Source organism: Patella vulgata, chromosome 1 (genome assembly GCF_932274485.2).
Source record: "Patella vulgata chromosome 1, xgPatVulg1.2, whole genome shotgun sequence".
NCBI lineage: Eukaryota > Metazoa > Mollusca > Gastropoda > Patellidae > Patella > Patella vulgata.
Window position 1 is genome coordinate 69,518,645 of NC_065879.2, and position 57,633 is coordinate 69,576,277.

General features: G+C 35.8%; 2 protein-coding genes and 1 long non-coding RNA gene across 4 annotated transcripts in view; 2 read left to right on the top strand and 1 right to left on the bottom strand.

The window, feature by feature from the left end:
• Positions 1-467: 467 nt before the first annotated feature.
• Positions 468-30,918, bottom strand: LOC126816012 (glutamate--cysteine ligase catalytic subunit). 2 transcript variants are annotated; one of them, XM_050542151.2, is made up of 17 exons: positions 30,801-30,918; positions 25,904-26,092; positions 24,868-24,977; positions 24,090-24,209; positions 22,894-22,959; positions 21,062-21,175; positions 20,452-20,510; positions 19,916-20,133; positions 12,850-12,966; positions 11,804-11,942; positions 11,310-11,422; positions 10,018-10,110; positions 9,006-9,110; positions 8,426-8,507; positions 7,691-7,812; positions 7,451-7,568; positions 468-6,260 (listed from the first exon to the last, which is right to left on the bottom strand). In XM_050542151.2, the coding sequence occupies exons 2-17, from the start codon at positions 26,051-26,053 to the stop codon at positions 6,004-6,006; spliced, it is 1,983 nt and encodes a 660-aa protein (XP_050398108.1). In that variant the 5' UTR covers positions 26,054-26,092; positions 30,801-30,918; the 3' UTR covers positions 468-6,003. The 2 variants fall into 2 exon arrangements, with proteins under 2 accessions (XP_050398108.1, XP_055957931.1); XM_056101956.1 differs by lacking the exon at positions 30,801-30,918 and adding an exon at positions 30,363-30,509.
• LOC126816025 (uncharacterized) lies at positions 16,476-18,892 on the top strand. The gene is made up of 3 exons (XR_007678182.2): positions 16,476-16,583; positions 17,954-18,278; positions 18,668-18,892. It is a non-coding gene; the product is annotated as an uncharacterized LOC126816025 (long non-coding RNA).
• An 18,542-nt stretch (positions 30,919-49,460) lies between the features above and the next one.
• Positions 49,461-57,633, top strand: part of LOC126821916 (uncharacterized) — a 25,998-nt gene continuing 17,825 nt past the window's right edge. Inside the window, exon 1 of the mRNA XM_050550539.2 lies at positions 49,461-49,580. The gene's annotated coding sequence lies outside the window, so the exon portion shown is untranslated. The remainder of the gene's footprint in view (positions 49,581-57,633) is intronic.

Here is a 57,633-nt window from a genome sequence, read left to right on the forward strand (position 1 = left end):
CCCTAAAGCTCATCTCGAGCGCTATGGTGTCAAAGACCGTGCAGGCCTAAATACTTCCCTCATATTGAACGGCCGACACAACCGTGTGAGGTTCGTGGGAAGCGTAGTCCAGTGAATTAAATAATTTAAAACATCAAATTTAAAAAGGTCGTCAAAGATTTTATGGGCCCTGGGCAGCTGCCTACACTACCTATGGGTTAAACCGCCGCTGAATATCAGTGGGTGTTTGGAAGTGAAATTATTATACATGTATACAAGAACTTTTTTTGCTTTACCCTTTTTTTTATTGCTATTTCATATTTAAATAATCTTATTTAAATCAACCAGTCCATAATATTTATAATGTATTCGATGTTAAATTGTAATAAACAACAACTACATATCCTACTGCAAAGTCTAAACAAGGAGTCTTGTAATGCACCAAAAGTGAAACTTGTATAGCAGAAGAAAAGCAACAAAATATAATCTTAAGATGAATCTGGAATATATTTATTTTTTTAAAAAAAACAATAGAATATATTATGATTGATTGTATAAATCTCTACAATAACATAGTATACAACATTAATTGCCAGTATATATAATTACTAATGAATATAAGTTAATAAGGGGTGCAATTTACTTCCCTATGTAATTACTAATTTTAAGTAACTACTAATTAATATGGATGTTATTCCTGATTAATATTAAAGTCGTTACTAATCAATAGTGAGTCATTTATACTGATTAATATTAAGAAACTACTAATTGAAATTGAGTAATTACTAACTAATATTATTATATATTGTAATTTTCCAGATACATTGTAATTATTCAGATACATGTACAGTAATTTTCCTGATGCTTGATACAGTTTTCAGTACTTTAGTTCATAAGTCAGTCTACAAACAGATAAATTTCCTCATTCTTTATTAAACAACAGATATGCTCCTATTTCTTAAACATACATTAATTAACCTATCCAGACCATAATTAACTCTAGATGGCATTGCTAGCCTGCGATCTTTAGTGGATTATGAGCCGATTTACTGCATAACTTTCCTTCACGATTTAACAATTAAATGGATAATCGAGACTATACTGTTTATCTACTGACTTTAACTAATGATCCAGGCTAGGCGGAAATTTCAACCACTTAGTTCTCGGTTCATAGTGGATCAATTTGAATGAAATTTTCAGCAAATTGCCTTTAAATTATCTAGTTTTCAACTATTATAGTGAGAACTGTCAACTTGTTATCAAATCTCCCTTAATGTATCTTTAATTTGATAAATGTACAGATATTTTCCATATTCTTAATTTTAAATATAACCAGTAAATAAAAACATTGACACCACTTTTCGTTATTAAGCAGTAATTATAGAAAAAACATGGATTGGACACACTTATGGAGGTGTAACAGTTGATGTGCATAAACTGAATAAGAAAATTCTATTCCAATTCTATTGTACAAATGTATACACAATTCTATGGAGTACAATTACTGTTTATTACTGAGCAAGTAGATGAAAAATCAAACGGTAAATAAACAGTAATTGTACTGTGTATTTCCAGTTATTACCTCATGCCATTGATGCAATTTAGCACCCACTCTAAGTGTCCGACATATTTGCTTTAATTGTACATAGACTTAACTCTGATTCTAGCACTATTAGAATAATTTTGTTTTTTTATTGTTTTATCTATGATATATGTATACATAAAGTGTGGTTATAGTGAAAGTGTGACTTTACAGTTACAGTGAATAGAGTAAATAGAAGAGTATATGTGACTCACCCTGGCTGAATGAGACATGATCCAACATTCAAAACACAACTATGTATCAATGGATACATATTATCATATGTATACATAAAGTGTGGTTATAGTGAAAGTGTGACTCTACAGCTATAGTGAATAGAGCAAATAGAAGAGTATATGTGACTGGCCCTGGGTGAATGAGACATGATCCAACATTCAAAACACAACTATGTATCAATGGAAATTTTGTATTCAAAAACCTTTAAACTGAAATGTGACTCATGCATTTATCTTAGAAAAATAGCCAACATATTTAGCGAGAAGCTGGTACACATATTAAAGTAGCTAAGTCTCTAACTCAATATCATCCAAAGTCTTTGACATTGAAAACACAAATTATTTGTCAATTTAAATCAACATTGATGTTATGATCTTACCGAGAAAAGATGGGCTTCTGATATCCAATATTTCAGACAAAATAAACATTTTACCATTGGTGTTTTAGCACCATTTGTAACAGGAGACTCGAAGAACAAGGCTAGAGATGTTCCACAAGTCATGTCAAACCGTGACGCCATATTCATGAATGTAAATCAGTTTATACACATTTATATTACATTATTATATGGATTGCGACCCATTTGTGTCAATTTCTAGGTCCCAAATATTAGCGATTTAGTTCCTTTAACACCAATTTTAAGGGGGGGGGGGGGGGGAAGGCCATTGAAAATAAATTACTAAAATAAAATCTGACTCCATAGCAACTAAAACCAACAAATTTCATGCATACCTGTTCAATTTGGACCTTTGAGCTTGCAAAAATTAAAAATAAGGTCATTTATTTGAAGACAAACTAAGAATATATGATGGAAGTTCTAAATTGTTAAAATCAAATTTATTCCATTTTTCTTGCTGTATCTCAAACATGGGGCCAGAGCTGGTCATATTTCATATTTTTAAGATAGATTGCCAGGCAACGAAAACATACACTAACAGCAGCTAAATCGTCTGAGAAACAAGGGTTATAGGTAATGGGAGTGAATTTGTAAGACAATTTCATACAGATCAGTTTATAGTTTTCATCCTTTGAAGGTTCAAAAAGTGCTACAAACTGAAACAACTCTGGAATTTAACAGCCTTTTTTGTTTCACTAATTTAAATAATGCATATAAATTTCATACAGATCAGATGATTACTTTTGTCGTTTGGGCGTTCACAATGTCACAATGTTCAACAAAGTAAAACAAGGGCCATAACTTTAGAAACAACTGACTGAAATTGCTGAAATTCAATAGACCCTACATTTCACTAACTCAAATGATGCATATAAATTTTATACAGATTGGATGATAACTTATTGTCATTGGAGTATTCACATGGTTCAACACAAAGTGAAAAACGGACCATACCTCTAAAAGCAATTGACAGATTCAATAGACTTTTTAGTGTCACTAATTCAAATAAAGCATATAAATTTCATAATGATCCAATGATAACTTTTGTCATTAGAGCATTCACAATGTTTAACAAAGCGAAATAAGGGCCATAACTCAAGACGTAATTAATGGAAATTGTTGAAATTCAATTAGGCTTCTTTCTTTCACTAATTTGAATAATGCATGTAAATTTCAAAGTTATCGGATGATAACTTTTGTCGTTAGACAAGTGAAACAAGGGCCATAACGCTAGATGTAATAAATGGAAATTGCTGAAGTTCAATAGGATTCTTCATTTCACTAATTCAAAGGATGTATATAAATGCATTACAGTGTTCATAATGTGCAATAACCAGGGCCATAACTCCAGAAGAAATTAAAGGAAATTATTAAAACTGAATAGGCTACATCTCAGTAATGTAAACAACATAATATATCAATTTCAAAACAATCAGATGATAAATATAGTCTGTAAAGTGTTCACAAGAAAGTGCGGACGACAGACAGGGGCGACAGCAATATACAACCACATTTCTATGTGGGCATATACAAATGTAAGCTAACGATAAAAAAAAAAGATCATAATGTTCTTTAGTTTCTCTCCTTTGACAGAACTTGACATTATTGACACAGGTCTATTTTCTGTAACACCGGTACTTAGGCTACAGATCTTTTTTGTTACATTAATTTTACCCTGCACTAAATGTACTGGTACATGTAATACAAATTGACCACAGTTTGGTGGTATATTCAAGTAATCAATGATTAAATGACCAGTCTAAAACTCAATGAAAATGTAACTGTGTAGTTAAAGCATATGATAACAAATATATATATTTTCAGAATTTTGGTAATTTGTGTAGTTAATGAAATCTATAAAAATCTATAAATAATGTTAAACTAATACTATTCCAAAATTAGCACTTTTCAAAAAAAGATCATCTCAAGTATCTATTTAAAAATATACTCTTCATTCTACCTTGCTGAATTTTTTAAAATAAAATCTAACTAAAATAATTAGGTTTTTTTTTTACTTTTAGTAATATTTTAAAGATGCATTATGTATGATTTAGGAAAACGAGCTGGCTGTTCTTGATAGATCAAAAATCGATAATGAAAAATTAATATATTGAACATTTTGGGCTTGGTAATGTGAATAAATGCCTAATTAATAATTTATTTAACATTTGACGCCAAAATAAAAGACCGACAATAGGCAGATTTACAAAATGCATCTTTAAGCTTGTATCCTTACTTCAATATGTGCATATGAACTATTTTTACTATACTTAACCAAGGCAACATCATAAAACAAGCTTTCAAAATTTAGATAATTTTAATCCTCGTGACTTGGGGGTTTCTCATTTGAGGGATGTGGGATAATCATTTATTAATGAAATTTATCATGCAATAATATGTTTAGACACTTTATAATCTTACGAGAGGTAGATCTAACTAATACTGTAAAACAAGAAATATAACAACAAGCCGTGACTTTTGTCAAGGTACAGATTATCATGTGCCAAACTTTCTTTTGACCAGATGGAATTTCTTTCTTATTCTATGTATTGTATTTACCAATGACATTCAGTCATATAAATTTAATATTTTCAAATTAAATTAGGTTGTACTCGACAACCTAATTAATCTCCAGGTAAATATCTTTCAAATGATAGTCCATGGTATTTCTTGAAATTCAAAGGCAAAGTGAACTGGGCTAATGATGGGCAATTGTGCCCGGAGGACGACGCTATGACCTACTCTTATATCAAATTCCAACTGTCAAGGGTTATGTGCGCCCGAATGTATACATGGGACCTCAGTTTTTTGTCTCATTCGTGCCACTAGACACCGTCTTGGCAGGCTTGACAAGGGGAAACCTTTCCGGAAATTCCTGGGGATCTTTGTTGGCCAACACTGGGAGTGAACCTGAAATCTCCAGGCTAGTGAGCCAGTGCCTTACTCACAAAGCCACCGCGGCTAATTCCGTTGTACTGGAGAACAGAAATGTATATTACTATCTTTCATAGAAGACATTAAGGCTGCATAAAAAAATATCCTGTTTCTCAGATAATCTTAAAAACAACTGCATGACCTGTTTTTATTTTTAAAAATAAAAAATAAAACAGTGTCATTAATTACCGAACATAAATGTTTTAGCCCAGTTACAGGAAGTTAATCTATAAAAAAATCTGAATGAATCCAGAAATGTGCCGTAGGCTCATTTATCAAGTATGCAATCCTTATAAATGTTTATACTGACAATCATAAATGATACTGGGTGATCATGCATTCCCATAAACAACATGATGGGATAAATGTAATGTCTTGAAATGTGATGTTAATGTTAAATCATTTAGCCCAGTAATGATCATTTGACAAAATAGATACTCGAAAATGAAAACCTCACTTCCACATTAGATTTTTGGTAAGGACTACAGAATTTTTTTTTTGTATGGCCTAACTTTCATACTGGCTCTGGCAGTGGATGTTACTCAAGTTTTAAAATCACTAGAAGGAATGTCAATAGGGACGATTCCATATTAAAAGAAAAATTATATATATGAATATTCATTGTTGAATTAATTTTTGATTAAAGGTTGTCCGACTATACCCAGAAAAATCTCTGTGGCCACATTTTGACTTTCCAAATGCCAATAAAACATAGTATATAAATTTCAAAATTCTTATTTGCTGACGCGTCAAAAGTTATATATAACAATGGGGTGTTGAGTCTGATTAATTTCTTGTTTTACAGTACTCAAATTTCATATTTAGATTCATAAAATAATGTTGATTAGTTTAATGTAGCTACATAAATGTAAACTTAATGGCCATTGGCTGTTTGACCTTTTTTCTTTTCCAGGTTCTTATAAAGTGTACGGATTGCATCTGGAATGTTGTCAACAGTTTTTGTTGTGTGAGGAATGATCAACTCAGGTACTTCAATTTCATTTTTGCTGATTTTTTCGCATTTTTCCATGAGATCGAAGCAGATAGTTTCCGACACAACAGAATCTTTTTTATAATCTGGATGAGCTGTGACAAAATTGCGTATCCATCTTGCTGTAGTGTTCAACTCCCCTGTAGATATAAAAAAAACAAACCTTAATGACTAAAATAAAACAACATATACATATAATATAGTAACATATCAGTTGTTCAGGAGCAATGAATTCATTCAGGAATAAATTTGAATTTTGTCCTGTGCAGGGAATCGGCTATTAAGGATCTTTCAAAACTACTTTTCTTATAAATAGTTGACTAAATCTTTTAATAAGGTATAAATTTGGATAAATGCTGTGTTTGTCATGGTTGGCATTGGGATTAGTTTCCTATACCCCACCCACCCTTTAATATTTAACTAATTCAACAATATTGAACTCTTCATATCACACAGATAAGCCTAGTGACACTAAAGTGTTAGCTATGGGAAGTGGTATGAGTTCTTATAAAACAAGCTAGCAGACACTCCCCACCTTATGCATGCCACCCATTACAATTTATAGCCAAGTTTGAATCTCAATTTGAGATGCCATAGACTACTGGGTGGAAGAATGGCAGAATCACCTAAAATAATCATTCATATGTACATAAATGTTTAGTGATTCTCTTTTAATATTAAATGTATCAGGTTCTCATCACAATATAGGCCAAGAACTTTCAGAATTTTGCAATCTAGGTTCACACTTGTGTACACTTAAGCATGTACATAAAAGAACCTTTGGCAGTTGGAATGAAATGAAAATTACGTATGTTAGCTTCAAAATGACAAAAGTATTGTGTTGACACAATCTAATTAAAATATAGATCTATATTTCATTTCGTTTTTTATACTTTCGAGGGCTTACATTACATGTAGATCTAACAAGTTATAGTGGGAGTTCACATTCTATGACGTCAGGTACCAAGCAAGCGACATTTGACCCGATTACATCAGTCATTCGATTAACTAATTAGCGACCGCCATGTATTTTTTATCTACTTTTGCTTTGTTTTGATTTCTACTGCCGCTAATGTCTACCCACAGTTCCGCGCAAAAAAGGCCAAACGCTCGATTCGACAGACCATTTGATTGGCTGACCCCTCATTTCAAGCAGAACACGAGTTAAATAACAACGCTTCCAGATCCAAGTGTAGTAAAGACAAGTAAAATCGAAATTTTGAACTATAAAAACGAAACGAAATTGGATCTGTGTTTTTTAATCAGATTGGTGTTGATGAGTAGAAATTTAATTGGAGGTTTTAGTTTTTATATGATAAGGTGTGTTTACCTGAAGCTCGTTTAGAGATGAGATTAAGATACTGTAGAACAGTACATTGTGTATCGACATCACACTCTATATTAGATATATATTGTTTTATCAGTGGTATTAATCCAGGAAAATCAGCCTGAAATATAGTAATAACATTCATTATCACAAACACATTCGCAAACAAACAAGAGTCAAGCTTGGAGATTAAAGGGGAACAACTCTGTATTTTTGCTTATATGAAATAAAACAACAATTTACCTTTCCGTGAAATATTTCATCTATAGTCATAAGTGTATATTCATCATCAATTTTCTCACATTTCTTCTTACTACAACACATCATAGTTTCACAACATTCCGTCGCTTCAGGTGGAGTTGACTCTATAATACATAATATCAGCAACTATTTGTAATTTTAAGAACTTTCGTCTGAATGAGAGAATGCCATGATGTTTAATATCATGTCAGCACCAGCTGGATTGTGTTACATCAATCTGGCCAAGGGAAATGAAATGAAATGGGGTTTAACGTCCTACTTTTCTCCACTGACTAGGCTAATGAAGATGGGCATACGCCATTCAGTTTGCATTGAAGGAAATTTTGCCCTGACAGTGGTGTTATAGCCTACGCTTATACCTAATTCCAACTACCAAGGATTCTTTTATGTGTATGCCAATGTGTACACGAGACCCTCGCTTTTTTTTTTGCACCACTGACAAGGATAAATCATGCCGGAAAATCCTGAGGGACTTTCTCACCCAGCAATGGGATCGAACCAGAGACCTCCAGACTAGCGATCCAACATCCTAATCACTGAGCCACTGCAGCTTCTCATTCTGGCGGTGGGGGTGAGTGTATAAAAAAATTTGTATTGTATGATCTAGTAGCTGCTTAATCACAAATATAAGTGCAAAATAGTTAACATAATGAATTTCTCCAACAAATGATAAATTTATTTAAACATTGATAGTTTAGGTCAGTAATGTCAGTTTACCTGTGAAAACATCTTTTTTAAAATAAAATTTTCCTGAAAGGGCAGCATCAGGTTTGAAGGCAGTTTTCATATTTTCATCAACCTAAAACATACAGCCAACAATTGTTATTAGTATATTTAAGGGCAATAACGGTCACTTATGATTATGAATACATATAAAAGATATATACTCCAGAAAGTATTTATATGGTAGTTATTTCCAATAACAGTATTGCAAATTTGATATAAATGGAAAGAAGAGACATCCTATCTTACTAGAAAAAATACCGGATTCCCTGAAAAACACCCACGAGGCGAGCACTGGGCAAAAATGTCAAGTTATCACTAACTGGCAACCTAACAGCTTATTGTTTGCCAGCTTCACTTAGGGAGCGATTTTGTGGTTTAAACATACAACACTCTGCAATTAAATGGCGGAAAAAAAAGTTGGCAGAAGATTATCCAAGAATTAACTTGGGCTTCAATATGTAGGGCAGATGGACAGTAACAACAAATACATTCTTAATCAAGAAAATGACCTCCATTCTAATGTTCTTGTTAACTATAGGGGTTGAGCTCACATGTGTAAAAATGTTCTCACCTTAGATATAGGTATAATAAAATTGAGCCTGTATGAAAGAATGACTCTAGTAAGTAAAACAATAAATGTCACATAAGCAGCATTTTCAAAATCGGACAACTGAACCTGAAATAGAACAATAACAGAATAAAAAAAAAAAAAACAGACTTTTATAATTTGTTTGAGATCACTACAAGTTTGTATTCTTTCTCAGAAAAAAAAAAGAGTGTTGAATTCAATTCTTTATCTCCCTATAGAATTAGAGTGGGGACTGATACAGAATTCTGCCCTGTCACAGTTCTGCCAGTCCCGACAGCTGAGGTGATGCAAGTAGAATCATGACGTATTTTAACTAACAAATATGTTTCAGCTGTCATAATTAGTTGAGATATTTTTTTATGCAGTCGGCACATGCTTGCTTTGTACTCCGAAATTCTTCTTTTCACGCGACTGACACTACCTTTGGAATTGAGAGAATTTAATTCCGGGACGTTCAATCGAGTAAACCCTTTAACCTCTCACTTTGTGGTGGAGGCCAAAATGGCTCAGGGAATATGATGTTAGCTCACTGACCAGGTCTCAGGTTTGATCCAGCCTGGTTTCCCTTTGTCTGTGCTGCAGGGCAAAGGGTCTGGCTAGGAAAAAAAGTGTTTAGTTGTTCAGATGGTGCAAGAAACTGAGGTTCTCCCATGCACTTGTTGCAGTTGAAACTCAATGGAGAGTAGGCAGAGACACCAAAAGGAACACTGCTATCCGAGCAAAATTCCGATCAAAGCACACTGCATACTGCATATGGTTGGTGCAGAAAAGTATGACGCTAAATTCCATTTCACTTCCTATTTTTGTGAAGCCTTAAAGGTGTTTACAGGGGAGCGAGAAGGATTGGGACATTCCAATATACAGAACTGGATTTGTTCTAGGATTTACTTCTTTTTTTATTTACGTTTTTAATTCTTTATATTTATGCGAAATCTTTTGTTTTTGTCCATTTTTTTGAATTCCCAAACTATCTCTGTTTGATCAGCATACTTACTTCCATTGGTCGGAACTCTACACGCCATCCAATAGTAGAGTTTGGTGGTGGAGGTTTAAACCTCATTGTCTGCCAGTTAGTTGATTGAATATTCTATTGAAAAAAAATAAAAGATAAGAAGAATATAGTTTTTTTTAGTTCAGTTGTCTCAATAGAAAAAGGTTAATGAAAAGTTTGACAACGATATCTGTCCGATTTACTAAATAGTATAGCCATTAATTGACATTAAGGGGATATATTGGTCTATGTATCTGGGATTTGATTAATGGAATTATGATTGTCTTCAATAAATGACAGTTCGGAAAATCACAAAATACAGCAATTTGACTTGGAACAGAAAAAACAATAATATGTTTATGTTGATAATTAAAATCTGTGCTGTGGATATAACAATGGGGCACAACAATAAAATACCAGTCAAAATTTCTTGCCCAAGCTTCTGACTTGGTTCCCCTTTGTCAGTGGTGCAGGACGGAGGGCCTGGCAAGAGACAATGTATAGTCTTTCGGATGGTACGGAAAAATAATATGTTTATGTTGATAATTAAAATCTGTGCTGTGGATATAACAATGGGGCACAACAATAAAATACCAGACATAATTTCTTGTCCAAGCTTCTGACGTGGTTCCCCTTTGTCAGTGGTGCAGGACGGAGGGCCTGGCAAGAGACAATGTATAGTCCTTCGGATGGGACGGAAAAACTGTACACATTGGTGTGCACGTAAAACAACACTTAGCAAAGGGTGGATAACTCCGAAATGGAAAGTCACAGAACATTGAATATTGCTAGCGTGCATCCTATCATGGTCCCGAGTCTTCCCAACAAATTTGGCGTATCCCTGTCTTCATTAGCCCAGTCGGAGCAGAACAGTAGAATGTTAAAATCCATTTCATTTCATTTCACTGGAGAGCTCATAAAAGATCCCTTGACAGTTGAAATTCAACGAGGTCCTGTTGTGCTAACAGTGAGTATTGTTTGTTTTGTGTATTGCATGTGTATTATTTGTGTTGTGCGATGTGTATTGTTTGTGTTGCACTGTGTGTATTTCGTGGAGTTTATTGTTTGTTTTTTATTTGTGTGTGCAGTTTATTATTTGTGCTGTGTGTATTGTTTGCATTGCGATGTGTGTATTGTTTGAACTCTGTTGAGATTATTGTATTGTGTTGAGATTATTGTTTGTTTTGTATTTAAGTGTGTATTGTATTGTATATTCAATACATTTGGATAGGAAAGAAATTATGGACCGACAGCATCAGAATTATAGGTATGCATCAACAAATATATCTATTTACCTCAAAATGGTCGGTATCTTCTTCATCATTTTGCTGTATCTTTTCACTAAATAGAGAGATGGGATCCCGGATAAATAAATGAGCTACATGACGAGACAGTAGATCATCTACGCCTGAAATACAGAAAAAATAAAAAATCTAATCTAATCTAGTTTCATCTCTATAAGTGGGGGACACAGGATAATTGGTTGTGGGGAGGGGTTATCTTCTCTGAGTTAATATGTCAGTGGCGATTGTGGTGATATCTGGACCCGAATATAACATTGAACAATAACATTCAACTTCATCAGCTATATCAACCCAACCAACAGATAGCTCATTTATAGAAACAATAAGTTTTGGTAGTGGGGGTGGAGAGGGGGCTGTTCCGCTAGCTCCTCCACCTGGATCTGTCTCTGATTACTTACTATCTATTGTTGAAATATAGAAATAGGTGGACCATCTTGCACAACTAAGAACAATTATAAAATACATTTTCAGTGTGTATCTCTTACCTCCCTTTTTCAATTCTTCAAAGATTTCTTTATCATACGTAAGTGGTATATCGTTATAGCAACGACCTTGAGGTGATAAATAACTACTAATAGAATCATAACGGGATTTATTTATTCTGAAGCGATTTTCTTTCAAAGGCTGAAAAATACAATTAAATTTAAGCACTGCAACACCATTTACATTAAAACAATATCTTAAAGCCATCAAAAAAATTAATGCGATTCACTAGTGATAGAATAAAATGATTTATACCCCCCTGTTGCTTTTATTTGCTATTCTTTGCTGGGAATTGGAACAAAGACCTTGTGGTAAAAGGAAATGATGATGAAGTTTAACATCTCGTCAACTCAATACTATCAGTTTGAAACTAATATACTGTTATTTTCTGTCTACTTTTCATGGAATTCCAACAATCGATCAACTCTTATGCATTTCGGTCCATGCTAGGATTAGATTTCAGGACATTCTAGTTGATAGTTGCTACCCTTATTGCTTGAATAACATTAACCCCTGTATTCAAGTTTACCCAGTATGCAGAATAATGTCCTCTCAGGCTCAATGTCGGTAAGAACTTCATTATTATGTTCTACCATCTTCCAAATACAAGAGTAAATTGAACATTGTCAGAAATCCTTGCATTCATGAAACCGTATTTTTTGAGTAATAGTCAAATCTAACAACAAGGTCTGTTAAATGTGTGTTAAAGAAGACCTAAGAAAAGTTTCTCAATACACGGATTCAAGTTTCCACATTAAGTGGGTCAAAAAAAAAAATAAGAAGTAAAAAGAAGTAATGAAATGAAGGGTTCTTTTATGTGTACACCTGTGTACATGGGATTCAGATTTTGGTCCCATCCAAATGACTAGACACTGTTCCTTGCCACTGCGGTGCCCAATTAATGACAAGGGTTTGTGTGGCAACTTTAACCACTGTTTCTACAATATGGTTCTGTGCTTAAAAACGGGGTCAAAAGTTACTCTTTGGGTAAGACAAAAGAGGTTAAAATTGAATAATTTTTGTAATGTAAAATGCTGACAACATGTACCTTTAATCCACGTTCTTCATCTGTTCTATCATCAACAGATTGAGCTATCACAGTCCATCGGTTATCTATATCTGTTAAATATCCTCTATATACTGGTGATGCAGCACTTAATGCTAACTGTAAAACAAAACATTATTTATACAATTATAAATTTATACATAATTATCTATTTGTACTGGACAAGCACTAAGATCTAGCTGGAAAACTGTCCATAAGGACATAAATAAACCAGTATACATAAGGACATGAAAACTGATCAGGTTACATGAGCACATTAATACTTACTCATACATACAGACATAAAAACTGATCATACATCAGCACATTAATACCTACTCATTACAAACATAAAACTGATCATACATCAGCACATTAATACCTACTCATTACAAACATAAAACTGATCATACATGAGAACATGAAAATTGTGATTGTACAGAAATTAGAAACAATCATTTAAACAAGTTGTCAAAATTTTTCATAAGAAAGCTTGTTTAAATAGTGCAGCTTACAGTAATTTTTTTTTAATTATAGATTGTAAAGTGCCACAAAGCTTTATGCAATTCATATCATTGAAAACGGACTGATTTTAAACTAAGAGGTGCCATTTTTTTAAAATTCATTTAGAAAACTTTTTATCATGTTTCCTTTGAATTTTTGTTCAATCATTCCCTAGATTTTATTTTTTCTACCAAATTTCATCTAACCATTGATTGGAAAATGTATTCAAAATACAGAAATGAAATGAAATGGGGTTTAACATCCTACTGTTCTGCTCCGAACTGGGCTAATGAGAGAAAAATATGATGCGAGTTATGACTGGATAATTTCTATTCAGCCATTACATGTACATCTGTTATTAATGGATAGTTTATGCGTGTGTATCAACAATATGCTTGTTACACACACATAAATTATCTGTTAATGACAGCTGCCTTACATGCTAACTACAAACTGTGGTCTCCCAAATTCGCAGTTGACAAATAAAGATTTCATTCTTATTTCATTTATTGTGAACTTAAATTACATTCAGTCTATAATTTTATTTTTGTAAGTTCTTGTCAAACTATGTTTTCATCACACTTATTATCCTTGAGAGACCAGATCTTTAAATAACTAAACATTGCCTATTTTATAATTCCTTTCACTATAATTTTACAAACACGACAAAGATATTATGTAAATATATCTTATTCAAAGATACATTATGGGAAATTCGATAATGAGTTGGCAGTTCTCACTATAATAGTTAAAAACTAGATGCCATCTAGAGTTGATTATGGTCTGGATAGGTTAATTAATGTCTAATTAATAATTTAGATAACATTTCAGGCCAAAAGAAAGACATGCAATAGACAGATTTAGCTCTTGCATAATGTATGTTTAACTTTTAAGTCAAATAAGATACATTTATATAATATCTTTTTAAAAAAATGAAATTAGAATTTCATTTTTGTTAAAAATATTTCTGAATTTGAAATTTTTAAACACTGCCAACAACCATTCTTTGATAAGGGAAGATAAAGTCCAAAAGTAGGAAGCGTTATTTCCAAGTAAGATTTAGGACTGGGTAATGAAATCTGTGAATTTATTTATACTGTACCATTTAGAAAACAGGATTAAAATGTCAGTACAATAAGGGTACCTATACTACATTTTCAGACTAACAAGTCACTTTTCAACCAGTAGCTTTCGTTTCTGAAATCTCAGTCAAAAAGGTTTTCTTCATTTTTCTACAAATAGTGATACTTTTTCCAGAACACCTGACACCACTTCTGAGCAGGAGTTCATATACCTAACTAACTTTTGTATGAGGTAATTATTTCATATGACTGTTGGACAATCGACTTAATGTAAATAAAAAAGAATCTATAGTAACTAATGTAAAATTCAAATGGTCATAACCTAAGCCAAATTAATTTGATTTGAATAATTTCGGAACTAATATGTTTTTAGTAAAAATATTAGCGGTTGAGTATATCTTACTTTTATTCTTCTATTGTACCATTTAAAGAGGTTTTATCACTTTCACCAAGAAATTAATTTTAATATTTCTTTTTCAAAATAACCTTAGACTAACCTAACTACATAAAACAGAAGCACTGACCTACTTACCTACTTAAAGAACAGTATATTTTACAAAAAATTGTTATTTTAGTTTTCTTTTTCTAATTAGCAATTTCTCAACTGAATAATTCTTTTGTTTCCACAGGACAAAATTTGACTTTTGTGTGGGTTGTTGATGACAGAATCATCTTGTGTTGTTATCAATTTATTTCATGAATGTTTTTTTAAATTCTTCCAATATTGCATGTAATCTCCCTTTAATTTGAAACTGCTCCAGCTCTCCAGATGATGGATACCTCAGGGTTGACATGTAAGTCCACATGTCATCCTGTTAAGAAGAATGAAGAGTGATTGATTATGTGTATTGATCTGTTGATCAAATAAAGATGATATGCTGTTGTGTGATGAAACCTGACTTCTGGTTGAATGTTGATCAATTGTTGCTGTTATTGATTTCTCTTGTTTGTTTACTACCTTTAAACATGTCAACAAATCTTTAAACTTCTCTCAATTCCTACTATTTTCCACCTTTATTTAATCAATTATAATGCTACATCTCTGACAGTATAAAAACATTGTTGTTAGGTCACGTCCCCTTATAATTTCCTGTATTATGTTCACAAGCTTTAAATCAAACTGATCAGAAGTAATTCACTTGGCTGCTATAATCACTGAGAGGGGCAACTTAATTAGCTCTCAACATTAACTTTTTCACTTCTGCAAACTAATTTCTAAAATATTTTTTTTAATTATTAAAAAAAAATGTTATTTAAGTATATCTACTTAATAAAAAGTATTTGAAGGCATAAAAGGCATCAATTCAGTCTGGATATGTTTGTGTTACTACGTCCGATAAAAACAAAACAATGCATGTGTTATTGACATCATCTGATGTGATGTAACACATAGACTTATACTGCATGTGTAGTAAAAGGGTCAACCATCTTGTACAGAGTTCAAAGAAACCTTTCACATTATCACTGTAAAAACAGATTGGCTTTAAATTTGAAATGTCAAAGATTCTAACCCACTCATGTTCAAAGGCCAGATAACTCCATATTTTATGTTTTTAAAAGTCTGAATTTCAATAGTGTTTTATCTTTATCCCACAATAAATTGTAAAATTAGGTGTTTTTTACCCATCACCAATCTTCATTAGTTCGGTTGGTGCAGAAAAGTAGAATATTTAATCCCATTTCATTCTTTTCAGACTGGTTCTGATGTAAAAACAACTCCGGCTAGAGAGTAAAATCATTAATTGGTAACATCATTTTACTTTTGGTCATGTTTATCTAGCTAGTTAAGCAATTCTAAGAATCTTAAAAAACATTTAAAATGCACAAAAAGAAAAAAAATGACTTTAGAAAGCTGATGAAACAGATTAAAGAGTGGAAATTGGTTAACACCTAGTAAGGATGAGAGAGGATGGATTAGCTTTAATTTATCAATATCAAGAGATTATTGATTCCCAAAATAAACATGAAGACTGGCCATTATAAATATAAGAATATTGACGTTGTAGCTTAACCCTACAGTAACAAACAAATACGACATTCTTTGTTTATCCTCATCACAAGACAATAATCAAACCAAGATTAGACACTTGTATCCCTTTAGAATTGTCTAGATCTAGCTCAATCAGACGCAAGATAAACGGCACGCTTAAGGTAAGTTAATACTTTTTCCACAAGTAAAATATTAGGCAAGTGTCATGTAGACTAGGTGAAAGAGCATTACTAAAACAGTAGGGGGAATTTGTCACAAAAAATGCACAAGTTAAGTTTCATATCAGTAACTTGTAAAATAGTCTTTTAGTGGGGATTTAACTCTTAAGTTCTAAAAAAAATATATCAGAGGGACTAAACTGCACAGACAAAATTACCCCTGTTTTACTTATTTTATATTAGTTGCTTGTGGATTATAGAATTGATTTAAACATTTTATTCTTTATTTCTAAATATTTATATAATCTAAATCGGTAGATCCTACATACTGAACATTTTGAACTATATTCTCTTAAAAATTGACCCATCAGTCAATTTACACAATGTTTAACTAGCATATTTTTGACAACACCCTTTGGCCTGTACAAATTAGTGTACATGTATAAAAGCCATGTCAGCTCATGACTGTCTACAATATCACCCTGGGTGGAAGTGAACGTAAAACCCCATGAACGAACAAATGAATGATGATTGGTATAGAATAGTATAAATAGTTGTGAACATAGGATTTATATAATTAATGATGGATAGAAGAATGAAATTAATTGTTATATGAGAATCTGATTCAATGATGAGACCTGGCCAATTGTTCATAAGCGTCCATCTTGGTCCTCCTTTTATTGATAATCTGATTGTCACACAAGTATCTGTCAAGTAAATGTCTGCTTTTAATGTATAGTAATGTAATATAAATATGGCGTAATAATATCAATATAAAAACATCTATAAAGAAATAAACAAATGCTTATAATGGTCACAACAAATACTGATTTTTCTATTTGATTATAAGTTATTATTTGAATACTATTTAGATATTCAGTCAATTAAAATCCGTAATTTTTTTAAACGTTTTTGGATCAGTGAGTATGACATTGGCTCACTAACCAGGTTGTCTGGGTTTTGATAAAGTGTTGGCTGAGAATGCTGCTCAGGATTTTTCTGCCTGGATTCCCCTTATCAGAGGTGCAGGACGATGGCCCTTGTACAGAGAAGTATAGTTGTTTGGAATTTTGGATAGAATCAAACACTAAGGAACCATGTATACCATTGACAGCACCTTAAAGATTCCCAGATAGTTGGTAAACAAGATAAGAGTAGGCTGTATTGCAGCAAAATTTCTCTCATAGCACACTGCATGGCATATGCCCAGGTTTTTTTTTTAGCCTGTTTCGTGCAGAAGAGTAAGATGTAAAACCCCATTTCATTAACTTTCAAAATTATCACAGAATTCGTTTCGGAGACAGATATCCAATACATGATAGTAATTGGTTATTTGTACAACCCATTAAATATGAATTTGGATCTTTTTCTAGGCATGTTCAAGAAATAATTATTCACCAATCAGAATGAAGAACAACATTAAAATCTTTGCCATTATTTTCCTCTTCCTGGCAATAATCATCACCGAGGGGGCTGAAAGCAAAGATGCTAAGAAAACTAATAATAAAGACAAGAATAAAAGTGCTGTTGAGACTCTGAATTATGACCTAGACACTGATGATGACGAGAATGATGATGATTTTGATGAAACAACCCCAGCAGCAGTCATTAAAACGACACCCAAATCAAAAGTGACAAGTAAAGCTCCAAAAAAGAAAAAAAATGCAAAAGCAGTCAAAAACTCTCAAAACCAAAAGGGTGAGTTGTGTAGGGTGATACAAGAAAGTATGGGTCAAACTAATATCAGAAGTGGTTCAAAATTAGTTTAATTAAAGGGAAATATATTTACAATTCATTCATAAGTAATAATAATAATAATAGAAGTTGAATGAATGCTCATGAAAAATACAATACTATACTATAATTATACCGTAGTACTATAATTCATTCATAAGTAATAATAATAATAATAGGAGTTGAATGAATGCTCATGAAAAATACAATACTATACTATAATTATACCGTAGTACTATAATTTTCGATAATGTGGTTAAGGTAAGGTTATTTTGAGAATGATAATGCCCCTTTAATATTCTGGAATGTTAAGACTTCTCTGCTAGACAGTGATCCATTTTACTGTTTTTCAGATAAAAGCAAAACCAATCGAGGACCTAAAGGAGAGCCAGGACCCAAAGGAGAAAAAGGAGAGCCAGGAGATGAAGCATCAGCTAGTTTTCCCATGCAAGCAGCCCTATCAGCAGTTTTAACAGAACATTTTGGCCCTGCTAAAGATACTATTGTGCCTTTTGATCTGGTTTTACTTGACCTTGGCGATAACTATGACAACTCCACTGGAGTGTTCATTTGTACAATTCCTGGGGTTTATGTTGTTTCGCTATACCTGATGTCACATCCTGGGGCTAAGGTTAATGCACGAATTTACATAAATAGTCGACCAATCGCTGCACTCTGGGCAGACGACAATAAAAGTGTTGGATTCTACCCGTCCAGTAGTATTCAAACAGTAACTCGTCTTGAGTTTGGTGATCAAGTCTATGTAATGCTGGTTGATGGAGGCTATGGGGAGAGTTGGGTTCACGCTAACTACAATGCATTCACACTTTATCTTCTTTATGAGGATAACTTCATGAAATAATTCCTCTTTCTGAATTTCAATTTTACATAACATTATTCCAATTTGTTGTGTTTTATAATTGTTTAGGAGACCAACACAATTAAAGAAATGCAAATCTAATGTACTTGTTCAATTAAGCTTTATTTATAGACAGCTATTTTGATTGATTATGGCTTTATACCTGAGCCAATCAATGCATTCCATCATGACATGTTAATCTGTGTTATTTAAATAAACTTGGAACAAAAAAACAAAACAAATTTGAACTTATTATTATTTCCAAAACCTTAAAAGACCTGATGTAGGCAGGTCATAAAATGCTATTTCATTGCAATTGACTGCACAATTAATTTTAAAAGGCAATCAGACAAATTAGTGTAATAATACATGGGCTTCCACAGGGGGCTGTGTCAAAGTGACTGAATGAAGTTTACATGACAGCTTACAATTTAGTGTTATTATAATGTATTGCCCTCTGAATAAAACTAAACAACAACAATTTTATCTTATAGTAGTCTAGATATCACTGTCTGAATAAAACAAAAAGCAAATTACCAAGTTTTATTCAAATCATGTGACAAATGGAGTCTTCATCAATATGCGTCCCCAAAAATGTGCCTCTTATGTAAAATGGTAAGAAATTCACATTCCTTTCCATTAACTATAACATGTCCTCTTTCCCCACCTATCCTTCAAAGGATCTGATATACATGTACAGCAATCTCGGGAGTTCAAGGGAATAGACCAAAGAATAACTTACCAGTATAGGACAAAGAGGTGCTAGTTGGTCATAAAGTTCTCTCCCTTCATTTATATTACAAGCTTGAAAAGTAACTTGTAGACACGATGCACCCATACCAAACCCCATACAATCTAAATAGACATGATCTGGTAAAGCTGCATTCTGTGATGTACCATCATCACCATATTGACTTAAATCTTCTACAAATGGGGACTGGGTATTTTCATCTTTAAACACTGAAAACAAAGAATAGAATAGATGTGGCTTTAATGTCTTAATACAAATAATATGGTCACTTCGCAATTAACAAACTCTGATTACATGTGCACAGTGCTGTAAGAGAATTCAAAACTAGAAATTCTAGTAAAGAGCCCTGACAGCTTAACTAACACAATTAAACAACATGGCCACTGGTCGATGAATTGAGCAAGAAAAGTGATTGCTTAAATCAGTTGCTAAAAAAATGTTTTAGGAGATGTTAGGTTGCTGAATATGAGTGGTCATTAAAGCAGGATTGACTGTACACTATAGTTTAAAGTTATTGGAAACCTTACCAGGTATTTGAATGGCTACTTTTTTCCCTCTTCTTTCACGTATATTTCTGGTTAATGTACTGAAAAAAAGAAAAATTCGGTGAAAAAAAACCCTTTATGATATACTAATATTAATGCCATCATCTTTTTGCTGACTGACCATTGTTTCTAAGACAATTTCAAGATGACTGATGAGCTTAAATGTTTTCTGCCGCTTTTGGAAGAATATATATGAAGAGGTTAGAATTTTGTTTAAAGGGCTTGAGTATTGTCAGATACTCACTACCCTGTGGAAATACTAGTTATGATACTGTACTACTCTGATTATCTTTAGTAACCATCTGCATTAGCCCAGTCGTAGCAGAACAATAGGATGTTAAACTCTATTTCATTTCATTTTTAGTAACATTTTTCCTAGACTGTACCAAGGGGGAACAAATCCAATCTTTGGCAGAATTTTTCACACTGACTGACATCTAAAATGAGTCACTTATTGTCGTGACCTCCCAAGACAAGTTTAGACAGTCAATCCTAATTAAACTCAGAACTGTATAGAATAGAAAACAATCTTGTGATATACCGCACAAGGCCCTAAACTATGAGACGATCAAAAATTTACAATAAAACTTACTGAAATCTAGGATGTCCCTGGTTTATTGCTCCATCAGGAAAGAATAGAGATTGAGAATAACCCTTTTGTGGGGTTGGTTTTAGGGCAGGTTCTGTGAAGATTCCAGCTCCAATTCTATCAATAACAGAAATATATATATACCTGTACATATGTATTACACTTTATTTTTATCATAAGTTTACTATAAATAATCTTATTGGGTTAAACAGAGGAAACACAGTGTTGTAAATTTACTATAAATATTAGTTATGGGTTAAACAGAGGAAACACAGTGTTGCAAATTTACTATAAATATTAGTATTGGGTTAAACTGAGGAAACACAGTGCTCCAAATTTACTATAAATAGTCGTATTGGGTTAAACAGAGGAAACACAGTGTTGCAAATTTACTATAAATAGTTGTATTGAGTTAAATAGAGGAAACACAGTAAACCAAAGTTTATATTACAAACTGCTGCAAATTCTCGAAATTTCAAGATTTTAGTGCAAAACCATATCTTTCCATAATTAGGTGATTACTAAACATCTTACTTCACCTTGTAAAAATAACTTTTGGGCAATGCTTAGTTTATGACCAGCCAATGTTTGTCCAGGTAACTAAATTTGACTAATGTGAAGGTGTTAGCTCTGATTTCAATTGTACTAATATTTCAGAATTTATGCTATAATCTGGTTTGTTGCCTCACTTCATGTATGTACCTACGTTTATATAAAAAGTTTGAACAACAATGAAATGAAACTGTTCTAGATAAACAATGTCATAGATATGTCTAAGATATATGCATTTTTTAGGTCCCTCTTACATTCGCGTTGAACCCAAGTGTTATTTGGGAAATTAAAAACTGAATTCGGTCATTTTTCAACATTGCACTAAACAAATTGATCACAATAGAACTACAGTGGGCTCTGTCAAATCCGACATCATACGCGATCGTTACATCATGTCAGAATACTCAGTTTTCTCAAAACCGGAAGTATTATTGTAACTTTGAAAACCAGAAGTATTATTATAATGTAGCTTCGAATCCCCAGAATGTTATTCCCTTTAAAAATGATAAAGCTTTCTGTACATTCAAAATTTTATTAAATTAAGTTTTTTTTCATTTAACATGTGTAGGCATTTTGAATAGGTCAAGTCTGTCATTCATTTATCTTCTTCATCGTCTTCAGTTGATTGCACACTTGTCTTTGCTGTCACATGTTCATTGATAATCTGTTGTGCTATGTCCAGGTCGTCGTCACACGGTTCGGAGAGATCCATATGGTGAACAACCTTATTTATTCAGGTTCAATCGGCATGCACAACGAATGTTTCCAACAGTTGCTAGGAATATTTTTACGACTGTTATTTCATGGGAAAATTTGTGGGTATTCTTGAGTATTTGTCACAACTGTCTTACAAGAGATTATAAAATTATCAAAGTAATCAACAAAGACCTACACGAGCGAGTTTTAATCTCACCGATAATTGATTGGCGATTGCTTGTTAATCTTTTGTGGCTTCACACCCAACGATTGAAGGCCGGATTATACAATGTTGATTCAATGGAAATCGTGTGACGGGACGGATGATTGATGTCGTAATTCGGAATATTCAGAATACAGATTACTCAAAGCTTTTTTGGCTGAGGTAATAAGGAAATAAATCGGGACATGAAAATGATGTCGGATTTCACAGAATGTCGTAGTATTCAGATGTTGGATGTGACAGAGTCCACTGTATACTTATTATCGTATCTACTTCCATGTGCCAAATTGTATAGTAAAATATTTTAACCATGTATTTCTTTCTGTATAAATTAAATGTCAAATAATATAATAAATAGTGTTACCTAGGAAAAACAGTTAACGATAATGGAACCTCATTGGCACCTAGACAGTTCTGGATTTCTTCTCGTCTACAATAATAACAATGTTTTTTCATTTCCTGATAAAAATACAAATAAATCTTAATTTAAAAGAAAACTGAAATGAAAATATTTTTGTGTTAGAATAAGAAACTTACAACTGGTGCTCATATGAGTATTTTATATGGTTGAATAAAAGTAAAAAGTAAAACATCAGAGGCTGAATCTACTATAATAGGCTGATATGTGCATAAAGCTCTATAAAGATATCTCAAACAGTTTATGACAGACAGAGCCCATTTCAATTTTCTAGCCATAACTCTGTACATGGAATTGATTATAAACCCCCCTAGAGCAGTGGTTCTCAACCTTTTTTTGTCAACGGCACAACTTGGAACACATAAAAAATAGCTGCACACCTGGCTAAATACATATGAAAAATATTTGAATTTTGCAAAATAAAAACTCTCCAAGTTATAGACGGCATACAACCCTGGACACAGAATAGACACACAGAATGACTCAAGCTATGAACTTACCAGAAGACACCAGTGAATACGCAATTGAGATCACATGGTTTTTTGCATTTTTCTTAGGATGCTGTTCAAAATTTTGCAGCACACTTTGATTTGCTGTGCCACACTGGTTGAGAATCACTGCATTAGAGCAACAGTGTTGTAAGGGAGGTAACTCTTCTGGTTACCTATATTGTCTCCCCTTACACCACAAAATTCACTGGTAAAAAACATTTGATGAAGTCATAAGTATCTTTCAGATTTTCAATGGCCATCTTAATAATTGTGGTCCACAAATATGTATGATGACGCTGCTTTGAACTGCAATTGGTGGTCAAAAATGTCTGTGCCAAACAGTTACAACCATAATATTATGGTTTTGAAAAGCCTAATTCCAAGTTTTCAAGTACCTGTTCTATTAACATAAAGCTAAAGAACTTATAACTGACATTGTTTCATATTTTTCATTGTTATCATATGCGCAGTATCCTAACCACATGTAACTGGTTTTAAACCTCTCTGTTATATAGTACCAACTTAAAATACAGATACTTTTAGTACTCTGTCTCCTCCAATATCTAAGTTGGGGCCTACAAGCACGGATCAACAAACATTTCTGTACCCCCACTTTACCTCCTACAGTTGAAATTGTCTCACAATACATACCTTAATTTCATATTTGCTTCCACCAGATTAAAATGGGCCATTAGACCACCATACGGTTTACCTGGTGTACCTTCCACCATATACTCAGCATACTCTGGTCTCCATGTTGATGGATGATCACTGAAAATAAATGAAATTTCAATCTAGAGTTTTTAAAATTACGTCTTTATTATCTTTCATTTTGTCTGGGGTTTTTCTCCATCTGAGATCTAACTAACTAACTACCATTCACATAACTTATGAATTAAATACTATCAGTACATGTATATTCAATTTAATTCAAATCAACAATTTCTGTAACAGTTTTTGTGCAATACATTTTCCTTTGTGTCTTTATTTTTACCATAAAAGTACCAATTAAAGGAGAATTTCCAGATATATTTAGTGTATAAAACTGGTTAATTCAGGGGGCATGAATCTTATAAATCTTTATCCTAACAGTGTCCAACTATCTGAACCTGTGTGATACTTTATTCGAGAAATTACAAACCTACAGTTTCCATTGTGGAGTTGGTTAGCTAAAAGTCCTTTGTGCTTGGATAATCATATTGCTGTGGTTTTGGTGGTAAGTGATAATCTCATTTATCAAGTCACTCGCACAATTAAAAAATGAAATTCCTTAAATGAGTTCAGTAACCCAGTTAAATAAATTCAGCACTTATTATTTTGATTTGAATTTGCAACATTTTGACGTTTGATTTACATACCTACACCCATTTTTATTTTCACTGTCATGTGAAATGTAGGAATGCCCTTTCAAATGACAAATGATGCTTACTTGGGAAATTCTTGTTCCCGTTTTTGTAGTTTTTTCAACACCTGTTGAGCTTTTAACACCAAACGACATTGTTTATTAGCTCTATCTAGTTTCACTAACATATATTCCACCTGAAAATACAAAATATATACAAATACTTCAAGTATACTAAATTTAACTAAATACGCCTACCTATCTATCTCCAACCATTAAATTCAAATATAACTATAAGATAAAGGCACAAATAAAAGAAAAATGCCTACAATAGTCTGTAACAAAGTTTAATTTTGTTTCATTAAATGGGGGGGGGGGCATATAAAAGTGTGTAAAATAGGACATGGGAGCTTGTTCATAATTTCTTTAGCTGGTCTCTGTAAATTGTACACATTTACTATTTATGTTCCAAATATGACTACCAAATCTGCTGATAATTATTTGCAAAATTTTGAATCTTTTGTCATTCTTTGGAGACATTATAAACAAGCCAGTGCCACCAATAAGTGTTGGATACAATCGTTTGAGAGGCCTGTTTGTAATCTGGTTGAATGCAAGCCAGGAGATTATCACCCACTGATATGAGTAGAGCCCAATATTTTGTTTACCTGTGATTCAACAAATGCTAATGAAAAACAAAAACTTTAAAACACCTGTCACCATCCTCATTGTTACCCATATTCCTCTAGTCATGAGCGGTGGGATTGGTAGGGGTCTCACAAAAGGAATAGCTTAGTTCTTTTATCTATGTAAATCCGACACTGCATGTTATTTACCTAAAAAAATCACTCTTAAACTACATACACCTAGTGATAACTTAACAGATTAATCTTATTTTCCTTAGATATGTGTCTATTTTCTATTGGAAAACATGCGAAAACACAGGTGGACTTAAGATGCATATGGTATTACTTGGATGGCATGGTATAACACTATCTCTGATTAGTGGCGACAAAAAACAGTTTGTGTTAGTACAGTTTGTTGAATCACACCAGTTAAAGCAATAGGTCAACCCAACATACAGAGCTTAGTCTATACATGCTAGATAGAATATGTTAATTACCTCATCTCCCCAATACAGACATTCATTACATAAATCTTTTAATTTATGATACTGATAAAGAAATTGCTGAATACCATGCTTTCGAACATGGTCAGCTTGTTTTTTGGTCTCCTCCCAGGATAAAGCAGTTCCTTCAGTGAGTAGACCCATTGTACTTCTGTTTTATCTGTTCAACGGATGACAAAATCTCTGAAATAATATGAACCGGGTATAAGAATTAGCACATTAAAACAGTCAATTAATTTAGAGTTTCCTAAAATAGAGTGTCATTAATACAACTGCCAAGTATTGTACATATGAAACTTAAACATACATTATGCAAGAGCTAGATCTGTCTATTGTAGGTCCTTCTTTAGGCCTGAATGTTATCTAAATTATTAATTAGACATTAATTAACCTATCCAAACCATAATCAACTTTAGATGGCATCGCTAGCCTGCAATCTTTAGTGGATTATGAGCCAATTTACTGCATAACTTTCCTTCATGATTTAAAGATAAAATGGATAATCGAGACTATGCTGTTTATTGTACAGACTTTAGGAATGATGATCAAGGCTAGGCAGAAATTTCAATCGCTTAGTTCTCGGTTCATAGTGGATCAATTTGAATGAAATTTCAGCAAATTGTCTTGGAGCAAAAGTATCTAGATATCTAAATATTACTAACATAGCCATCTCTATCATTACATAATTCAAAGTGTAATTTCAAGATATTTCATTTTAACAATCCATCAAATTTATTCACCTTCAATTTTTATGGAAATAAGCTTATAATATAACCTACATGTAAATCATGAATTCTACTCCAGCCTACCTTTTTATAAAAAAACTAGTTTAGTGATAAGAAACAAGTATTTATTGATAACCAGAGAGAAAGAGAGTGAGAGTTTAACATACTCCACACATACTAGGTCATTTTGGGACTAACATATGGCTCAACTTTACTTCAATAAATCACCTGTGCATAGGGTCTTTTAGCAATGGGAGGAAACTGGAGGACCCAGAGAAAAACCAAAAGGTTAGACAGGCGACCCTATTCCTTGTCATGTACAAGCTGGGTCCAAAACAATGCCAAATGATGCAATGAAAGACCTTATGATCTACAACGCATGTTTAAACCATTCAGATACCCTCCCTCCCATCAACCCTCACCCTTTTATTTACAGTACCATCCTAGTATACATGTGTTTGAATTTTAAGACCAAATCGTATTGGTCTACTTTCTTTGAATTTTTCGATCAAAGGTGGTTGCCCTAAAAGCGACATCATCATTCGAAAATGCCTTTGCGGTCGTTTCTGAGTTTAAACTGGCCTCTACTTTATATAGATGTGCAGTGCCAAATTAAAATTCATGGGGGCCTGCCGAATTAAAATTCATGGGGGCCCCGGCGCACTTAAGTAAGACGTTATTAAGTCTCCTCCGAATTTCAGCCCAAAGATGTTCAATCGGGTTTAAGTCCGGAAAACGTTGTTTCGATGACGTGCAAAATGTGGTATGACGTGGGGTCTGAGAGCTTGATCGATGTAGCACACCGCTGTGATGCCGTCTCCTCTCCCTGGACCAAGATTTTGGAACACCACAGGACCCACTCTCTGGTTCAGGTCGATTCCCCTCCAAACCATTATGTTTGAACCTCCCGATGAGTCTCGTTCCATGACACATTGGTCAGAATAACGCTGGCCACATTGAAGCCATATTCTGATCCTGCCATCTGCAGTTGGTACGCAATACCAACTCTCAACTGTGAACTGAACAGTTCTCCATTGCCTGTGTTGCCAGTTCTGGTGTTGTTGGGCAAACTGTAGATGTTCATGTCGATGGCGAGGGGTGAGGATTGGTCCATGATAAGGTCTACGGCAATCAATGTTCTCTCTGGTGAAATTTCGGCGCACCGTATCGGCACTGATTGGTCTTCCGTGTGTTCCCACTGCCTGACGTGCTGTCTCAGATGCCTGTGTGAAGAAATCTGCATGTGCTGTCGCCCAACATGGCAGTCTTGTCGCCTTTTGGTAACCCTTGGTCTACCAGTTCCGGGGAGATCATTTGTGGTGTTTGTGGCCCGAAAGCTTTGCTGAAGCCTGTAGATGGTCCGAACATTGACCTGGAATGATTGGCAACGGCTTGGGCAGTGTGGCCAGTGTCGAGTCTTTTAAGCACTTGGTTCCTCTGAGCTGTCGTGAGTCACGGCATACTGCTGACGTTGTAGTGTGAATGATTCAACCAGGTATGGGAATGCATTTTATAGGTCTGGTCCCGTTGAACAGCAAGTGCAGCATGAGTTTCATGAAAATCATGGAGAACACATTACCATCTCAGAAGTCAGGTTGCGTTTTTGAGAACATTTCCTGGGTTCAATTCTGTGTTTGGGAAGGGGCCTTATTGTTCAGGTAAAGTTGGAAATGTCGTCACAAATATACAATAGAAACATTTGGCAAGTTTTATGCAATGCGTCTATTCAGAGTAAAATACCAACCTGACAGGGTTTTTTTGCTGCTTAGTATATTTTTAATCATGAATGAATGACATCAAATCTACTGTACATAAAATCATCACTGATGCATAAAAACTAATTCATGTGACAGATGCATAGGCGTGCTACTGAACTTTCATAAACCTAGTACTTCTTGTGGTCGTGGATACTTGAATATTCAGGAAATGTTAATTGACTACTGTAAACATTTATGACACCACACCAAATATGAGGCCTCTTAGTTTTGTTCTATATGTCAATATTCTGAAGCTGTTGTTTATTTACTTGAATATCAAGACATTATGGCTGTTCTACGCACTGAGGTTCCTCATTACCATTATTATTAATAAAAAATTTTGTTGGGCACTGTTTTACTCAGCCTATCCGTTATTGGTTTGTTCATTAATTTGTTCAATGCTCCTCCTTACGATATTCTGTCAATCAGACATCACCGTACATTGTACCTTGTGTTTCATAGACAGATAATGGCCAAGAAATCTGTCAACCTGTTATTCCGATTGTCTCTTAGAATGTCAGTTCATTATTCCTGTTGTTAAGACCTTGATACTGATATACTAGTCAAAGGAACTTGGTTCATATTTCAGTTTTTCCTTAGAACTAAGAACACGTACAGTCTATTTGTTTGTTTGTTCATTCCTGGAGTTTTACGTCCACTTTCACAAAGGGTGATATACTGATATCGCAGACAAATGTTTCATAAGAAACTTGCCAGAGGAAGCCACAAAACTAGGGTTTAAGTGCTTTTTTGGGTAGGACACAATGTCTTTGCAGGGAAGCACCCAAGGTGAAATTCTTCAAAAGGAGAAGCTCCGGGTGTCTATTAGACTGAACTCCCTTTAAAACATGCCTAGGACAGTCCAAAAACCCAGAAATATTTAATAGGGGCTACTACACCTGAATTCCCATTTGGTTTACAACCTGTAAAATTCAGCTATATTGCTTACGAACTGCCTAATTGAAGTTTAATATTCCAGTTAGTTATTTTGGTCTTTGGGGCTTTTACCAGGGTAGCACGATTTACCGAAATTATCATGAGTTGAAATAATGGTGGATTTGGGTGAATTTGGGTAAATCATCCTAGCACTTTTACCATGGGTTTTGCATATTAATTGCCAAGGACCATGGTCAGTCTTTATACAAAAAAGCAAGAGTCTAGATTTCTTGCTCTTCTAAAATATTATCACATGTTTTCTTGTGAGTAATGGTTTCTTATCATATGGTCCATGTATAGTTCATTCAAATGAAATGACATGAAATGGGGTATAACATCCTACTGTTCTGCTCAGACTGGGCTAATGAAGCCTGGCTTATGCCATACAGTATGCTGTGAAGAAAATTTTGCACGAACAGCGGCGCTACGGCCTACTCTTATATGGAATTCCATCTGCAAAACCAAGGGAGCTTTTACATGCCCGCCAATGTATACATGGGACCATGGTTTTCTGTCCCATCCGAACGACTAGACAGCTGTCCTGTCAGGCCCTCTCTCTGCACTGACAAGGGGAAACCACACCAGACAATACCAATCAACTTCCTCAACCAACACCGTGAGTAATGGTTTCTTATAAGTTATATGGTCCATGTATAGTTCATTCAAATGAAATGACATGTAATGGGGTATAACGTCCTACTGTTCTGCTCCGACTGGACTAATGAAGCCAGACTTTTTGCACGGACAGCACTGCTACAGCCTACTCTTATATTGAATTCCATCTGCCAAGGGATCTTTTATGTGCCCGCCAATGTGTATGTGGGACCTCGGTTTTCTGTCCCATCCCAACGACTAGACGACCTTTGACGCACTGACCAGGGGAAACCAAACCTGACAATCACAATGAACTTTCTCTGCCAACACCAGTATCAAACCAAGCTAGCGATCCGGTGTCTTACTCATTTAGCTCCTTCCTAGTCCTACTCCTAGTTTATTCAAGCTTACACTCATATACATACGATACTTTAAACTTACTTCACTTGCCAAGGTACTTCTTGGTATATTATAGCGAGGTGTGCATGTACTTTATCGACCTATCTCTTGTGGCTACCTCTTTAGCTACAAAATGGAGTGACCTGACTAAATTGCTTCTGTTATGAAATCCACTCAACTTGACGGCACTTCGTTAGTTCGTACGTCTAAAAATTAAAATAAAATTTCTCAGTCACCACAGTGTCAGATCGACACAAATACCAATTTAGTCAGCTAGCAGAATCTAAAATAATTGTAAATTATAAACTGTTTCACTTCTATCGTGGCTGTAAATAAATAGCTATAGGCCTCGTGCTTGGATACTCACATAGCAAAATCCAAATTAACTACAATTATTCGACTTCATTCCCCCTTAAATAAAAAAACAATGTAAATAGAACACTGAATAGATTAAAGTCTGGACGTGGATCAAAGTCTTACCTCTTCTCTGTTATTTTTCACTAAAATTTTCTTTTTGCTACCTTTTATTCCAAATGTAGTCACCCAAATTATGTTTAAAACATTTACCACCACTTTATACGAATACTTTTTTTCGTTTAGCAAAGATTGAATCGAGTTGAAATTTGGACGTGTTGGTGTTTAAAGTCTTTGTCAACCAGTTTTATACTGCTACAAATTAAGCATTGCTTATCCAGACGGTTCGACCATGTTGCAATCTTGCAGTTGTAGGGCCTATTGTAAATTGGGCGTTATATTACGTAAGGGATGACTAAGCGATAAATTTCAAATTGCTAAGCTAATGGATTTCTCTAGAATAACTAAACAAGAATAAAACGCTGTATCATTAAATATACGAAATTATTTGGGGTAACTGAAAGAAACAGAAGAATGTTAGCCAATAACCGGTTATGATTTTAAACATTTTAAAGTGAAGAGCTTGGTAGGGCCTATTTCGTGGGAAAAGTAGGCCTTCACTAGTACAATTTGGGGCATTGAGTTGATCTCTAGCACTAGAGATAATATCAAAAGCAAATAATCCATTGAAATTTGAAATCACATATTTAGGCCTACATTTTGATCATGAAAAAATAGATAACAGGATTGTAGAAATTAAATTAGGCCAACATATTTATCTTTTGTTCAGTTAAATAAAGACAAAAAAGGTCCATGCCTTCAGTCTAATATAGGCCTAGGCCCTAAGTCAGAAGGGGAATGCTCTCTAGTCCGCATATATATGTATTATATTATTGCCATTTTTACGATTGATGATCACATGTAAATCCACACCCGTAACGAAGTCTGACATATACTAATCTATGACTGTATAACGCACCCACACTGACAATGAATGTAAAAGCACCAACCACGACTGACAATGAATGTAAAAGCACCAGTGACCAACCACGACTGACAATGAAATGTAATACACCGACCCCGACAATGCAATGTAATGCACCAACTATGACAATGGTATACGCAACGCATCACACTGACATGTATATAATAAACCTTTTTTCCAAGAATTGATTGAATTCAGTGTAAGAGTAGGCCGGTATAGCGCCGCTATTCGGGCAAAGTTTTCCTCATAGTAGGCCTACCCAGAGCCTTATTCTATATATAAGGCTCTGGGCCTATCTACAATGTATTGCGCATGTCCGTCTTCATTAGTCCACTCGGGGCAGACTAGTCGGACGTTAAACCCCATTTCATTTAATTTTCCTAACTTTCTGCTTCAATCGGACTACGATATGCAGTGCTATGACGTAATTATTCAAGGGACAGTGGCATTTTTCCATCGAATTCCAACTGTGAGGTGTTCATTTATGTGCACGCCAATGTGTATAAATATATATATATACACAGGGCCTTGTGTTTTCGTCCCATCTAGTGGAGACCGGGGCACATTGAACCATTTTTTTCACATACATGTACATACTACATGGTTGTCCTCCTTCCGTATCAAGTGTTTTTATTAGAAGATCTATTTACTTTATTGTATTATTTAAAGATATGTCATAGTTGCTATTGTGTATCAGATTCAATTAAATTAAATTTTAACTTTTAAAAAAAACCAACACATTTTAAGCACCCGCTGTAGAAAATAGTCGGGGCAGTTTTAACCACAAAATGGGGCACATTGAACAGTGGTAAAAATTCCATGTTAAACATAGATCTGGATTTGGATCACAAACCTAATCACTTGTTTCGTAGTGATCTAATGAATCTGCAAACAATCAGTGTTTAGTTAAGAACAAACATCCACAGATTTGACATCCTTGCAACGATCAAAACAAACAGGAGTCCGGATTCCCTAGGCTCCTACAAATCGCCGTAAATTGCACTTAATAAAAGTTGGCAGTTTGGTGGGATAGTACGACCCCAATCAGCTTTTGCAGTGAATCAAACTAAAATTTGTCCAATATTCTGTCTAAATTCGGACAGCCTGATTTGCTGACGAGCGATTCTCGTCAGGGAGACCCATTGCGCCCCTGTATGTCACAGCTAAGTTTCGAACACTGCTCCCATGAAGTTTTAATTCCTTTTATACGACAGGCCTACAGAGTTGGATCAACTGATATTCTAAATCTATTGTTTTTATTTTCAAAGATATTACAAATTACCTATGGTATATAGCCTATAATGCACTGGGGTACATTGAACCAGTAGTCCAACGTACCCCATTGACAGTGGTTCAATTCAATCTGCCACATCACAGTTTTACGATCAAAATTTAAAAAAAAATTCAAAATGGATCAAGCCCGTGTTCAACGTACCCCATTGACAGTGGTTCGATCAATCTACCTCATCACAGTTTCATGATCAAAATTTAAAAAAAATTCAATATGCCCTCTATGGATCAAGCCCCGTTTATCTGGATTGTAGATTAGACATATATGAACTGATTTTAAGTACAAGAATTTCCTAGACTAAACAGTTAAAGGGCCAATCCTGATAATTTTTGGGAGAATAAAACTGCTTAATTTTGTGTTAAAATGCCTTAAAACCCTTTACCTACGGGCCGAGCAGGTAACTTAATATTTGTGATACGTTTGCAAACAACTTAAACCTGTCAGTCTTCATCCGGAAATGGAGACCGGTGTCCCAATCTGTATTATACGGTGTCTGGATAAAACCAGACCTTTTTTTAATCAAAATAATGTGTATAGGTGAAATTTACCGTCCACTATCAAGTACAACACATGGGTCATTCACTGTATAGACCTCTCAAGAAACGGGAATCGATTATCAGGTCACCCAACGAAAAAATTGACCCGAAATCATAAAAGGGTTACGTGTCCGGATAAGCAGTTTTGAAGTTCACGTCCAAACGACTCAATATTTTGAGCTGAAATTTTGAGACAAGGTCAATACACCATTCCTATATATTTTGGTGGTTAAATTTCATACGTACTCGGACTTTAATTTTTGAGACTCTGTTCTAATCGGGATAGTCCCTTTAACATGTATGGAAAACGATAAGTGGAAGTAGTGCATTTTCACTTTTACCTAATCATTACCTAAAAAAATAATTGACAGGATATCGCTACTGCTTACTGACGAAGAAATAAGTCTAAGAAGTAATTATCACTTCTGTGTAGTCTTGGGTTGTCTAGTATTATTTATAAAGGATAGTATATTCATGGTGGTTCAATGTACCCATATATATGTTCAATGTGCCCCGGTGTGATAGTTTGAGTTGACTCCTGGTGTGTGTTTTCTCCTGGGCACTTGCGCATGTCCGAAACTGATGTTTGCCTTAACAACGAAACTATATCTACTTCCTGCGGTGCCAGTTGGTTCCTGGTCAGACAGTCCAGGAAAAAGTATATCATGTACTTGATTAGAGTTTTGTCATTAATAAACATACTTGTTATCGTGATTAGCTGTTGTTTTAGTGATGAGTAGTTACACGATCAACGGATCTAAGTTGATTGGCTTGAAATTGATACTTCTATCGTTCGTGATTTGTTGCCGTTGTTTTTTTTTTCAGTGATTAGTCGTTCTACACACGTACGATCAGTGGAAACCATACAAATTGATGATTGGCTTGAAATTATCAATTAATTCACCTCCAAGGGAAGATTAAGGCCTTTGATATTTCGTGGCTTCATTTATCACAAGTATGGAATTTCTTATTCCGATTTCTTTAACATAAATATAGATTTATTATACCATCCCATACATTCAAACATGCATGTAGACAGCCCAAATACAAGAGAGAATGTTCGCATTGTGGACGGGTATATATACTAAATAATAATAATAAAGATCGTCAATTTGCATCCTCTCGTGGTGGTAATACTGTAAATATCGGTACATAATAGTCTGATTTGACCGTAAGAAAATCTTAGGGCAAATCCTATCACGAGGAGTCAATGCACACCGCGACTGTAACGGTGTGAGTTGACTCCTACAACTGCGCATGCGCCAAACGGTAATCACACACCAGGAACCATCTGAAACTGCCACACCGGTCTCCACTACACAACTAGACACTGTTCTTTGCCAGACCCTTCGTCCTGCAATACCGAAAGGGAGAAATCGCACTGCAAAATTCCGGGGAACTAACTTGACCAACACCTTGATCAGTGTACATAACCAAACTGTATATTGAGACGAAGATGGAGACAACCCATGTCGTAATATCGTGTAAAAATGTTGTAGGGTAACGTACAAAGTGCCTATGTGGGGTTAAGGGCAGTAGAGAGTCACGTGTTATGACACAGTAGGGTTTTAATGTCGGCACGTGTCCTCCAAAATATTGAAGTTGTAGACAAAATGGTAGCTTTGACAGATATAGAGATCAAATTTATATCAATAATCACACCAGTATTTAATATTTCATTTGGTGCAAGCCTTGTTCGTCTAACGTCCACATGATATCGGTCATTTTAAAACTTGCACGAGTGGTGGAAGTGGGGCAAATAAATAGCCCACTACTGCCCGGGGCATAGCCCCTATACCTGAGCGACATACCCCACACCACTGGGCTGATTACCCCAAAATGATGGAAACAATGCGGTCGTATATTGCCGTCGCCCCCGTACGTCCGTCGAACAGTTGAGGCTTTAGGGGTTAAATTTAAAAAATATCGGATTGACATTAAATTTATACACAGTGTTTAGGGTCATGAGACGAAGAAGCCTATTGATTTTGAACAATTTCCGATTATTACTGCCAGATTTATGGCCCTTGATCACTTTGAAAATTCTTGTTGACGCTCAACCGGATAAAGTTAATAATCCGATTGACTTTATATTTATACACAGTGTTTAAGGTCATGAGATGAAGAATCCTATTGATTTTCAACAATTTCCGGAAATTTCTGCCGGAGTTATGGTCCGTGATCACTTTAAAAAATCTTGTGGACGCTCAAGAGGCGAACGTTACTACCCAATAGATTTTAAATCTATACACAGTGTTTACAGTTATGAGACGAAGAATCTTGTTGATTTTCAACAATTTCCGATAATTACTGGCCCTTGATCACTTTGAAAATTCTTGTGGACGCTCTAGGGGCTACAGTTAATATCCGTTTGACTTTGAATTTATACACAGTGTATATATAGAGAGAGATAAATGGGGTTTAACGTCCACTCGACACAAACTAGGTCATTTCGAGACTAACATATGGTTTAATTTTATTTCAACAATTCACTTGAGCGTAGGGGTCTTTAGCAGTGGGAGGAAACCGGAGGACCCGGACAGGCGACCCTACTCCACAGTGTATAAGGTTACAAGATGAAGAAGCCTATTGATTTTCAACAATTTACGGTAATCACTGCTGGAGTTATGGCCTTTGATCACTTTGAAAAATCTTGTGGACGCTCTAGAAGCTAAAGTTACTACTTAAATTTGTTGTTCAAAATATAGTATTGATCAATATTACTCTTGTTTTCTTCATATACGTACCTGGAAGTCCCTGGGTTGACCGAGAAAGTTCATCGGGATTTTACGGCATGATTCTTCCTTGTCAATGGTGCAAGGGACAGCGTATAGTCGTTCGGGTGGGACGAAAAACCGAGGTCCCGCGTACAAATTTGCGTGCACGTAAAACATCCCTTGGCAGTTGGAATTCAATAGAAGAGCAGGTCGTAGCGTCGCTGTCCGTATGCCCGTCTTCATTAACATTAGGACGTTAAACCCTTTTTCACTTGATTTCATTTCTTTTATGTATTACAATTACATACATGCAAACAAAATCGTATCTAATTCAAATACGTCATGACTAACGATTTTATTATGCCCAATTAACCAGTGCATAGCAGAATATTGCAGAAAAAATAATTGCGTGACAAACGAGGTTATCAACACGGATACAATGTAAACATAGATCGTATATACTATGGATAACTGACCCTGCAGTATTCTGTCATTGGACGATGAATTATGTTGCACAGCGCATGCAACTGCAAATTACTTCCGGTAGAAGGCTTAGCTATGTTATTATTTGGTAATTATAATTGTAATTGAGATAGCGACTGAAAATTTTGAGATAACTTTCCTATATTTATGAAGTTAATCATAATACGAAGACTGTATTTTTTACTTCATTATTTATATTTTTAAAAAGTACTTAATTTATAGATCCCATACTATGGGCCATAACACATAGCATAGCCTATGCATGAACTGATATTTTATGTTATTATTTTGTAATAATTGTAATTGAGATAGCGACTGGAAATTTTGAGACAACTTTCCTATATTTATGAAGACCCTATTTTTTACTTCATTCTTTTATATTTTAATTTTAGATCTACAGATTTTCTTGAATTTCTTGAAAAAATAAAACAAAACTACTTTTTAGTTTTGGGTCCATTATTATATTTGAGGATGTAAACATCATGTGTATTTTTGTAACCAAACTGATTCTTCAAAACTGTTTTCAAAGAAAAAAAAAGAGATGCATTTAAAATATTTTCGTGGCAAATATAAAAATTTTGATATTAGAATCAGGTGTCTTCATACTTGTTACTTGAGCTTTTTAATTCAAACTGATTCATTATAAATTTTTCCAAAGAAAAAAATACCCATCTGAATATAAGGATTATGTACGCTGGTTAGTCAAGAAAGTTCTCCGACATTTTGCAGCATGGTTTTTCCTAGATAACATTAACCCTATCTCCCAACCCTCCGTGTTTCGAGATAAGAAATGGTGCTATTAACTTCAACGTAGCACATGCGGGAGCGATTCGCACCCGGCGTTTGTAAACAAAATTGACAATAGTTTTAATCAAAACAACGATTGATTATTGTTATTTTTAATATTTCTGCCACACCCAACTACAATTAAGCATATAATCCTACATGAAACGGGTACAAATCCCCTCTTTTTAAATCAAAGCGACAGTAGATTGTTTTTTCCGACATTTTAAATTTACGTCTGTAACACATAAAGGCGGGGCCTCGTGTGCAATAGCCAATCAAAGTACTAATCTGATCAGAGTTGCGCAGTAGTAATACGCCGGAATTATGAACGTCCGAATCAATTTTGATAAAAACAACGCTTTATTTACTTTATTGTCAATATTTGCTGATAAATGAATGTTGTTTCAGTAGATCAGACTGCGTATGTGTAATAAGTACTAATAGTATAAAATGAACTTATTTTTAAGATGGTATATGCATTAATAAAGAAACTGAGTTTGCCACTTGAAACTAAAGGCATCGTAGCTAAAAACAAGCACATCAGTATATCTTAGTGTTTTTAGTTACGTTCTCGTAGCTAGGTTTTTCCCATTCGGTAGTGCAGGAGGGAGGGCCTGGCATAGAACTGTCTAGTTGTTGAGATGGGACAAAAAACACAAGCTCATGTGTACACATTGGCATCATGTGTATTTTTGTAACCAAACTAATTCTTCAAAACTATTTTCAAAGAAAAAAAAGTAGGACGTTAAACCCCATTTCATTGACTCCATTGGTAGAATATCTGATAGGACATATAAAAAAATAGAGAAAAAGTAGTCATGAAATTATAATTTAAAATGAATAATGCTGTTTTGGCACTGTTAAATTGTATATAATCGCAAAACATAAACATATATATGGAATGGGGTTTAACATTGTCTTGTCAACACATGCAATACTTCAGTATTTCGTTAGGATAACATATGATAATCTTTATTCTATTACTGTTTGTAAAATGCAAGGATGGAGAATTTTGCCCGGACAGCGTCTGTCTGTCCATGCTTCTTCATTTTTGAATTGTTGTTGTTCTTAGTGTTTAACGTCCACCGAAGGTAATATCGCAGACATGTCTTATTTTTCATTTTTATTATATCTTAGCGCACACGCATAGGTTTTTCGTGTGGGAGGAAACCGGAGGAAACCCATGAGTTTGAGAAGGCAACCCTATCTTCAAGCCACATGCGCTCATACCAGGGATCGAAACCACAACCGCAAGCCAGACGTGACCGGCTAGCTAGGGGTAGAAGCGCGGCACTCTAAAGCACCCCCCCCCCCCAATTTTGAACTGGCAAGGTTTTTTTTTAAGTACATGGTTCTTTTTATGTTAGAACAATATTACTAACAAATATTTACACAACAATAAGATACCTTAGATACCGGTACATAAAAAAGAACTCCTTTATTCATTTTTAACAATTACAGATATTAACAAAGAATAACCCGATACATAAAAAAAACTTCTTTATTAATACTTAGAAGCACCTTTTATTCGCCCACATTTTCTTGTGGACATATTGTCATGTATTATGCTGTTACCATTGTCATCCGGACGTCTGTTCACATTTGTTTGTGGACACCCTACAGGTCACAATTTTTATCCAATTTAGATGAAGCTTACAATATATGTTTATTTCCCAAACAACTCGGACACATGTCGAACCTTAAATTCCTGGATTATTACCATCGATAATCAGTGCTCCGCCAAACTCCTTTCCGGACTTATCCCCTGAAAACCTCCGAAAAGCAATAGAGGCTACAGTTTTTAACAGATTTATATCAAATGTGGTGTTGCCCCCTTCTCCGAACACTACATCTATTAACAGATGGGGTTTATCTTCTATTTTTCTGCATGGTTTGGCTAATGATGACATGTTTGTCATACAGTGTGCTATGAAGTAAATTTTGTCCAGACAGCAGCGTAATTACCTACTCTTATTTCGAATTCTGTCAAGGATTTTTTTACATGTACTCCAACGAATCGAATAGACAATCTCCTTGCCAGGTCTCCACCCGAAATTACTGACAATAAAGCCATTTGAACTGCAATAAATTTAATTTCAGACAAATATTTTTCATCTATAATATGATCAAAATAGAAGAATGGGAGGGACAGGCCGGCGTGAGAGATGAAGTAAGAAGTGTGTGTGTGTGTGTCACCCAGTTGTCAGGGATCAGGTATGAAATATGTTGCAAGGGAAAGGGATAGACACACTCCCTCAAAAACTCCCAAGTGTCAGAATCCAATCCAGCAATGACCAGAGGGGGATTTCTCGGGCCATTGCTTCGGGAATATTTAACAAGGATTTAATGTACTCGGATTGTGAGGAAGAAACAAATGATAAACGCTTTTCAATTTCGAGTGACAAGACGTCAGTGGATGTGCCAACAATGCGGTGCCCATATATACCTTACACAGCAATCAGTGGGCTGTGAACTTTTTTAAACAGCTGGTCAGTGTGGAAGAATAATAAACACGATAGTGAGCTAAAAATCCAGTGTGCGCTGGAAGATGAGTATAAGATTTTTTTTTTTTTTGGATGTCTAGATTCGTCTTGGTGTAAGTAAAATAAAATGATGAATATTACCCACCGAATTCTACGGAAGCGTAATAGGGACACATATTTTTTTTTATTATTTTATTTTCAATTTTTCAAGTTACTAACTTGAATTTTCAAGATACTAACTTGAATTTTCAAGTTACTAACTTGAATTTTCAAATTACTAACTTGAATTTTCAAGTTACTAACTTGAATTTTCAAGTTACTAACTTAAATTTTCAAGTTACTAACTTGAAGTTACGAGTTACTTTTATCCGTTACATTTCTGGTAGCCTATATTTGTGTCAAGGCTGCTGTGTGGGCGTATTATCTTTCTTGTATGGCCTTTTACTACCCGTAATTTTCAAGTTATTGACTTACAGGCTTTAAAATTTAGAAAAGAATAAATTAATGACCCTATTGCGCTTCCGTAGAATTAACAGATGGAGAAAGAGTATTGCGTTTATATTCAGCTCTGATAAAAAAAAAAACAACATGTCTTCTCTTCATAAACTGGCAGTATGGACCTAGAGAGAGAGAGAGAGAAATGGGGTTTAACGTCCACTCGACACAAACTAGGTCATTTCGGGACTAACATATGGTTTAATTTTATTTACATAATTCGCTTGCGCGTAGGGGTCTTTAGCAGTGGGAGGAAACCGGAGGACCCGGAGAAAACCCACGAGGTTGGACAGGCGACCCTACTCCTTGCCACGTACAACCGGGGATTCGAAACCACGCCAGACTTTACGATACAGCGCGCGCACGCTAACCATTCAGCCATCCAACCCCCCCCAGTATGGACCTAAATAAATGAATAAGTGAATGTTGTTTATAGCACGTCGACACCGTAAATCATGTCAATCTACGTGTTATCGCCGATAATCTGCTTATATTTTGGGAGTACCCCTAGGTGATCGGATAGACTGCTCCCACGCCTTGTCACTAAGATAGCAGAGAATGGGACTCGAACCCTCGACACCATTGATGGCAGATCAAGGCGTAGCCTATCGGCCACCCGACCCTCTCCCCAAGAGTCGCCTTCTAGGACACGCTAGGAATGAGGCGATGGACACATTCTGCTATCTAACTCTGTACTATTGACCTGTAAAATAATGCACTGTAAAAAAATTATATTTATTTTACATTGTTTCTTGAAGTACCTCGTAACGTCCAGGGTTCTAAAGGGTGGGGGATGGCAGAGATGTCCTAGGGGACAGATGTTCCAGAGGAAAAATGTCCGGGTGGGAGGGGGAACTCTGGGGGTAGATGTCCTTAGGGGGGTGAGGGGTAGATGTCCTTAGGGGGGTGGGGGGTAGATGTCCCAGGCGGGCAGATGTCCGGTGAGTAAAAGTCCGGGGGTAGATGTCCTAGGAGGGAAGATGTCTTCAGGAGGAAATGTCCTGGGGGTAAAAGTCCTAAAAGGGAAGGGGGGGGGTAGTATCCGGGGACAGATGTCCGACGGGGGAGATATCCAGGTGGCGTGGGGGTGGGGGACTGTCGTGTATTAAGTCAATAAAGACTATTTTTAGAACTGGGAACTGGGACGTTTGATTCGTCATTACGCACCACATTTAATTTTTTTTTGTACTTCAAAAAGGTTTTCTATATGGCTCAAAACTGTTAAAATGAATGAATGAACGAATGAATGAATGAATGAATGAATAAATGGTGTTTTATGGCACGTCGACACCGTAATAATCTGGTCAATTTGCGCCAATCTATGTGTTATCGGAGATGATTTGCCTAATGCGCGGGGAGTAAATTCGCTGCAGGGTGAAACCGGAGTACCCGGAGGAAACCTGCGTGATCGAATAGGCTACTCCCGCACCTTGTCATTGAGGTCGGCGAGAACGGGATTCGTACCCCGACCCCATTGACCGACCACCCGACCACCCTCAAAACTGTTGGACTAGTAAAATAGAATTTAATGAGATGATTTAAACTAAAGGCAGAACACTAACACATTTAGAACTTAGAATAAGGCCTTTTTTGAACCAGCGAGAGTGGAATTGTCCAATTTAGTATCTTGAAAATTCAAGTTAGAATCTTGAAAATTCAAGTTAGTATCTTGAAAATTCAAGTTAGTAACTTGAAAATTTAAGTTAACTTGAAAATTCAAGTTAGTAACTTAAAAAATTGAAAATAGAATAATAAAAAAAATATGTGGCCCTATTACGCTTCCGTAGAATTCCATATTTAGTTATGGGAAAAGTTTCACATTTACGGATTGCGAATAAAACTGATGTGGATATACTACACAATCCAGAATTAGACAAGTTCTTGGTAGTCAGATGAAAAAACTAAGTAACATGGGACTGGCAAGTGAATATAAAAAGTGAATAAAATTTTAAAAGAAAGAATTTGCGTCCTTTTTCATTGCAGAGTCCGTAAACCTGTTGTGACGTCATGTTGTCCCTCAGGGGCCGGTTGCTCAAAACTAAGTTATTTTAACGATCCGTTAGAGTTTAACGGATCGTTATCTTGGTAACTTGTCGTTTGCTAACGGTCCGTTAAATTTCTGTTGCTGGAAAGTCAATTTCATTATCCGTTAGCTAACGGATTCATTAAAGTTAATCCAAGAGAATACTGTTTGTTCATTGGCTGAATTTTAAATTTTTAAATTCAATGTACATGTATAACAAATTAGTATTAACAAGAAACTGAAGACAGTGAGACAACTAACTGTGCAGTCTGTTCACAAAACTTGATTAGAGCAAAAAGATAACTAGAATTTACTACAGAAAACACCAGAGAACACTTTATTTTTTCCTTTAGAAATTTTAGCATAAATCTGTAGGAAAAATTATGGGATTTGCACTACAGAATTATAGGGCCATTATTTCCTACAGGCCACCAAAATTCTGTAAAATAGTATAGAATTTCATCCTATAGAAAATGGAATAGGCCCGCATCGCCCGATCCTCTAGAATGTTCTATAGAAAATTACATAGGTACAATGTAATCTATGACTTTTTGCTACAGCCAACTAATGCCATCATTAAACAGATAACGGAGACCAACACCTCCGTTAAATATAACGCCAAGTTAACTACACGTTAAAGTTAACGGGGCTTCCAGCAACAACCTTTCTCTCCGTTAAAGTTAATGATCCGTTAACTCCATGTTAACGGATCGTTAAAAGATAACAGAGCTTTGAGCAACCGGCCCCAGTACATTTCTGTAATAAACACATATACTATAAAAATATGGAAAGTGTTTATGTGGACACAGTGGATTTTTCGGGTTAAATTATCTAGAAAAAACATGAAATGGAATTTAACGACCAACTGTTCTACTCATACTGGGCTAATCAAGACGGACACACAAAGTGCTCTGAGGGACAGCGATGCTATGGGAACTGTCTGGGGGTCTTTTACGCGCATACCAATGTGTATGCAGGACCTTGGGTTTTCGTCCCACCGAACTACTATATACGTTGTCCCTTGCCAGGTCATCTGTCCTGCACCACTGACAAGTAGGAACCATGCCGAAAAATCTATGAAGTTTCTCGGCCTAGAATAGAAAAAACAACCTAATGTCATTCACCCATATAGGCCTGAGCCTGACACAGAAATATAAGGAGTCCGGGTGTCTCATTAACTGAAGGTTCTTCAGAATTTAAAAGTTTAGCTACTCCTTATAAGTGATTCGAAACGAAGCGTCTAGCCCGTCGGATGGGATGAAAACCCGAGATCCCCTGTTGTCCGTTTTTATTAGCCCGACTGATGCACAATGATCAGCGATGAATTTTCGCTAGGCCGCTACAATCACTAATAAGGATGACATCGATGCGACTTAATGAGCCAAAAATATTAACTTTTTTCCTGCACCAAATTCTAAAACATTTTTTTATGTATTGGAAAAATAAAGGCGTTTGACATATTTGTAGGTAAAAATTATTTCCTATTTAAGTGGAAATGGGTATTAAAATGACTAAAAGGCAGCATTCCGCCCGAAGCAGTAACGTCTTATGTAAACAATGCACGCGCCATTCAGCCAATGATTGACGCCGCGTGCTGTGACGGCACGTGTTAAGGCAGTCATCTTTGACAGAGATATTACTAGACTCGTAATTCTCTGTGAAACAGAATGCGACTGATGCAGAGTAGTATGAGGTTAAACCCCATTTCATTTTATTTCTCAGTTATTTACCAAATTTCTGTGACCGGAACCAGGGAGGCAGAATAAACCCACCGACAATTTATAATAAAAGGGTGCAATGTTCCAGTAAGCAACATAGACAAAGTCATCTCTAGGTTTCATTCAAAATTATATTTGCAAAACATAATTGGTCCGATAAATGCAATGAAAAGGTGTTTTAAAGGGAAACAACTGTGTCGGGACAGCTTAGCATTCTGGTGCACTTGGAATAAATACAGTACAATGTCATAATACATTTATAGTCGTTATCGGCGTAAAAGAGTTATTTTTTTATGACTGGGCATGGTGTCACTGAGATACTTATCAATTAACAAAATTTCAGGTTTCACTGATTAGAATATTGCCACTGATTTATCTGCTAACACAAATATTCTGATCAGTCACTATGGTTAAATTGGAAATTAATATTAGTCTGCCTATATATTTATGGAAAACGTGACCCTCAAACAGAATTTTGCTTACATTATTTTGATAGACAAAACATTTCTTGTTTACACACTGTTGAGAGTGATTGACTGATTGACGTCTGTTTTTACATACAACCGATGTATTATGACATCGTAAGCCAGCCAAACAGAACTAACATTGTAAACAAGAGGTGGCATATTCCTACACTAACGACGATAAACAATTACGTAAGGGCGATAATCTGAAGTATCGCAAGGGCGAGCGGGTCACCAGCGTAAAGTTACAATTGCACATAGAAATTACCCAGGATAAAGAGTAAATAATTATATAATAAAGTTTGATAAGAATTATAATGTATAAATACCATACAATAGGGGATACAGAAACATATAAGACCGCTTATAGTTCTATTTTTTTCTGGAAGACTCAAAGTGAATCACGTCGCAGAATAAAATAAATAAAACTGTCAACCAGTGTACTGGTTATTACATTTCTACCACACCCAACTATAGTTAAAGGACAATATTGATGCCAGTCATTATCACATATGTGATAGAACTGGTTAAACACGTTCCAAATATTATTTTATCACAGAGATCAGTGCTACGATAGATGCGTAATCAATGTTTCAGCAATCGGAAGTGACGAACGCAAAAGGAAAACACGAGTTATCCCTCTATATAACTGACTGAAGTGAAGAGTGATAACAGATACATGGGCGAATTTCTGTTCACTAATAATTCCTTCGAAGACAAAAAGTTGTTATGTGAGACTGTAAGAGCATATCTGACAATTCAAAAAAGTAATTGAATGTCATTAGATAAGAGAACACTCGAAATAAACGTGTGTTTATTCATTCTATACTTATAAAGACATGATAATGCACGGACTTTTTCTATTTTTCTTTTATGTTCCCTGATCTAGTGACAGTCATTTTTTTTAAAGAATTGTCAGATATCATTTCACAGTCTCATACAACAACTTTTGGTCTTCGAAGGAATTATTAGTGAGCAGAAATTCGCCCATGTATCTGTTACCACCCGTCACTTCAGTCAGTTATATAGAGGAATAACTCGTGTTTTCCTTTTGCGTTGGTCACTTCCGATTGTTGAAACACTGATTACGCATCTATTGTAGCAATGATCTCTGTGATAAAATAATATTTGGAACGTGTTTAACCAGTTCTATCACATATGTGATAATGACTGACACCAATATTGTCCATTAAGCATGTTATCCTATCTGACAGTGACACGGGTACAAAAATTATCCCTTTTAAATCGAAACATTAAAAAGCTGTCTAAGCTCAACATTTTAAAACTACTGTTCAAGAGGTTTGACATGGTAACCTCATGAAGGCGGGGCTAGATATGAGGTTTACAACAGTCAATCAAAATGCGCAACATAGACAAAGGGAAAATCACAAGTAGAGAACCTGTGCCGGTCGCGCATGAGTAATGAATGCATGGTAATTATGAATGGCCTTCGATGGTCGTTCAAAGTCTGTGAAAAACACCGCTTGGTTAACTTGTTTGCGAAAGTTGTGTCTCTACATTAGGTCGGGTATGTTTAATGCGTCCTAATACTGTACAATTATCTTATTTTAAAGATGTTACAGGCGTTAATAAAGAAATTAATTTTGCCAAGTGAAACTAATTAAAGGAACCCAATCTTAGCTAAAAACAAACACATCAAAATATATTTCAACGTTTATTGCTACATTATCGTAGCTATATTTCAGCCACTTCGCATGTCGTCTTTGCAAAAAACAACGGGTTTTTTTTTGGGTTTTTTTAAAAGAAAAAACAAAATATGACGTTGCATGCCCTTTAAAATGTAGTTTCAATGACGCTATACACATGGCTATACACCTATGTTTACTTTTAACGAATTTCTATTTGATTAGAGTATGAAGGTTACATTGGCTTTCTGTGCTATAATATGTCAGACGAAGATTTTGCATATTTGATTTATATATGTGTAACCTACACCCACCCACCTACATATACATATATATATATATATATATATTAGTGTGTGTGTGTGTAACCTACATATAGAAATACATTGCAGTGGTATAAAGATTGATATATCCATGCTCTATATATTATATATATATATTACATACATTATAGAAATGAACAATTTTTCCAATAAATCAATTAATCGTAATATGACCTTAGATTACCTCCATTTCTCTAATATATTCTTTGAAAGGTTATTGTAGTTTATTGGAACATCTGACCCGTAGCTAGCCGGGGGGCGGGGACAAGGGTGGGCAGCTACTCCCCACCCCTGGAAGAGTCGACGCCCCTAATGGGCAACGGAGGTGCCCTTTCCAATGGACGCAATACGAAGTAAACGACCAGCCTACCCATATCAGTATGGGCGAGATTGGCGAGGCGCGCAACCATTGTCACTTGGTTTTATGGGCGGCTCGCCAATTATGTCGTTATACATGAGGCACCCCCAAATGTTGAGACGCCTCATAATGAATCACACGATTAACACCGCAACTTGATTGATGGGATGCCCAAAACGGCGTGATCTGTGGGGTGCATTACCCCGGAGAGGCGCCCATAATGACATGATTGGTGGGGCGCCTTATAATGACAATATATGATTGGTAGGGCGTCCACATCTTGATCAATAGAGCACCCATCTCGAAGTGGCGGCCGTAATGCCGAGATTAGTGGGCCGCCTACGACGAGATCATAGGCGCCCAACCAAGAAACCGACCGCATACCGACGCCCAAAGAAATCTATCATAAGAAAGCCATCTGGACCAAAGAAATCTATCATAAGAAAGCCTCCAGTTGGCTATCATAAGAAAGCCATCTGGACCAAAGAAATCTATCATAAGAAAGCCTCCAGTTGGCTTTCTTATGATAGATTTCTTTGGTCCAGATGGCTTTCTTATGATAGATTTCTTTGGTCCAGATGGCTTTCTTATGATAGATTTCTTTAGGCGTCGAAAAGCCAACTGAAGGGGGGATCACCTGACTAAGTGGGTAAGACGCTGGCTCGCTAGCCTGGAGGTCGGTTGTTCGATCCCTGCATTGGCCGAGAAAGTTCATCCAGATTTTCCCCATGTCAGTGATGCAGGACGGAGGACCTGACAAGGACAGCTGTCTAGTCTTTCGGATGAGACGAAAAACCGAGGTCCCGTGTATATATTGGAATGCACGTAAAAGATCCCCTGGCAGTTGGAATTCGATATAAGAGTAGGCGATAGTGCCGCTGCCCGGGCAAAATTTCCCTCATAGCACACTGTATATGGCGTATGCCCGTCTTCATTAGCCCAGTATAGGAGCACAACAGGACGTTAAACCCCATTTCATTTCATTTATTGCCAACTGGAGATTGTAGGGAATTTTCCAGGTCAAATTCACGATGTGGATGAGATTGATTCAAGCCCGCACCAGGTGTGATAATCTTCAAAATTCAAACAAGTCGCACTCTAACCCGATTCCGAACTTTTCGTTTTTCTCGTTAATTATATTATAGGTACTTAGCTAAAGTCGTATTCCTTCCTTCAAATTTTTATAATGTTCATATCAAAATATCATAATACGCTAATATCGCAAATTCAGCCTCAAAATTTAAATTTTCGGCGCCATTCTCATAGTTTCTCTCCTCTGAGGCAAACCAGTTACTTCATAGAGTCAACAGCGTCAACAAACACCTTAAATATATTTCATATTATCGTATAGGCGTGCGATTCCGGGGCAGCTGGGCCCAGTCCTAACTCTCCAACAATCTGACTTTTCGGGTAGACGGGTAAAGTGAAAAAAAAATTAATTAATATATCATCTGGTTGGCCAAATAAAGTGCCCGAAATCTAATAAAACACTAATTTTACTTTTCTATTTATTGAATACCGCCAATTTGTACTGTACTGATTGCGGATTAAAACATTTTGTCATGAGCCACTATGCTTTGTGTGACATGTTTCGGGCATCGATTATATATATGAATGCAGCTGCAACAGTCTGATTGGGTGATCGGTATGGAGGTCGGCATATAATTGGATTTCGGTTGCAAACCCATGTTCTGTATTGGACAACTTTGAAGTCGCTAACTAACGGGCTAGGATAGCAGAACAACGCATTTGCATCGGTAAAACTTTCTAATTTTTTTCGGAGAGGGCGATGCCCCAATGCCCGCTTCTCCGTGGACTAAATGATTGATTGATTGGTTGAATTCAACAGGTCTGCCACCTAAGTTAGGCTAGATCGGTCCACAATGAAGTTGCTGTATTCACGGGCTGGAACAGCAAGAATAGGCGTTTATACGGCCGTCAAATTTTCTTGGGGAGGCTCCTACACAGGCGTACGGACTCGATGAATGTAAGTTGGGGGGGGGGGCAGACCTGAAATGCCCGAAAAAATTTCGACTGCGAGAGGCGAAGGAGCGGAGCCTACCTTATGTGAATTACCCGAATTCCAAATCCCAAACAACCAATCAATCAATTGAAACTTTAACCGCCGTAAATGCGTTTTTCTATTATAGCCCGTGAATAATATAATCGGGTTGCAAACGAAATCTCACTCTATGCCGACTTGAATTCCCAGCCATTAGATTTATTTTGCCAACTATAGATGAAATATTTTTGATTTCACTTTACCCCGTCTGCCCGAAAAGTCGGATTGCCCGAAAGTTAGGGCCAGAGACGCGCGAGAAAGTGACCGAAATACAATACATAATTACGCGAACCTATGATTTAAATTTGATATCGTCGCTTTGTCACTTTAAATGTAACTTTTATAGACGAACAGCCTGGCCCTCCCTTTACTAGGACGAGGTCAAATATGGAATATTCCATTTACTACGTAAACGTAGACTGCACCACTTTGTTGAGTTCTCGTGTAGACGACGTATGTGCACTACTTAAATCAAAATAATTCATATATTGATTTGCGTTGAAGCATTCGTGATATTAAACTTCTGACTATTTAAGGTAAGTGTTTTGTAACTTCAATTAGCTCTCCGTCCATTGCCATTTAGAATCAGCTCCTGTGTTACAATCGCGGTGTTATTATATTTTCATTTCATTATATCATGATGTTATCCCAATATATTATTCCATGTAAAATATATTTTTGTATACATATATATTGATGTATGTGTATGTTTTGTGTATAATGTTCCTAATGGACGTAAAATGCAAATAAAAAAAGTTGAAGTTAAAATGACACTATTATAATGTCCATGCTGGGGCCTACTTTTATGTCAATCTCCAACTGTCAGGGGATCTTTAAAGTACCATAATGCGTTTCGGCGCATTTGTAACATATTCGGCTAAACATATTCCACATCTATCTATCTATATATATATTTGTGACTGTCGTTTGTCTGCCTGTCTGTCTGTCTGTCTGTTCGGAGTTGGCGGCTACACTAGGTCTGCCCCGAGTCTGAAATTTGGGGTATAGGGGTAGCTCGGACCGGGGAGTAACATAGACCAGGTGGCGTTAGTCTACTACTTCCGGTTTCGGAGTTATGACCCCCCGAGCGAAGCCGGTCTGTTCGGGGTTGGCGGCTACACTAGGTCTGCCCCGAGTCTGAAATTTGGGGTATAGGGGTAGCTCGAACCGGGGAATAACATAGGCCAGGTGGCGTTAGTCTACCACTTCCGGTTTCGGAGTTATGACCCCCGAGCGATGTCTGTCTGTTCGGGGTTGGCGGCCACATCCGCCCCGAGTCTGAAATTTGGGGTATAGGGGTAGCTCGGACCGGGGAGTAACATAGGCCAGGTGGCGTTAGTCTACCACTTCCGGTTTCGGAGTTATGACCCCCGAGCAAAGCCGGTCTGTTCGGGGTTGGGAGCTACACAAGGTCTGCCCCGACTCTGAAATTTGGGGTATAGGAGTAGCTCGGACCGGGGAGTAACATAGGCCAGGTGGCGTTAGTCTACCACTTCCGGTTTCGGAGTTATGACCCCCGAGCGAAGTCTGTCTGTTCGGGGTTGACGGCTACACTAGGTCTGCCCCGAGTCTGAAAGTTTGGGTATAGAAGTAGCTCGGACCGGGGAGTAACATAGACCAGGTGGCGTTAGTCTACTACTTCCGGTTTCGGAGTTATGACCCCCCGAGCGAAGCCGGTCTGTTCGGGGTTGGCGGCTACACTAGGTCTGCCCCGAGTCTGAAATTTGGGGTATAGGGGTTACTCGGACAAGGTAGTAACATAGGCCAGGTGGCGTTAGTCTACCACTTCCGGTTTCAGAGTTATGACCCCCGAGCGAAGCCGGGTATCCTGCTAGTATTCCATAAATCATGTCAAACGGTGACGACGTATTCTTATTCTATATGCGCAGGAAATACTTTCGGTGTAGACTGGAATAACCAGACGCTATCACAATTCAACCTAACATTTTACATTTGCTCTACATGTACACCACATCTCTTTTAGACCAATACGTTTGATAAGTCATCTTTTGCATAGCAATAGGTTGTGTATGCGAATGAAGGATGTCATACCGCCTCAATTACTGTTGGCGTAAGTTATTAATTACTCGATTGATTTGAAATTTATGTGCGAATTTATATCATTTTATTATCGGTACATGTTTTGTGAAATAAAATATTAACACCAGGAACAACTAAATACCAATCATATTTTAAATATTTCTTATAATTTGTTCATCGGCTGATACTTTTGATCAATATTTACCTACAAAATAATATACGACATTCCCTGTGAACCGTGCGGACGACTTGTGTGTGCGTGTGTTTCATAGCCTGGTACACACCTTAATGTTTAGCGTAACCATCTAACATGGGCTATTGTTCTTTCAAATCAGAATTAAAAACAGTCAATGCCATGTGTGATATATTGGAAATAGGTGTTTTCAAGCCGTTTTTATACGCCCACATTAAAATGTGGTCGTATATTGTCGTCGCCTCCGTCGGTCCGGCGTCCACAATTACTACCAGAGTTATGGCCCCTCATCGCTTTGAAAGATCTCGTGGACACCCTAGAGACTAACGTTGATATACGATTGACTTTAAATTTATACGCAATGTTTAAGTTCATGAGACGAAGAAGTCTATTGATTTTCAGCGATTTCTGATAGTTAATGCTAGAGTTATGGCCCTTGATCACTTTGAAATATCTTGTGGACACTTTAGAGCCTAAAGTTAATATTGACTTTAAATTTATACACGCTGTTTAAGGTCATGAGACAAGACTCCTATTGATTTTCAACGATTTACAATAATTACTGCCAGAGTTATAGCCTTTGATTACTTTGAAAAATCTTGTGGACGCTTTAGAGGCTAAAGTTGATATCCTATTGACTTTATATTTATACAGTGTTTCAGGTCATGAGACCAAGAAGCTTGTCAATTTTCAACGATTTCCGATGATTATGGCAATTGATATTAAATGTTTTGTATGCTATATGTATATGTTAGAATAGGGCCGAACTAGAAGCCAAATTGGTTGTTACTCGTAATCAGATTTTAGTGTGTTGTAAATTTTTTTTAATTTTGATAAAAATACGACAACCTGATAACCTATTTTTTTAAATATCTAAACAGGCATATATATTTTTGGAAATGATAATATCTATGAATTAGTGATTCGTGACGTAAGGTTTTGTGTGATTGTATTACGTGCACTGGGAAAAAAAGATGGTTTATGGAGACATGCATGAGATCCTCCCTAATATTCATTTTATATAAGACACATTTATTCTTCTCTGTTGGTTGCATAAATAGTTTATGAAATGTAAGCTATAGTTCGTCTTTGTCGATATCAGCTATGGCAGAATTTCAATTATACATAATTTTGTCAGATTTTACTAAACATATAATTTTTCGATATGGTGTTACGTATATGCATATCTATATGACATCTATTGCCTTGTTGGTTATGGAAGAATAGCGTTGCCAATATTATTTCAATGTTAACGGTGCAAAATGCAAATGTTAGCCGTTCAAAATACGTATTTGTAATTTCCATTGCTCCACAATACCAATGTTACAGTGCTAAAATACAGAACACACTTTTGAATAATACAAAGTACGGTATAATAGTTATTTTGCACATTACACTTCTCAAATCAAATTCAAAACATGATTTTTATACGCCCACATTGAAATGTGGTCGTATATTGTGTCGTCGCCCCCGTCCGTCCGTCCGTCGTCCACAATTGCTTGTGGACGCTCTAGAGGCTAAAGTTAATATCCGCTCGACTTTAAATTTATACACTGTGTTTAAGGCCATGAGACGAAGAAGCCTGTTGATTTTCAGCGATTTCCGATAATTACTGCCAGAGTTATGACCCTTGATCACTTCAAAAGATCTTGTGGACGCTCTAGAGGCTAAAGTTAATATCCGCTTGACTTTAAATTTATACACAGTGTTTAGGGCCATGAGACGAAGAAGCCTATTGATTTTCAGCGATTTCCGATAATTACTGCCAGAGTTATGGCCCTTGATCACTTCAAAAAATCTTGTGGACGCTCTACAGGCCAAAGTTAATATCCGATTGACTTTAAATTTATACACAGTGTTTATGAGACGAAGAAGCCTATTGATTTTCAGTGATTTCAGATAATTACTGCCAGAGTTATGGCCCTTGATTATATTGAAAAATCTTGAGGATGCCAACGATATCATTCGATTGACTTTAAAATCATACAGATGTCAGTGACTTTTGATAACTTGAACATGATATTAAATGTTTTGTTTACCAAACGTTAGCATGGGGCAAAACTAGAAGCCAATAAATTCTGATGATTTCTGATAATTACTTAATCAGTTGATAGACTTAATCAGATTTTAGTATATTGTAAATGTTTCATTACCGACTAAAGAAAAAATATGCGAAAACTCTTTTTGACTGCCCGGGCGACTTAGCTGCTGTGGTCGAATGTTTCGTTGCCTGGCAAGAAATCTTTGTAATACTTTGCACGCAATTGGCCGACGTTCTTGTCGATGATGAGTATGACCCCTATAATACTATTGCTGGAAAATAACCAAATTGTCAAGTTCATTTACGTGCATTCTTAGTCATGACACACAGAGCATTGGGTATCCCATTTAATCAAATCAAGTGTTGTTAGTACGATAGGTAGTATGATCGTTGTAGAAGAAATAATTAGAATATTCTAGTTCTCCCGTGAAGGCTTTTTTTTGCAGCGAGAGGTTGAGGGGTGTAGTTTAGTGCTATAACGCGTGCACTTTAGGTCGTAAGGCCTGTCATTGAGTCAAGTGACATTGTTTCGATACACATTTGTACGTGACAATGACTAAGTTGGACCTTGTTTGTATGTCTTCTGATGAATAAAATTTGTATTATCTAATATCAGCATCACAACCGCCGAAGAAACAGAGCGAATAGTGGCCCCTTTAAGATGCGTTATGTAAGATTTAAATCAAGAGCTGGTCGCTGTTGTTATAATAATAGTTCAAAAATAGATAATGAGAAATGAATATATTATTATGCAAAAGTTCAATCAAATTACTTTCTTCTGAGCAAAAATTTTGACAAGATAGTCTCGATTGTCAAGTATCATTGCAACGATAATCGAACCTGTCTGTGAAGCATGTCACGTATAACGCAGACTTTCTATACCACATCAACACCAAAGAGGCGCTTATTGTCACTCCAGGTTTTGCAAAAATATGGTGCAATAACCAGAGATATCTCTTTGTCAAATCTGAAGGGTAAAACCCCGAAAACTAAATCTAATTGAAATGGGTCACAGAGATATGTCATGAAATAAATTTTGCTGATATGTAATTGATAAGGCAAATGCCAAATATAATCTATGTCGAACTTTGACAGTGGTCAAATATGAGTAAGCAATTTGGACGGACACAGATGGGTTTTGGGATAATTTGGGTGAATAGGCTTTTACATTGGTAGTGCATGCACTTAAAACACTTCCTTGTCAGCTTAGGCGTGTATTATAAGTTTACGCAAATGTCGTACTGGTCTGGAAAAATCTTTCTCAAGTAACCATTTGATAAATAAACGGGCCCCGGGTTCATCAAATAATTCAAATTTGGCTGAATGTCGAAGATCCCTCATAGGCATTTACATTGGCAGCGCATGCACTAAATTTGCTTGTCAGCTTAGACGTGTGCTGGTCTGGAAAAATCTTTCTCAGGTAACCATTTGATAAATAAACGGGCCCGGGTTCATCAAATGATTCAATTTTTTAAACCCAAGTTTACCTCAAATTTTCATCGTTTTCTTCGCCCACAAGGAAATGTGGCTGTGTTCCATTTATAGATAGTATATTTACATCCGTAAAACAAAAAACCTTTTTAATTCCTGAAAAATAGTGTAGACGCTTATCCGGTTGCGACAACTTTTATGTACTGCTCGAACGACTTTACTGCTGTGATAGGCTGTGGTCGTATCTTTTGTTGGCTGCCAACCTATCAGAATGTATCAATTTTTCCATATCTAAGGTTTTGTATTGTGGCATATATTTAGCATACTAAGTTATATTTTCATGACTTAATGACCCAGATATTAGTCTTAAAATGTAATGAGAAAGTAACGTCTGTAAACTAGGACAGTTATATACTCTTCAAAAAAAGTAGGGGATATTGAAATGCAAATACCTATGCAGGTTGTGTTATGATAAATAGTCATGGACACTTGACATGCTTTAAGAGTATGTTCACAGATGAAGAACTTATCGCCCCAACAGAACCACTGAGCCGCATGTGCGACACGCAATAGCGTCATACACGTGGGAGGGGTTCATTGTCAAATTTGACACTTCAAGGAAGGGTTGATGATGAAAACTGCCGCGTTCTGGTTTATCCTGTCCATGTTTGCTTTCCTATCGGTTCTTGCATAAGATTTACTGTTTAGTGTATCTTTGCTTTAATTTCTTACGTTTAATTTGATCGGGAGACGTGTTCGTCGACGTCAACGTCAACCGACAACACTGCAAGAATTGGCCGTGGCACTGCAAGAGGAGTGAGTCAGATTGCCCCAAATCGTGATTGGACGGTTGATTAGGTGCCACGACGAATTGCTGAATGTCTGAGGATTGGTGGAGCAGTTACTCATCATTAAGACAAAAATAAAAAAACGTCCATTTTCACTTTTGACAGTGTATCTCTTTGCGAGTGAAAGAGGCCATCAGATAAGCCGCCCATATGAACTGTTTATGTTCATGTGTAGGCAATTGGCCTGATATTAACATACACTGGTTACCTCTAATAAAAACAGCAGTGCATTTCCGCAGTTTTGTATTGTTTCTGAAAATCCCCTACTTTTTTTTGAAGGGTATATTTAGGAATCCAAAATATGCAACGATCGCCGGGGAGTATAGAAATCAAAGAGTTCTTTTAAATAACTGGGTGCAGTGTCAGAATAAATTGATTTAAACACATTCACAAGAGCATCTTTAATTCTTATTTCTTCATTTGTTGTCGTATTACAACATTCGTATCTTAAAATTAACATTTGTATCTTAAAATTAACATTTGTATCTTATGTATCTTAAAATCAACATTTGTATCTTAAAATTAACATTTACAAATTAATTTTTATTTTACAAATCAATTATTGTTTTACAAAAGTCGAAATACGACACCAAATGAAAAAAAAATGAGAATTAAGAATACTGAATAAAGAGCAGTTTGGTCTTCCATATAATAGCCGATATTTTAAGTCATTAGCAACAATCAATTAAGACGTCCCACATTTTCTGCACAAACTGGGATAACTAAACCGGTGGACACACTAGCCGAATGATTCGGCTGAATCAATCGGCGTCGAAATTCGCCTAGTGTGTCCACTGTCATCGGCCGAATGATTCACCGAATCAAACAGGTTTGATATATTCGGCCGAATATTTTTCGTATCACCCGAACGACTATTCTCTATTCCTCTTCACGCCCTCTGTCCTACACCACTGACAAACATAAGCTCTGGAAAATTCCAGAAAACGTTCTCGGCCAACATCGTGATGATACCCCTGACCTTGCGATTTTCCGTTCAACATTGAAGGCTAGTTTTAATCAAATCTAAACCCAAATTTCTAAAATAAAATGGGGGTTGGATGGCCGAATGATTAACGCGTGAGCGTTGTATTATAAGGTCGTCATTGAGGAATGAATCTTCTCCGGGTTCCCCGGTTTCCTTCCACTGATAAAGACCCCTACGCGCAAGCGAATTATTGGAATAAAGATTAAACCATGTTAGTCTCGAAATTACCTAGTTTGTGTCGAGTTGACGCTAAACCATCTCTCTCTCTCTCTCTCTCTCTCTCTCTCTCTCAACTAGTTGACGTCTCTCTAGTACACTAGGTCGACGATATTCAGCGCAATTCTAAACGTATGGTTCCTATTACATTAAACTAGCTGACGACCTCCAACTGATGACCTTCAAAGACGATGTTTTGTTTAAAATTAATAGTCTAGTCTAATATTTCTTCGGTTGATCTTCACAGATTGTAAAACCTACTTTTTTTTTTGCCTTTGGCCGAAATTCGATAGTATGTTTTCTATTTTTGTACTGAGTTATGATATCTAAGATTGTATCTCACTATTATACTTTGTCACGGTTGAAAAGTTTAAAGTAGTGGTTTGACATATTAGCAAGTGGTTTTGTCTTTTGGTATTTATACGTTGTTACTATAAGGAAACGAAACGTTGGGGGTGGGGGTGGCTTGTCTTATAGAACCCCATAAAACAAGTTTTCATTCCTTCTTTCCGCTATAAATGAAAGCGACCTCTGTTCATAAAATATTTATTCAATATCTCATAATGACTCCTTCCTATGAGTATTAGTCGGTCTACAAAAAGATTTTAGCATAGCTCCGCTCGTCTTACATTCAACTATGCCCTTTAGAAACAGATCTCAATCTCACACGCCATTACCTAGAAAGTATTCTTTTAAAAATAACAATAATTGTCGATACTTTATCAGTTAATAAATTTAATCATTAAGTTGTCAACGAAAACATTATCATTTTAGGCAGCCAGTAATATGTCATTTCGTGTATGCTCGTCTCCCACAGGTATTTATTGTCAATATA

Excerpts from the sequence above, each read along its gene's own strand:
- LOC126816012 (XM_050542151.2), bottom strand. The coding sequence starts at position 26,053 with ATGGGTCTACTCACTGAAGGAACTGCTTTATCCTGGGAGGAGACCAAA. Across the intron at positions 21,176-22,893 it reads TCGTTAACTGTTTTTCCTAG|AATTGGAGCTGGAATCTTCA; the intron begins GTAACACTATTT and ends TGTTATTGATAG. Across the intron at positions 11,943-12,849 it reads ATGAAGAACGTGGATTAAAG|CCTTTGAAAGAAAATCGCTT; the intron begins GTACATGTTGTC and ends TGTATTTTTCAG.